This window comes from Sinohyriopsis cumingii, unplaced genomic scaffold (genome assembly GCF_028554795.1).
Source record: "Sinohyriopsis cumingii isolate HCF-2022 unplaced genomic scaffold, ASM2855479v2 utg000898l, whole genome shotgun sequence".
In the NCBI taxonomy this organism is placed as follows: Eukaryota; Metazoa; Mollusca; class Bivalvia; order Unionida; family Unionidae; genus Sinohyriopsis; species Sinohyriopsis cumingii.
Window position 1 is genome coordinate 117,307 of NW_028315941.1, and position 72,089 is coordinate 189,395.

The 72,089-nt window shown below is 34.3% G+C and overlaps 1 protein-coding gene across 1 annotated transcript; it reads left to right on the forward strand.

Annotated features, from left to right (window-relative positions):
- Positions 1-7,809: 7,809 nt before the first annotated feature.
- LOC149773100 (uncharacterized) lies at positions 7,810-30,022 on the forward strand. The gene is made up of 6 exons (XM_089946819.1): positions 7,810-7,855; positions 11,700-12,023; positions 15,244-15,326; positions 15,797-15,998; positions 21,878-22,006; positions 29,794-30,022. Exons 1-6 carry the CDS (start codon positions 7,849-7,851, stop codon positions 29,853-29,855), a joined length of 807 nt encoding a protein of 268 aa, XP_089802945.1. The 5' UTR covers positions 7,810-7,848; the 3' UTR covers positions 29,856-30,022.
- Positions 30,023-72,089: the final 42,067 nt, after the last annotated feature.

Here is a 72,089-nt window from a genome sequence, read left to right on the forward strand (position 1 = left end):
TACATGCCAAGATATCTGAAAATATGCTTCCTGACATAATTTTCGATAATTTTTGAAAGTACAGATAGAACAGATATGGGTTGACAGTTGGATGGGTCATTCTTTTCATTTCCCTTATAAATTGTGAATACTTTTGCTAACTTCAGTGACTCCAGGAATTTACAGGAAGTGATACTACAGTTAATTATTTCTTTCAACGACTCTGAGATTGATAAAGACAACATTTTCAGAGTTTTGGGGTGAATTCCATCTAGACCAACTGATTTGTTTGTGTCAAGTTTGTTTAGAATATAAAAAGTGTTATTTATTGTTGTTAAGGGAATGTTGAAACTAACATGATCGGGTACCCTTTCATTCACGAATTTAGTAAGTTTGTCTAAATTAGGCTCTGTTATATTAGACCTGGCAAGCGTTTGGGAGATATTGGTAAAAAAAAATGGTTCAGCTGGTTTGCAATATCGAGCTCATCAGTATAATTAGTGCCATGAACTATAATTTCACATGGAGCTAGAGGCGCAGGTTTCCTTGAAGTTAGATTTCATAAGTGATTCCAGATGGATCTGTTATCGGAGTTTGATGTGATGGCTTCTTTGAAAAAGGAGCGTTTGTGTTTTACAATGATTGATTTGACTTTGTTCCGCCACAAACCATAGTTTGTGAAGTCTTTATATTTATGGTAGTAGTTTCGTTTGCGGTGTGCCTCTGCGATTTCATTAGTATACCATTCTGGTTGTTTTGATCGTTTAAGTCTTTTGAGGCGTATGGGGGCGTGTTTATTTAGGATAGTAAAAAAACAGTGATTCCAGATAGACAAGTCATAATCTGGGTCTATGTTAGGGAAATATATTGTGTTAATATTTTGTGATAGTTCGATGAGAAATTCATTTTCAGCAAAGTTTTTGAAACATCTGTATTGCATGTGGGAGTGTATGTTGTTTTTCTTTGCGCTCTGTTGCTTACGAATTGCACATATAGGATAGTGATCACTAATAGGGAAACATGGTACGTTTCTCTCGTAGAGATTGGTTGGATGGGTAGTATAGACGTGGTCAATCAGAATAGAAGTACAGGCAGTTACTCTTGTTGGAGCATATATTACCTGTGTAAAGTCGTATAGTTGTATCATATGTAGCCATTTTTTGTTAGTATCAGAGAGGAGGTCAATATTAAAGTCTCCCATGATAATTACTTCATTGTTGGAAGATAAAGCAGCCTCTAACTCATGTTCAAATTGGTCAGTCCATGAGGAGAGGGAGTTTGGGGGTCGGTATGCTGAGCAGATATACTGGTTTACTATTGAGGAAACTTAACTTGATCCATATTGATTTGATAGTAGAATTTTCAAAATCTGTTCTTCTCTTGTATGTTAAGTTTTTTGAACACTACTTAAATATGGTGTATATGTTCAACTTATAATAGTCTATGATAACAATTACACTATAAGTGCATCTTATATAAACATTTCACATTAAAATTAGCTCACTATAAACCCTTGTTCAGGATTTTTAACACTGAATACAAATGTATGTTCAAATTATAACACCTTTTAAAAATTTATCCGATTACCACCAACAATTTTTAACCTCAATTTACTCGGCACAAACTGACGCCTTTTATCTTCCACTAATCGTCCTTCGTAAAAAAAAAAAAGAAAAAAAAAAAGATAAAGGTAATCCCTTTGTTAAATATTATGCAAAATATGTGCATACCACATTATCAAAATGTAAAGAATAAATATTGATGTCTGCCCTGAATCCATCTTTACAATACAATATATAGATGAAGGGTTACTCTTTATTTAGAGAGAGAGATGATATAACGTAATATTTCATTACTCTTATACTGTGTATAAAGAAAGATTTATTGCTAAGAATAAAAAAATGATATGTATTAAAACTAATCCCATAGCCGCGGCAGTTGATAGTCTTGTGTTATCACAGAAACTAATGCGAAATCATCAACGTACACTTTTAAGAGTATTACTACCATTTGCACCGTAGATTATGAGTTTTTGATTTGTCACGTGATCGTATCACGCGTAGCCCAACTATTTTTAGATGAATAAACCCTTGCTTATGTGATAGTTTGACAGTCTCTAATGGCTACTTTTAGCCTTTTTCTATCAAACACAAACTCAATTTCACATTTTTTCGACAATTGTAATGGCACATAACCAAATGCAAAGTAAAATTTATGAAAAAATGCATTGAGTAATGTTCTTTGAAAAATATGCGTAATCAAATTCCCCGTAAAATGACATCCGCATTGAAAATAGTCGGTATAGCACGCCGGCATGTCATGTATGAGGAATTTCCCAATTTGGTCTTGGATATTGCAAATACGTATCTTTGTTAATTGTTCAGCAAAATTAAAGAAAGCGTCTTTCTCGGAGTGTTACTTTGAATAACTCTTATTTTTAAGAAATGTTTGATCTGTTAAATGAGTTCTTTATTTCAACCCACAACCTGAACTATATTTTTGTCTGTACAACGTTTAAGGAAGCAGTAAATATTGTTAAATTAGTTTTTTTCACCATTCTTGTATTGCTTAAATTGCCATTCATTATAAAGCACAAGCGAAAGAAATGTATTTCCCTTTGGCCAATTGTATTACATATTTCTCCATTTACAAACCTCTTCTACCTTAAAAAAAAAATCCACATAGCTTTATTTCTTGCTTCAAGGTGATCCACATAACTTTATGTTTAATTACCACATACAATTTGGAAGTCTCGACGGATTTTGCGATTTCCGGATAATCAGGATAAATCGTACCATTTTTTATATAATTGAAATGTACACGTAATGTTTCGAGAAAAACTAACTTTTATCTTCCTAGTATCATGTCATGATTGTGCAGTATATTCTGAGCTTGGTGGAAATAAGAGGGGAAATACCTGACACACATGATAATCCGTACGTGAGAGCTAATAAAGCATCTGGAAAGTCCCCGATATTTAAATACTAAAATCTACCGCTTATACCTTACTTTTTACTACATTCACCACGAAGATTATGCAGACTGTTTTTCGAAAACCGAATCATACGATATTTGAAGGTAGGGAATGGACGACATAACAAACTAGGTAACATGCTGATTCGGACCAAATTACAGGCCGATTCGGCCCAGGTTTAGATAAATGCTGGGCTCATTTGGACCATGTGAATTAATATTGTGTTTCATCTGGGATGTAATTGTGACAGTTACATTTCTTTAAAATATGATATTTCTCATTATTTCCCAGGTACTTCGAGCAGTTCAAATATGCATGTAAGGAAACAAAACCGCGACTGTAAGTGAGATAATGGGGTTGTTATATATAATGAAATGAACTAGCGTAAGACTCATATTTTCAAAGCAGGTCATTCACATTTGTGCAAAGTTAAATAGTTTATTTTATTGAGAAACAATACAAGTACTAGCACTGACTAAAATCGTGAAATCGGGCTAATACAGCATAATTTTTTGTCTTTTTTGGTCTGAGTTTATTAATGCTCCTCATAGATTAATTTAGAATTAAGATTTGTGTTGTACATTGATTGTAGTATATACTATCATTGCTTAATAGCACATACATGCTAAAAATTAACTTCGGATTAAAGATGTTAAAAGTTTTGGAAAGTCAACTGTATTCGGGTACCCGATCAAGGGGAACTTATATTAAATATGAACCTGAACTGTTTTGTTGTAAGTTCATATATGCTGTCCCCGCGAGAGATATACGCGTAAGTATTGCTAATTTGAATGGCCAAAAATATATGAGCATAAAAAGAATATTGTATATAATTACATGCCATAATTACAGAAAACCGTATAAAAAACATACATTTATTTTTATTTCCTACTTATCTGCAGATAGGCCTTAGACCGATTTGAGAGGCCTCGCGCGCACAGGGGCCTTGCGCGTTAGTAATTTTATAAGATATATCGATGGAGAGAAAGTAATTATAAAGTTTTGAAAGAAATTTTTCAAGTTCAATATCATATAAAAATTGTTTAACAGTTTATTTCCAAATGCCATGCTCACAGCGGGCCCCGCGCGTAAATCCAGGTGCCCAGCAAAATGATCCATATCGGGCCCCGGGTTTGCTAAGGCAGTTACTGCTTATCTCAATATGCAGTTAGTTAAAATTCTTGTCAGAAATCGGCTAAATCGACGTGGATTAGTAGGAGTGCACGGACCCAAAACTAACTGATAAAGTATTTATAAACTGCATTCACTTTTACTAGTCTACATTATATGTTTAACTATCGCTGAAGGGTCGTCACGTTCGTAAATTCTGAATGCAGTATTATATTTCTGTCGAATTTCAAATTTGCAAAGCGCTATTGGTTGGTTTTTCTTCTGATGCAATATGTTCTTCAGTTTGGCAAAATGCCTCTTCTCTAACGTTTTTCAGTCAAATAACATAAATAACATCCACGATTTACATTGACAAAGCATCTTTCATCTAATACTTGGGGCCATGTACATTTTGTAAATTATATATACATTTTTTAAATTTTATATATATATATATATATATATATATATATATATATATATATATATATATATATCTGCGTTAATATTTTCAAAGTCATGAAATCCGTCTATTTTCTTGAAAACATGTAATGTACAGTTGACCTTACGCGAGCTGACAGATCGTGCTGCCTACTGAATCACGTGAAATGAAGACCTCTTAACCTCCGACAAGCATTCAGCTTTCTGGCAAAGAAATGTGCTTCAACCTCAGAGATATCTTTATTAAAAATGAGTTATATTATTCTTACAATGAAAAATTGTAAAGTTGCATATATTATACTGCAGTAGACAATATTTATAATTGTATTACAATATCGTACATTAATAACTAGGTGTTTTATTTCAGTAAACCATACACATCAATTTTAAAGCGCCTGAGAATATATTGTTGTAAAACGAAATTCACGTCAACAGATGTTGATATATTTAGCATAAGGTCTTATCTTTATTAATTGTAACTGGTTTTTCTTTATACTGCGGTATAGGCAACATAACTAAAACTACATACAAAAATCGTAAATAGTTGGTGTTTAGAAGTATACTGTTATACATAACAATTATTAAGTTCAGTTATGTTAATGAAATGGAATTTTAATTAGTGATGCATGTAAATACGCGGTTTAATATATCGGAAGACAAACATGGGCAGCCATTGTATTTGTATTTCTTGATTATTAATTACAATTACAGTTTTAATCCCCAACCATCCTTTAACTCAATGACTGAAATTAAAGAGTAACTCAAGTATTTGAAAGATCGAAACGATGAACTATTATTTTTGCGAGAAACCAACATGTACTAGTACATTTTCAAACTAATATTCTCTCTCTATAGATATATTGTTTAAAATTACTAACACGAGGGGCCCCTATGAGCACGGTCCAATCGTCCTGAGGCCGATCCTGTCTAGATAGATAAATGTACCGGACACAAGCCTCGAATCTTATACCTTACAGCCTTGCAAAGTGATCGTGGTGTTCCCATGGAAAGTTGTTCTAATGCTTTTTAATAAAATAGTATATTAAGATCACCTCACCAATTGGGACAACTCGATGTATTTATCATAGAAAATAGCAGCACATTAAGTACGAGAAAGCAATACAGATGGGGACAGTGATATGCAACCCTTGAGTTGTACTAGATACGGATACCAGAGGGCTACACCATATATATATATATATATATATATATATATATATATATATATATATATATATGTGAAAGTTTTGATACTGGCCAGATGTTTATAAAGTTAACTTTATATTTTCCTACTGAAACATTGGAAAGTTATTTTGGTTAAAAGATCTAAATGCAGTAGCTCATACCTATTATGTTCTGATTTCGGTTAAGAAAATTGAAGTTTTGCATTGTCTTACTATCTATGGGAAAACAGGAATAACTTCTAAAATAATTCGGGATATGTTCGTTCCATTGTTTTTCTTTCAATAGTACACATAGTCCAAATCAGCCTGATATTTGGGCCGAATTATCGTGTAATTTATGCCAAATCACCCTTTACTGGGTCGAAGCAGCCACGGTTCGGATCATTCATGGTCCGAATCAGCCAGCATTCACCAAACTAGTCCTATAAACTATATTGCATGTTTATTTCTCTGAAAATATAAATCTGGGTTTAAGTACATCGTATCATTATATCAACTCTAATTTCAGGAGGCATGCTGACATGTTGAATACTAAAGAACACTTCGCATGCAGTTATTGAAAGATAACAGGAACTGGAATATTAACACCCGTGGATACTTCGTATGCTGTTTGAATTATTCTGGCCAAAGTGTTTTAGATTTACATGACAATATGCGATCACAGACGTACATGTATGTAATTTCTTGCTAGGAATATGGCATGGTGTCCATTTTCTGTTATCAAAAATCGTTTCATTACTTGCTATAGTAACAATCTTTATGGTCCGAGGAAAATTATTAATACAGCATAGATCTACAGGCTTTATTGGACGCACATTATTACTCATATGGAGAAAAGAGGTCCAGTCTATAAATGAGTGAATATAAATAGAGTGTATATGGTTTTGGAGAGCTTAATCTATGTGTAACTGAAATAAAAAGAGACTATGTTCAGTTGATTTGCTTTCAGTCCTTTTACAGATCTCACTTTGGAACACTCATTATTGAAATTAGTCCATGGTTCTTGAGACACTGATCTGAACACACATATCGAGCTAATGCCTTGGTTCCTTTTGGATTTCTCTACACTGAAGTTTGCATCAATATGTTTTTACTGAGAAATATAGGTATAATCAGGTGGATTTTGAAATTTACTGTTAGTTTATTTTTGATGTCATGTTATTTACAAAGGTTTACTACTGGAGTTGAATTAGTATCACTGACTCGTATAGGTCAGCTTGGTGTGGCAAGGGAGGCAACTTAGGAAAATAATTAGACATGTTAATAGTTATGTTCATTAGATATTGTTCCCCTTGTGGTAATACTTGAACAATAGTGAAGATTTCTTAAAGGGAAATGACCACAGTAAATTTGGAAATAATGATTCAAATGATATCTAACTTGTCTAGGGACATGTAACAAAATTTTTAAAAAATATTACCAATATTATTTCGAACAGTATGTTCACAATATGTACAAGCACCTTAAGTAGTAATATCTCTTTGGTTATGTTCTTCCATCTGTTTTTATATAAATTAATACTACTTCAACCCTCCATGGCATCAATAGTCTCAATACTTTGATTAAAAATGCATCATTTGTGATCTATCTGTAACATCAGATTGAATATTCTAAGTGGTTGGAGAGAACCATTCGCTATTTGTAGTTTGTCCAAATATGTTAGGAGAACAGGTTCTTATTTTAAAAATGAACATACCTGTTGGTCAAGGCAAGATGTTAAAAAATATCTGACTCAGACGTAAAACTCCTCAAAGTTCTTTATTTTATTTGCATTGCTGAGAAAAGTTTAAAAGCCTTATGAAATAATGAATCGTCCTCTAAGTCTGATAACTTATTAAAATTCTATTTTTAGACAGCTACTAAGTCGAGTACTAAAAGGTTAATTCTGTATGCACATCTCTTTTTGTATCAATATGTTCATGGCAGAGTTTTAACACAATATATCTTTAAAAAATACAAATTTTGACACGCGCACATATTTTTCAAATGGTACAAATGAAATACATAATGATAATTTGCTTTTTTATTATGATAAGAAATTGAATTACTAACTACTTTATAGAACTCAAATAACTGTTTTAGTTTGCTTTATTTTTCAGAATTAAGATGTGGAGCACATCTTATTTTCTTCTTTTCACGTTGACTTTTAACACTGATTCCATGGAGGGTAAGAATTGAGGTTTGTCTATTTTGGCATATCATTATGTCAAAACATGTAAGTTGATAAGATAATAGGCAAAACGAACTTTTTACAGTTTGGGGATAAAAGCATTGATCTAAGAGGGGGTGGGATAGTAATTTAAGGAAAAGCATCAGAAACACAGTAAAAATAATTGAACTGTTAACAGTTTGTTTTTATAACTATTTGCCTTGGAAAATATCTCTCTCTCTCCTCTCTCTCTCTCTCTCTCTCTCTCTCTCTCTCTCTCTCTCTCTCTCTATATATATATATATATATATATATATATATCACCAGGGTTTATTAAGTATGGTTTTATCAACAATATGTATCCAACAGGATTGTTCGTTGTGCTATACCAGTTACATTGCGTTAATATACAGAGCATATTCTCTGCTTATTCTCATTATTCATGCTAATTGATAAATTAGTTCATTCAGTCTGCAGATATTCAGCATTCAAACCTATGAACCCTATTTTAGTGTGAAGTATTTACCTTGGTGCCGAAGGCAGTGTAATATATGTACATATCTAATTTTAGAACTTACAGTTGAACTTGGTCCTTAGGCTTTGACCTGTCCCCAGAATAAATATTTCTCAGTTTATGAGCACACTTAAACTTTGTTATCATCTGTTTGTTTTTTTTTTCGATTTCCAAGAAGGAAATCACAAGTATTTAATATAATTCTAGAAACTACTTAATCGCAACTTTTAATTTTTATTTTGCAGTTAAATAGATTACTGATAACTGACTATCCAAATATGAGATTGAGAGCACTCATAAGTTGAGGAGTCTAAATCACGAAGTTTCTTTTTAAATACTTCTTTCTGTGCATTTTTTACATTAATCAAATCTTAATATTGATGCAAAATAATCAAGAGTAGCATTTTTTTTTTAATTTGAAGACTAGTTGTTCCTTTCGAAGGAAATGAAGGTGACTCAGTGGTTATTGTGCCAGACTCACAATCAAAAGGGAGCAGGTATTCGAATCCTGCAGTTGAGTGAGCCTAGGCTGTTAATCTGAATATCTGAGGTCACTCCGAACGATGATTGCAAACTCAGTTGACTTAGCAAAAATCAGAATTGTGCCAAATAGTGTACATATTAAGTTTAAGACACTACACATACTTGGCAATTTTCATTATATATATATATATATATATATATATATATATATATATATATATATATATATATATATACACACATCATCAAAGCCATACATTCTGAATTATTGACGTATGCTTCAGTCATTGTCGTCAATGAGTATAAATGCCTCGCAAATTATTTAAAATCCCATCTTCAAGTTTGTTTATTATCAACATATTCCAATTTTCACGTAAGATGCAATCAACCACTTGCGTTTGTTATTGCAGATTTTTATCCCGTGAGCAATATTTTAGGTAGAGAGTAACAAAACTGAATATTGCATGTATAAATTAAGACAAGTCATTATTTTTATCAGGCTGTTATATAAATGCTATCTAAAACGTTTGTACTTCTTTCAGTCATATTTGTCTCCTTATAATTTATTTACACTTTAGTTTTTGTATGAGTTTCCTTTATTGAGATGTGAGTGTTGTATTATCCAGAACATGTCAAGTCTCTAAATACACTTACATCTTGTTATAAAATTGAATTTTACCTTCAAAACAGGGTAAGGAGTGTTTATGTTGTATCCTTAAGCATCGTAGCTAACAGCGTTGTACTTGTCATTGGCATTAGCACGCGCAAATCTTATTTAAGTCAACATTGCAATAATAGTCGTGAAAATTATTTCTGTATTCATGATGATTGGCAGTATACCACCATACTAAATGTAGGACTACTTTTCATGCCTCAGTGACCATGTACATGTTTTTGCTCAGTCAGTTTCTCAGACACTATCGCACAGTTATGAAACTTACTATACGTAATAATAATAATAATAATAAAGACTTTATTTAGAGAAGGTAACTCAGTTTGTTACAGAACTAATCTACCTAGAGGCCTTATATCTGTCATGTACAATATATACAGTATATATATATATATATATATATATATATATATATATATATATATATATATATATATATATATATATATATATATATAACATGATGTGAAGAGTCTGGCTTGATACTAAATAATTAAGTAATTTTAAAATTCAAAGTATCAAGTCTGGAACACATGCACAGGCATCAGTGAAAACAGAAACATATATAATAAAAAAAAACATAAAATATAAGCCTGCATTGAAAAATCCAGCTACGAAAATGATGCAAAAGTACAGAAAAGCAGGCGGTATTATGTCATTGGGAATGTTGTTCCATACCAGTGGACCAGTATATTGAAAACTGTTTTTAAACAATTCCTTCTTTGGCCTTGGTATAACGTAATTTTTTCTTCTTATGGACCTTACATTTGGAGTGCCATCAGCATCTCTTTGATGAAAGATATTGCTTTGATAGACAAGAATCTCTTTTCTGGATACTTTATACATTGGCCTTTCTAAGAAATATTCTTTCATGTATTGTTAAAACCTTTATATTATTTATTGCATCCTGAAAATTGTCTATACTTTGATCTATAATTAAATGGCAAGCCCTCTTTTGGAGTCTTAAAAGTGTTGTTATGTTTGAATTAGAGGTACCCCAAATTACATTACAGTAGTCCAGATATGGCTGAATATAACTTTTATAAAAGATGACCATATACTGAAGAGGAATGTATGTTTTGATTTGCCTCAGTAGCTAAATATAAGAATTAACCATTTTGGAAATGTGTTTAATGTGAATAGACGAAGTAAGATTGTTATCCACGAATACACCAAGAATTCTATCTTGAGAGGTCATATTGAGGTTCACGTTGTCAAATAGAACATGGAGTTTATCACTATCTAGCCTTGCTCGTTTTTGTTGTGTTGTAACTAGTAGAGCTTTCGTTTTTTTTTCTTCTGTATTTATGATCATACTGTTTTCCTTGCACCATACTTGAAGTCTGTTGAGAGCATCTTGTAAGTTATTTTCAAGTACTGTTTTGGTTTTACCAATCTAAGACAGTGTAGTATCATCTGCATGCATAGAGGTCATGCGTGTATCCTTATTATCAAACCATCATGCCAAAGGTAGATCAATGTCATCTACTTTTCACATTCCAGTGATAATGTCCGCTTTTTACATTTACGTCAGATATATTAATACTATTACTTGTACAGTCATGTACATATATATGTACATGAATCTTAAGCAGTCAATCACCATACCATGTGTATGTTATTACGATCATACGCAATAAGTTATACAGCATCACCTTAACAAAGACACCACTCATTTGGCCTAATGGTTAGAGCGCCCGCCTCGGATGCCGGAGGTCAGGGGTTCGAATCCCGGCCGTAGTCATGCCAAAGACTTATGAAAGTTGTATTAACAACTGTCTCTCGTTGTATTAACAGCAGCCTTGCTTGGCACTCAGCATTAAGAGGTTAGTGTTAGGACTGGTTTGCCTGGTATCAGGATAATGTGACTATGTGGGACATCATGCTACATGTATGCGGCATGATGCTCGAGTGCTAGACATCACTATAGGCGGCCACACTGCAGACATAGTGGTGATATGACAGAAACTTTTTAAAAACTACGTTAATTATCAAAATCACACACACACACACACACACACACACCTTAACAAAGAAAAAAAGATAACTTTGAGCTACATCAACCACGCAACCTGTCACCATCATGACTAGGTATTGATTACATTCAGTTTTGACAATTTAGAACTATTGATTCTGAATACTTTTTTGTAGATGGCTTTGCTTCCGTATGACATGTTGATTTCTAAATGCAGGACTTACATGGATTACTAAACCATCGCAAATTAGGAAGTGTACAGGCCAGACGGCAACTTTCACCTGGGAATATGAGAAAGATGCAGCGGAGGACATCAGACAGCTCCAATGGCGATTTAACCGTACAAATCTGATTGCTTATAGCTCTAAGAAAACTGGCTTCCATGTAGAACCACAGTACGAAGGGAGGGTAGAAAAAAGGGATGAAAATGAAATTCTGCTGAAGAATATATCTACTAAAGATATCGGGGACTACACTCTATATCCTGTGATTGCGTGGGAAGAGAGTCCAAACATACCATCACTTTCGCTGACTGTCATGGGTATAGAGACTGCCTTTCGCTATTATGTTTCATTAAGTTTCTTAGTTTCCTATTCGTTCATCTTCATGCTGATATTGTCGTCTAAAAAATATTTGAATATCAAATATAAAGATCAGCAAACGTAAAGTACAAAATAAAGAAGGATAGCAGTATTAATTATGCCTAAATTTCAGTAATGTAGGAAGAACGCACAATTATATGAGTGAGAATATACACAATATATTTTCTACTCTGTTTGTATTATATACAGATAAATCTATTAACCAAATGAAGGCCCAATAAATAAAAGAGTAAAAATAAATGAGAGCGTGTGTGATTTGGATTTTTAATGTATATTTAACGAATTTATCAGTCATATCACTGCAATGTCTGCAGTTTGTCAGTTTATAATGATATCTAGCAACTGTGGTATCATGCCGCAAACAAGTGACATCATGTCCCACGAACTATCCTGAAACCAGGCCAACCAGTCCTAACATTACCTTCTTAATGCTGGGCGCCTAGCTAGACAGCAGCTAGTACCATGTTGTTGTAAGTCTTTGGTATGACTCTGCCGGGATACTAACCCGTGACCTTCTGCGTCCAATACGGACGCTCTAACCATTTAGGTAACTGGAGCGGTACATATATATGATGTACATCTTAAGCATTCAGAAACTAACGGGATTTTAATTATATTGACCCTAGGATATACAAACATTAGGGCCGTCAAGCTTTATCTGTCTCTAACTTCACTTACACATAGTTGTGTCTCGTTCACTGATAATACACCTCCGCCTCAGAGAGCAATCCATTTATCATGTGAAGATATATGAACATACTATATGTATAAATGGTGTCGTTGCTAATAGTTCCATCAATCGTTAAGAAATCTAACAAAATATTTAAGCTTTATCTTAGGATTATTATTCATTAAATTCACAAGTAAACCCCTTTTTAGTGGATTAAAAATGATTTGATCAGGTCCTCTGGCCATGGTCAGAACTTGTTTTTTGTATTTCTGAAGTATTATTTATATTGTGTTTCATGTGTATGTTAAAAAAACATACATTATCATTGGGATATAATTTAGGCATTTCAAATGTGCATAAACTGCAATTAAATCCCTTCTGAGTGTGCACATTTTTGTAAAGTTCTAACCGTTTTCAAGTATTTCTAACGTTCAGTTAGGTTTAAGATTAGTCTCGGTATGGTAGTCACAATCCTTAACCCTAAGTAACCTTATGTTACCACCCATTAAGAAGTCTTTTTTGGTTGTAATCTGCATTTAGCGGTGTTTCACGGTGGTGTAACAGAGCATGATATGCATCTTTTCATTTCTGTATCACCATCTTTATTGTTTGTACACATCTACCTGCTTTGTCGTTTGTCTGGGGCTATCTTTTTCAACTAGTTTTATTCTCAAACCCATAGGTTTCGAACATTTTCTAATACAGCGGAGTAAATTGAGATCCATTATCCATTATTATAATCTGTGGAGGATTATTTATTTTGGTGATTTTCAGTATCTAGAGGATTATTGACCATGGTGCTATAGCCCACATAAAATGAATATTAAAATAGGAAATGGTTCGATGAAAGAAATCAAGATCGTATCAGAGATGTAGAATATAATAACATGAGTCCCCATATTGAGAATATAACATTCAGTTAGATAAACAATATAGAATTGTACAAAACCAATTGTAAGATGTAACACTATCAGAAAAATAAATTAAGGTTCAACAATGCAATTAACAGTTCAGGTTATATAGATACCGGAAATTTCATTACAAAATTAGCAAGTGTTCCAACTTTAATTGTCCATCATGTCTGCATAGTCTGATATCTGGATGCTGGTCACTCTCCAGAATCAACACAGCTTGAGAGTTGGGTCGACTGGGACAGGAACAATGTCTTTAGTGACCTTTTTCTGTCCTGCAATCCCTTACCGACCATCTACTCATTAGGTCTGGGTGCTGTTTTCCTGATAAAACAATACAAATGTGGCCTAAACGTTTAATCATGTTTTTCAAACCTCAACTGAACACAAAATGCACTCTGCATTACTCAGAGTAACACTATCATAATCAAAACAGACACTTATTGCTAATTGCTTTCGGGTCATAACCTACATCCAGTACAACCATGCTGATTTGTTCACATGCACTCTTTTTATTGACAACGTTATGCAGACAATTAATGTAGTCTTCCAATATAACTAGTCACCATTACTAATTGATCGATAGCATAGTGTGGTCTCCCTTAAAGGCAAATAAATCCCTGCTGTGTAAACTATTAATCAGTATCTTGAACTAAAAATTAGTCAAAAACACACAAACGACTTATCAAAATATTAACCGTATATCCATTCATGCTGGTAAAATGTTAATACAGTTCAATTCAAAGGATAAAATAATTTACATCATAGTTAAACAAATTGAGGAAGCAAAATTAATTTCTTAGCTTATTCTACCTAATAATTTATCGGCATACAATCCTACTAGCCTAATAATGATAAATTATAAGCATACGTAATTCATATGTCATTTAATACAAATCGATTCCAAAACTTATCTTAAGACATACCAAGAAAAATATGTACGAAATTAAGACACAGTACTTTCTGCTTTGCTTTGGGACTTGCCTGCTTTCTCATTTTTTATAGCTGAAAAGAGAAGATAGCTATTTTATTGGAGAAGGAAGTTGCAGGAAACTTCTATTGTATGACTCAGCGATTATTTATTCAAAATATTTGATGCTAGAAACCTGAATATTAAAGACGAAAATAATAAAACCACTTCCCGAACGCCTGTGGACTCGTATTATTTACAAATTTGCCAATACAGACAGTGTGCACATGACTGCTTCTATAATTGGCCTGGGTTATTAATTATTTGACTGTTGTACCAGTTTCAAATATCAGTTGTGATTATTTGCTCCCAAAATAATGTTAACAAACACTAAAACTTTTATATGCATATTAAAAGTAAATAATATGTGTACATCAGAGTGTACAATTTCAATGCAACTTGCAAAACCTTGAAAACTTTGAACGTTAACCTTAATTTTCATTGCATTTAATCATGTGGTTCGCCGAAGAAGATCCGTGATTTACATGATATAGATAAGTGTGATTTACAATGGTAGATATTATACTTCTTTTATGGATAATAACATACTTATTTTTAACGTAATACCAACAAGACATATTTATTTTCCTTTTCTTTTTTTTCCGAAGACGTCATTATTCAGCAATGGTGTACATGTGAAAGGCTACCTTTATCACCAGAGTGGATCAGTGGAAGAAATTTTAGCATAGTGGTATAAAACTTATATATTGTGTTTAATTTGCATTTTTGTACATACCCATTATGTCATACTTATTTAATATGGTATTATGTGGTTATATTCACGTTGTATTTATGTAAAATACTGTTACGTTTTCCCTATCGAGTAAAATGGCTGACACTTTATTACATGCATAGTGAGCAGAGTACATTGAGCATTTAACCCTCATCGTAACGTATTTTGGACCTTATAAATGGTAGTTATATTACATTTTTAAATATATTGAACTGATGTCAGTTTATAAAGCAACGGCTTTCTATTGTGTGCTAATAGATTAATTATATAGTTAACTCATGGGTCAAGATCGTCATTATACTTTGTTTTCGCGTTTTAACATCCTAGCATTAATTTAATTTTTTATCGACTTTAATGCCGTTTTCAGTTTTCAGTGTGTTATATATTGAACAGCATTCAATGCCGCTAATATTATCATCATGTTTCAGGCCGACGGCTGTACCTTAGAGATAAATTCTTCATTTTGCTGTCCAAAGGGGCCGGCCATCGAATGCACGGAAAATGATGCTCAAAAGAGTTGTGTCCCTATTAGGAACCATACAGTTTTGACTGAAAGCAGCAAACCAAGAAGAAATCCGAACAATCTGACGGAAAGCACCACTCATAGCAGAATTGTGCCTGAACACACAGGTGAGTCGCTTATGATGCTAGATAGAAAAAGTACACAACAACCTTTTGAATAGAAGCAATGTGTTATCTGCCCATAAAATGGATGTGTTTAGTGGAAACCAGCGTCACGTGTACACTCAAAGGGTTAGTGTACCTAACAAATTTCGTTGTTTCCCATCATCACTGCTTGATAGTATAGCAAATAATCAAATTACGCTAATCATCGTGATATTCTGAAGGAAAATAAAGTCACTCTTGTTTTTACTCACTTTCCGACTAATTTGGCATTCTGATATGAAAAAGCAATCCAGACAAGTATGCCTTTGAACACATGTTCAGATAAGACAACCCAAAACGACTCACTTTGTATATTTAATAGTAATGTTGTGTGAATCACTGCTTCTTCATTTCATTTTCCTCATCATCAATGAAACGTAACGTATTCCATTCATTCATTCGTGTGATTGATTCTTTCATGCGTTCGATGTATTCGCAACATATTGGATCCTGTTTTACACACAATCACGAAAGTTAGCATGTATATTAATGACAAAGAAAGCAATTTAGCCTTGCTAAACTAGGTCATGTTGGTAATATTTTCTCGCATGAAAAGCCTTTTTATTTCTAGCTATTTTTCTGATACACCCTCACAATTTTACCTCATTTTGCTTACACTTCTGTACCTTAATATATAGATGCATATCACAGACGGTAATTCAGCCACACTACATTACAGTGTAGATGTCATACTGATTGAATCTGCGACTGTTCTCTCCTAGGCTATTTGTTCTTTACACTTTTATTATTTTGTATCATGCTATACGTATCCAAATGGAATCCGGTACATGGATACATGTCAGTAACAGTATATCAAACATGACAATTGTAGGTTACATTGATATAAATGTTACCATTCGAGTATTACTTTTCCGTTTCTCTTCGTTACATCCTCAATATCGTAGACCCCATTACTAGTCAAATTTAATGTGTGTACATTATTAGACAGGTTATTTGATTAGACCAAGAGTCAAGTATGACCTAAATTATTAACTAATTGAATGACTTTTGTATTCTGTTTGTTAAATATACTAATATATTGCAAACCATATTGTATACATACTAATTGAATTTCGCATATAAATACATCTTCAAGTCAGAAGGTCAGTCATATCCAAAGTGTTTGACTGAGACGTAATTTTTGCTTTTGATTGAAGTTATTATTTTCAGCCATTAGTGTCTTAAATTGTCTGTATCTTCGATCATTCTGAATATAAACAACCGAGGCATCGCTTCGAGCACATGTTGAGGAGATTTTGCAGTTTGATATGTCGTAATGTGCACATTATGCCAGCCAATAATATCAAATATTATACGGTGAGCACAATTATACATGAGGGAAAGCGGCTATTGTGTTCCTGTTGTATAAAGCTGGAGACATTCTATGAAAAACACACACTCTGTATCAATATTGTCTGGTAAAGACACATCCGATTAATAAATGACTTTGGATAATATTACATGATTCAAAACAAAAGCAACAACAAAACATCAAAGCATACCCGATTGTTATGTTTTTCTAAATGTAAAATAGCAGAAGAGATATATGAATTCAATATGATAATGAATTCAATATGATAGTGAATATGCAGCCTGAAGGTAGAACCAGAAATTGAAATATTGTTTCAAAAAACGTATTCTTGAATCTTGTTCTGATACATTTCCTTTTGTCTAGACTATCTGGGCCAAGGTGTATCCACAGTAATATCACCTATGTTGTATGGTAGCAAGAAAAGTACTACATTTAGTTGCATGGATATATATCTAGATATCTAAGGGGTGTGTCACCAGCTTCCTTTATTATAATGTCCATCATAAGGAATTTTGATATTTTCGGCATGCATTGTTTGCTGAATAGTATATTGCATTCATATTACATCATTATGCATGGTAGCTCAGGCATTTGCTTCGACTAACATCAGGCTGTCAGGGTTACGGGTACGAATACTGTGCACATCAGTATGGAAAGCAGTTGTGACATACCTCAGTGAATGAATTTACATGTGACTCCCATTACCTCGTTATCGCCGGCTGATCCAAGGTATGCTGGCAAAGGCAATTCATCTTGCAGTTATTTTTGTACCATCGAAATTTATCAGCTGTAACATAAATGTTTTGCGAACGTTTAAGTGAGAACGAATTTGTTTTCGACACCAGTAAGTCTTTGGACCCCAATAACTGTTGATTGACATCATGTGAATTCTATACCCTATTATGCAGATCATATTTTGGCTCCATCTGAGTTTCATACATTTAATATAAAATCATTAATTATCATTTAATATAAAACATAAAAAAAGAATCTATTCAATTTGATACCGTGGACGAAGTGATCTTATATAGCAAACGTGTTTGCAGGAAATCTTAACATTTATGATGGATAGGTAGAATTTTTGGAGGTTCATGACGATATCAGAAGAAAAAAGATGAGAGGGCACGTTGCAAATTTTAATAAAAACATTTGTCACTTTCAATGTATTTTTATGAGGTTTAGAATATTCTTGTTAAATATATATAAATTGAATTGCTTTTGAATGTTTAACACTTCCCCCAAAAATTCAATTCTTGAAATAAACAGGAAACAATCAAGAATTAGAGCAAACGGTGCCGCGTACGTAAAGTGTGATTTGTGTCTCAGCTTGTAATCGTTTTACGACTGTTTCTTGATTTGCTTACCGTTTTGTACAAACCAGTTTCCATGTCTCAGCACTTTACCAGCTCTATTATCTCTAACAAATTACTGCCCGTTTGTCGCCTATGTGAAACTGACTTTGAGGTGTGTCGTATTCCCTACTGTGCAAAACGTTAGTGACATACCCTTATACTATTACATGAAAACGTACAGAAATCATGTCTAGGGATGTGGTACATTTAATAACATGAGTTATTTAAACTAATATCAATCATGCCATTTCGGTAATAAAATGCGCCGATCGTCAAAAAAAAAAAAAAATCCCATAAAACTGTTCTTCCGCTTCTCTCTCTCTCTCATTTTCTCTCTCAGAACTAATGAAGTACCATCAAATGATATCAAGCAATAAATACACTTTATTTTATTGATCAAGTACAACAAAACAGTGTCAGATTTTCTCTAACTTCTAATTTCATTTTCCCATATGTTTATAATCATACAGATATTATTAAGGTGAATTATATTTCATATGCATTATAGTTTGTTTAACACTAAAGCATTCAGGAAAATAATATCGACCCCCTCCCCAGATAAATAGTGCTTAAGTTTGATAAGACATCGGTCTTTTTTAGTTTCTTTGTCGTTTGCCTGATCAACTAATTAAGGAGAGATAATACGGTAAGAATCATATAGAAGGCGACATATTATTGAGAAAGTGAACATCCATATTGATATTTACAGAAGTTTCACAACAATATACCATTAACCAGTCACGAGACTTAATAAAGTGTAATGAGGGCCAGCAATAAGATAATATATCCTAGTTTCACAATAAGATTGGTTTATCGTTCAGCAACACAACAACACGGTTTATTTAGTTCCAAGACAGTTGGAATAAAGTGCACAGCCTTGGTTTGTTATTTACGGATAAAGCGTCGCTTGATTGTAGTCGTTATCACTGTATGATTTCTTTGTGCTGTTTAACACAGGATAACATCGTGTGCACTAGTTAACAAAGTAATCTGTCTTGAATCAAAATTGAAGGCTGCACGTATCTATACACTTTATATTGGCTTCTTAAAATGAACCTTATCTTTCAAGAAACCATTTTTTAAAAATATTTTCTTGTGGTTTGCGATCTATTTAAGAAGCGATGCAAATCACATATAAATCTCCTACCTCAATAGCAGAGACGTAATATGTAATGGAACCAATAGTATGCCTTGGTTTGATAATAGCTTGCAGATTTATTGTGAACCGAATTAGTTTTTCTACCTTGGCATTTGCCAAGGCCTACTATCCCTATAAAATCAATGATCATGAACACGGCTGATGCTTGAGGCTTGTTAATGATACAATGATCTCTATATATTAAAGAAAGTCAGTGATGATTTACTGAAATGGTGTCTGCCCATCAACAATGGTATGCCATATTTTACAATTATAGTAAGTATCCCGTAAGGATGTCTAACAGTAGTATTACCGATCACCCGAACCGTCTCTCTAAGCTGTTATGGAACGCACATAACTTGATCATGCTTCGTATACAATCGACGACCTTCCTCAGTGCAAAGGAGAATCAGGGACTAGGAAGAACTCTACCTCGGTGTAGCAATTTAACTCGCCTTGAAGAAAGACACTACTTTCTGCACAGGGAAGTACCGCTCTACCCTTAACGAAAGAAACGTTTGCAATATGAGGAACCACCGGACTAAGGCTAGAAAACTTTGCCCGTGCTATTAATATGTTTGAAATGGTATGCTAATATTAGTTTTGTTGGGCAATTATATATTATATGGTTAAGCGCCCATAAGCTCAGCACTAAAATGGACACTAGACAGCTACACCTAACCACATGATCCTACCGTCATTCACATTTGATACTTCATATGATGATGTTCGATAAACTATTGTCCTCGTAGTTAATAAAAGTCATAGGAAAGTAATTTCTGAATCGGGAAACGTCTGCAAAATAACTCGTTCGACCAAATATAGATTTGCTATATAAGTTTATGGCGCAGCTTTTCATACCACTCTCCATAGATTCAATAATTGTAAGTGAATCACGATGCGTATGACTGATTGACTCTGTTTCTAAAAGTATAGGTAATCTCGAGAGAATAACTTAGTATTACGACCGATTCTTAAAGATCAGCTAGTCATTCGATTGGAGAAATATATCATTTTTCCATTGAGAAACCACCTTTAGTCAACAAATAATGAAAATAATCTCACTACGTTATAAAAGAAAAGAATATAGAACTAGCTCAGATAGACGGATAGTTACATTATTATTTCAGATTCAGATACTAATTTTCTCGTTATTTACACGAAACTATGATCTGCAAACGCGGATATAACTGAGATGACCTTACCTACACAGTGTTGTAACAATGATTCCGAACGTTCGCCTCACCTCCATTACTTTTATCAACAATTGCTATGTTATTTGTCAGCACGCTACAGATAGTAATATTATTCAGTTTGATTTCCAAAATTTCCACTTGATCACTATTCACTAAAGAGACTATCGTGAGTTCCTTACAACATAATCACTACTTTAGCGAGCTCATTGTTCTAATGTTGCATGACTTCCGCTCACGTGTCGGGGGTTAGCTTGTATTACCAGTTAAACCTTTATTGAGGGTGACGGTTCTACAAGAAATAAATGTAAATTAAGTTAAATAAATTCAAACGAACAGCGGCTATATGCTATTTGGTCATTTCAGCACAAAAATTATGTTTAAACAGAAACCTCAACATTTGAAGATTTTTTTGCAGGGGTGAGGATCGGAGGATTGGTAAGATTTAAATGACAACTAACTTTTCTATGCATGTTACCACAAAGGTCCTTCATTTTTCCTTCTGCTGTAAAATAATTATGACCTATTAAACTCTATATGGTGTGGAGACTTTCTGGAAGTTCGTTCAGTGTACATCATGGTTCCGTTAGATTTTTGTTTAGTTGACGCGTTATAACTCATTTTATTTGGAATAAGAAAATGGTGCGTACATATATGCTTTTTAATCCATTCTGTCTATTTCCAACTTCATGAAATAAATTCTTGACTACTTTTGCGAATCGTATAAGATTATCTTTTGACTACTGTAAAGTGTAAGCTATTAGATACATTATTGACAGATTATCTACCTAACACATTGAAACGTAATATCCAGATTAAACTTTCCAAAATGTTGTTATTTTTTCCAGCTCCAATAGATCTGGATAAAAGAAACACCGAAGCAAGTCGTGTGCACTTAGTCCTTCTTGTGATCAATACCGCCATGATTTTCCTGCTCTTCACATGTTCTTTGGTGTATATACTTTGGAGGGAATTAGGTGATGTGAAACAGTTTTCCTTTATGTTTTTAAAAATCATCACATTTAGTGTTTGGTTCCTATATATGTGTAAATAAAAGCCGGTAGGGCCCTTGCATAAACAAAATGTATGTATATGATATCAAAGACAGTGAGGCAACACAGGAACGTAAACGTTAAGCTCTGGATTATTTTCTGATGAAAGTTAGCCAAATTTCTGGAAGTAATCAGAGGCCTATCAGTGGCAGATCATCAATTAAATACATACATACATACATACATACATACATACATACATACATACATACATACATACATACATACATTCAAAACGTCATATATTTCTGTTTAGTACAGCTTTAGAGTCTTCTCTGCAATGATAGCTGCTTGCTAGGACCCTTTGATCGCTGTGACCCACTAACGTTTGCAGGAGTAGTAGCCCCCGAGTTGACCGCTGAACGGATCACTGCATGGCTGATTTCGATAATGAAATAGGTTGCAATTTTCACAGAAATGTTTGTATAGTTGCTGCAGACTTTGACGATCTGTGTGTGCTTTTCCTGGGTTCCTTCACGGTAGTTATCACCGGTGTATCTGTATCCACCAGCGATGTCTTACAGGGCAGTCCATCGTTTGAGACTATTTTCCTGGTCGGCCACGTCCTTGGCGGTGGCTTATGTTTCATGTACCAGTCGTTTCCCCACACCTATAGCTTCTTGTAGTGTATCTATGTCAACCCTTTCCCTCTGGCGATATTATCAAATTGTACCACCACCCGCCGTTCGATGCAGCTAAAAACCCGTCTCCCTATTACTGTAACCTTTTCATTTGGTATGTGCAGCATACTACTGATGCAACCATATCAGCATTTTCGTAGTTTGGCATTTCGTTACAACTAAAATCCCATGTTATGCGTTAATCGAAATTCTGGATATTTGCCCGCCACTATTTTCTTCTACCCTGGCTGCGTCGAACCTGGCCGTTGCAGTGAATTCATGATTGTCCTACTGCTGGAGACTACCTTAACGTGAATAAAGTATTCTTTGTCAGCTTGAAGTATCGGGAGGATAGCTTATCTGACTGTCCAGAATCAGACGTCCTTCCATGAAGTTTAAATCTCCAAACTCAAGTGGGTAGACCTGTTCGATCAGCTGCGTATGATATTCATTATACCTTTATGAAAATAACTGAAGAAAGAAAAAAATGTTTGATGACGAAAAGGAATTAGATAACGCAACGATCAATAATTACTAGAGATAGAAAACTAATACTGAATATCCTTCTATTAATTCAGAAAAAACGGTGTCTATAGTAAAAAGGTTCAATCGAATTCTTAAGACTAGAATGTTAAGGTTTGTACTGTAAATGAATCCAGACCAACATTTCATATATTACTATCCCATAATAATGAATACAAATGACAATAGTATCGGTCTATAAAAGCAAACAAGATAAAAGTAGATCAAAACAATGGATTAACCTATCTGGCTATGTTACACAAGAATCCCATGGAACCCGAAATATATAATAGTTGAGAAGTTCAGAATCCCAAAATAGGAGTATTTTGTATTATAGACTATATTCCTTGTTTGAGTCAGGAGACTTTCATAATAAGAGAAGGAAGTTATTTTATTGGGCCATATATTTGCATATTAAAGGGGAGAGAATATCGAGTTAATATTTTACAAGGAGTTATATGGATATGAAATGGTTTTTAAGATGAGAAAATATATTTAAGGTAAGACTTTGAAAAGATATGTAGGTAACTGTAAAACTGATTGTATTAATAGTTGAGAGCAGCAGCAAATGTTGTCTCACTATATTAGACGATGATTAGCAATCATATCATCGTACCATACATATATTAACAGACTGCATTATTTAACTGAAAAGAATTGCATGTTCTGTATTTTGTTATTTAAAATGTCATGACGAAATAGAACATCGTAATTACAAGTACACGATGAATGGATGTCAAAGTCAATGCAAGTTCAATATTGCTATAGTGGGAGAAATGATCAGAGAATACAACCAACAAAACATTACGTGTGAATGCGAAACAAGTGTAGCAAGAGGTCTAATATCCTGTCATATAAACTAAATATCATACTAATGTTATCGATGAAAAATTCCTAACCAAGACGAACATCGTTGCACCGAAATTTTGTGTTATATAAAATAGAACTATCCGATATGCCATACAATTTGTATTATGACTACATTGTCTTAAGTTAAGTAATATAAAAGATTGAAAACCAACCAGTTTTGTAAAATTCAACAGATAAATTATTTCCCTACCACAGAAAGGAAAAAAGTAAAAATACTTCCGATATGGTTAATGAAGTTTAGATATTCCCAAAAGTTATATAACCAGTCAAAAAGTATCGAGTATTCCAAATGAGTTCAAGTGGTGTCCCTAATGAAGTCCCTTGCATGGTGTTGATGCACCAATAGTTTGATATGCTCACAATCTTGATGTATCACAATGATATGACCCATAACATCTTGACATGAATTCACAGTAATTTTAAAATAGTTTAGTGATGAAGTTTGTGAGCATGCTATAATTCCAATGTTTAATATATATAAATTAAATACACTCAAAGGAAATTAACTACTACTAATTCTACTTAGACTGATGTTTAAGATAGGAGTACAAAATTATGACATTCACTCCCTTATATAAACTACTAAGACACAGTTTCTGAACCAGCATGAAGGTCGACTATTCATTTCCAAATGATTTTATCTTGTTAACATCGCCAAGTTCTTTAACAGCCAGCAAGTCAGATATCATCTCACCCGATTTTCCTAGGGACAAACGAATTCCCTAAATGCAAAACAATTGAATTCGTCAACGATATTTCTTCTCCACCTTCCGATGTCAAAATGTCACAATAACAATTTTGCCAGGCAAATTGACCTTATCATATAGTACAATACTCACCATGGACAAAATTATTTATTTAACGTTTTTGCTAAATGACACTTACAATCTATAATGATGAAAGCTAACTCAGATGATATAGATATACATAACATTTGTTTTTCATAAAAGGTATCAACACCCGAACAAAATGATTAAAGTTTATTCAAATTCATCTTTATGTTAGAAGAAAAATGAATTGGAATAAAACACAAAAACGAAAACAAATTGTCGAACGAAAGATAAAAACTAATTTAATAAACATTCAAATGATTATGAAATTCAAACCGGAACGAATCTGACTGGAATTTTTATTTCAGATTAATAGCTTTCCAGGGCCCCGTTAATGCTGCCAAGTTTAATATATTTTACACAGTTTCATATCACATCGTGTTATGTATCTCTTTCTTGATTCGTCAATATCAATTTTTAAACAACTGTATCATATTTGTTTAACAGCTGGTTGCATATATTTAAATTTCTGATTCATTGTTTTTCTTAACTTTCATGGCTTTATTTAGAAATATGTTGAATTGGGTTGAATGACAAGGTTGCGTTCTTTGCTATTTTCCAACATCTTAATTCAGCGATCCATCCACATAATCTTGGTTACCTATTCATATAAAGCTTTCATAGTGAATTTGAAATGACTTAAATTATCATATTTATTTGGATAGGGGAGTAGTGATATTGAGCAAAAGCAAAACCTAGACGTCAGATGCCTAGATAGTCAGATCTGTCTTTCAGAAAGACATGTCAACACGGTGGCTTACTGTCCAAGATTACGTGAATCAGGAGTTACACAATTTTTGTAGGCTAGTGGCGCTGGTCTTTCGATGTTATAACAACTCAATTTGATAGCCAGTGTCATAAGTATCCCGTATTATATTGGTCAATATTTGAAAGCTAGTATTATAGTTGATAGTTAGACGTTAGGGCGAAAGGTTAACTTTTATGTGTAAAGGCTAAAGATCAAAGCGCACAGAATTCCCAATGTAAATATTATCTCTTGAACGGAACCATACCAACCTATTCTCTTAGACGGTAGAAAGTCAATCAGCATATACCAAATAACATAGATATATACGTCTAGTAACTGTACACTGTGTACAAAGTGTTTCGCTGACATTTAAGTATCCTTATAGTTGACCTAACTCATTATAACCGTTGACGTGACCTCACGTTGGTACTGATCATGTACTTTTTTGTTTACCTTTTGATAGTATCCGAATCTCTATCTTTCTCACTCTGCTAGTCGATTTATCTGTCATTTTTATGCTCATAGGACAAGAGAGAGAGAGAGAGAGAGAGAGAGAGAGAGAAAGCAAAAGGGTGGTAAATGGGATGTAATGTAGTGAAACATGCAGATGCCTGCAGTCAAGTAAATGTCTACAATGATATATTTTAAAACCTTTACTGAAAATAAGAACAAAAACAACAAATTAATTACATTGTTTGTTTGCCACCTAGCCAAAATAATTACGGTATAGCCTTTTTATCACACCAGCCATTTGAAAATACTATATTTCGATTATTGTACATATACAGAATAATCGCATGGAATGTGACCCATTCAACAGTTTCATTCTTTCCAAACTATATATATCTGTATATGATGACATTCAAATCAAAACACGTTCTGCACCTCAATTGATTTTGTAACTTGACTAGCTGCACTTGATAGGGAAGCCGGCAAACCAACTTATTTTTACCGCTGCAAATTTATAAACAGGTTATATTGATACTTTAGTAGTAGACGATTATGGGTAAATACTATAATTACAGGTCATGACATATATAATCAGAAGAAGGCACAAGAAAGCAATCTTTTGCTATAGACTGCAGAAGACATAAGTGCATAATCGAATTCATATAACGTCGATTTTCATCAACATGCCTAGAATATCAGAAACAAATACTGAGCATGATCCGAAAATTAATTCTGAAAATTTAAAGGCTTTCTGTGTGCTATTCATTCAACTAAATATTCTGAAATTAAAGTATGTAACATACATTATACCTTCTAATATGTTTATAAACAAATTGCGAGCAGCTTACAGAAACGTTCCTAACGTCCGTTTTTAGTAAAATGAATGTCTTTATGCATTTAATATTAAACAGTGGGAAATGGGAAATTCGAGAGTTATAACGACTTGTATACATACTTGTCCAATAAGTTTTTACTAATATTAAGCATTTAATAGCAAAGGGTTTATGTTTGTATATAAATTGTTTCTTACAACACAAATTACATTTATATGCATTTATTTTACAAACCTGAATGGTATACTGTAATAAATAATGGACATGTATATCCTTTGACTGTAGATGCAAATTTAGGTCTTCTGCCACAGCAAATATGAGACGAAAATTTCTACCAAAGATAATTCATTACAATTAGCACATTAATTTTATATTGGGCTACATGTTGCAGATTATACACTTCTCATGTACGATTTGGTTAAAACACAAACAGTAAATATATTGACACTGTTATTTATGCGACTTTGAAGGCACGTGAAAGATAAACAAATCCTTTGCTAAAGAAGCCTTTATATTATTTGGGTTAAATCTGTTGATCTTAAAATTGCTACAAAAGTTTCATCATTGTATGTATGGTTGTATTCACAACAATGGATAACTTTCGCATGCTCGATAATTATAGCACCTGAAATGTTTCAATAATGATTTTAAGAACAATTTGCAACAGTGCATTTATGTATCTTTTAAACTTGATAGGCCCGTATTGTGTTAATTATATGTATTTACAACGTAATGGTCATACGCTTCTTTGTAATGCTTTATATGTAGAGAAAGCTTCTCATACTGATCGAAAATGACAGAAAACTTGGAAAATCAATAAACATGGTGTGCATTTGCAAACAGTGGATGGCGGTGAAAGTCAATGATGTAAAAGCCATTTATCTAGAGTGACGCAGAATTGTATAATTCTTAGAATCATATCAAGTCTTACTCCATATGGTATTTCTTTTACAAATTACACAGAAATGTTGGATATGAACAAATTATTAGCCACTTGGTCATTTAGAAAACTGTAAATTCTTTCTTATGTGATAACATTATGGAGATAAAATCTAATCTTTACTTGTACTGGTTCATCGCTTTAGACTATTACATAGTGAGTCTGAGGTTCCAAAATTCACGTGCAAATCTTCTGCATGTCTTGTTTGTTTGTTTTTTGTGGGGTTCCATTTGGAGTGAAACAAGTACGCAATTTTGTCAATAATTATCAACCTGGTGGACTACAAGTCTCCCGTTATTACTCTTTCCGCTTCGCGTTCTTGTAAACGTTCCTAAATAAAATATAAATAAAAGATTCATGCTCTCAACCATGTATAATAAAGTAATACTTTAACAATAGTACATTTGAAAATCTAAGAGGTTTTTGTTTTCCTATGCGAAAAACGTCAACAAACATACAACCCATCCACCAACCCATGCAGAAAAAACAGCAGCAAATATAATGTCATCAGAATATGTTCATTGTATTGGCTGAATGTACTAAAAACAAGACCACAATGCTGTAAAATGTTCTCGACATAACACTCTGTTACAACAAGTTTGTAAAACCTATTATATTGTATTTCGAACAAACCTAGTATGTAAAGCCTATTTATTAGTTTTATGATCAAATCAGTAGAATGTATCTTGAATGAACAGTTCCGATTAAATATATTGTCAATATTTATTTTTATTGAATTATAGAGAATTCTCGATACTATTCCAAGGGCTTCGTAAATGCTGCCAGAAACACAACTAACCTAGAAAACCAAATGAACAAATAGTGTGATCTTTTACAAAATCATGTAGTACAATATATGCTTGCAGAAATATAAAGAAAAATGCCCGTAAAGTGTATAATAATGAAATATCACATTTAATGAAAAGTACTTTTATAAACAATGAAAATCGCTATCAGACCTCTTTTTTTAGTTGAAAATTTGAGCTGTCAAAGTGCGAACTTTCAAGATAGTCTATAAAGCATCAGACTGTTAGTGAACCAATGTAGCAGCCCACCTTTGAACACCTGTATAAAATCCATCGGAACAACGAATTCATTTACTGCAGTACCCTTTTGAAAGCTTATTTAATTATATGTACGTTCTGAAAAGATACTCATGGTAGTTAGTTAGATTTAGCTGCTGAGATTAAACTATTTGGTTTAAGAATACATAAATAATATTATGAAGTAATGATTATTATCGTTTTGGAAAGTATGTCTCCGCTGACACAACAATAAACTCCACTTTCATGATCCTAATATACACTGACATGTAAAATCAGTAAAACGGTACAGATGTATTGAACTATATTTTTAATATTTGCATTTATTGGGGAAAATGTAGCAAACCCATGAAACAGTGAGAACAAATGAAAACAGCATGGAGTTGAATAGTATGCACGCTTTACACACATTCGTCAATGGTTGGTTTATAAAATTACCTCATATCAAGATGTGGATTTTTTTCTCCGAGAAAATTGTCTTAATATGATTATGTTGTTTATGCGCCATCGTATCTGATTCAGATCACTAAGAATATAATTGTCTATAAAGAAAGAAAATGCCCAAAATCTGTGAGATTTAAATCTGAATCGAGATTTGCTTCTGGAGTAGATTTCTGAATTTAACCGTGCAGGTGATTCGTTTTTTGTGTTGATGGGATAATGTAATTTCACTATGATAAAATCAGATATCAGTAACCAACATAAAAATGAATTATGATTAAACCATCATCAACCCTCTTCGGAACTCTTCTATCCAGGAAGGTTGGGAAAAGATAATACAACTAATACTTATATGTCGGCTAATGGTAAGCTTGTCAACATGCATAATGTTAGTGATAACGTGTTTACATTTCAGGACTAACTTGTAGATTCAAGCCTACTTTAAGCTTCCGCTATCATCCTGGAAGTACGATTTGACGACCACATGAGACGAATTTCAGAAATGAAACTGCTGGACTAAGAATAAACCTAGAACACTTTGTCCTCGATTTATAAACGTTGTTAGACGGCTTGACAGTAATGAGAGATGGATTTCAAGGATAACAAGGAAAGACAGTGGTTGAAAACATTTTATATTTTCAGCTTTTCAGAAACCCGAAGACTAATTCAGAGTATTCTAGGTAACAGTTCTTTCATTTTTATACTAATTATGCTAATCTTCCATCATTATGTGTCCGCTGAAAACAAAACTTGGAAATCTTTTAAACAACTTGTTCTCCAAAAGTCCTGCATGGAGTAAGATCTAATCTGAGACAAAAATATTCATTCTGAAATGCAGATATGTTGATTGTTACAATTGACTTTGATCCACCGCCAACTACAACCGGAGTAACTAAAAATAATACACTTCCCAGCAACATTTTCTCAAAGAAATGATTAAACGTATTTGACCTAATATGCCTTAAAGAAACCAAGCATGAAATAACGGATATCATCATGCCGCCAAATATAACTTCCGCAAGTAACAATCTTAAAACATTTTTTTTAAAAAAACATTTTCTCCGAACCGCGGATACAATTCTGATCAAATCAAAAAAAGCACCCAAGCATGCGGACCTTCGAAAATATCTAACTGATGTAAACCCGTCACCCACAGAAAAACATGGCTGTTATTGGATAAAAATACTTTTTTAACTTAGTATGAATGTCCGAAAACAATTCCATCAAAAATTTGCTCATATAATCCTGACTCAAATGTCTCACAGTTTGTACAATTTATATAGTTTTCTTTACAATGTATACACTGTTACTAAAAACAACGAAACAATGAGAGAACTTAGCTCCAAAACCGATGACTTGAATGTAATTGCTTTAGCACAGAAGCATTCAGGAACGAGGTAATTTTACAAATGATGTTGATATTACTTTTATGGCCTTTGTCTCCAAACGTGATTATTAAAATTTGACCAATCATGTCAAACCATCCCCGTAGAATGAAAAAGGCGCAGATTTAAATATATGATGCCGATCCACCATCAAAATATGGTCACAATTACTAAAAGCAGGAATATTTCAAGCGACGTTATGTTCTACAGTGCTTCAACCAAATTGACGAAACGCGGCAAAAAGTATCCCGATATAGAAAGACTTCAAACGTATACTAATGGTTTTTCATCTGTCACCAAATATAGGTACAAATAAAAATTTACATTTCGCCACCTCTTCTCCCAAACCACCGATTAAAGTTAAATCTAACTTAACGGAATGCATCTTGGCTTAAAGACTTTTCACACTGATACAACCAATGCAAAATGATACAAGCCAGTTGAAGCTTTGAACGGCTCCTTCTTAGAAACTGTTCAGCAGAATTTGGACAAATTTGACTGCGAGAATTATATAAAGAATGTTAAATTTATACGAATCATACCGATTGCCATGCAATATAGTTGACATCATTAAAAATGGAAAATCCTTTAAACGACTTATAAAAATTCACTGAACGGAACTTCACGAATTATTTCAGATGAAAATAGTTTAAAAAGCTTCCTGGCATGAATCGCGTATAGGTTTTTGAAAATTATGAAAATATCCCACAAAATGGCCCCCAGTACTAAATTTAATTAGTTTCGGTTTTCTCTCTGGATTCTCTAGGTTGTACTTCTGCATTTTTATAATCTTCCTCAGAGATACTATATACTATGAATTAATTTTTGCAATGACGACTCTACTGTAGAGGTGGCGCGCAATATTATGTGAGTTTTGTTTTAAAGTGATATTGGCGAATTGCAATATTGGATCGGACTGCTACCATTATTGTCCATTGTCTCTTTATAATTTTATTTGCGTGGTATTCACGTTGTCCTCTACAAATTCTTGGTGTTGTATTACGGATTACTTGTTTGCCCTTGGAACGCTGTCCACTGATACCAAATGTAGACTTTAATTCATGTCTTTGGAATTTTCTAGAACAGTTGTTTATCTAACGAAGAGATGCCCTCAGTACCATTAGCATAGTCCAAGACTTTGAAGTTAATATATTCTTTTGAAATCGCATCTAGATGTTTGCAGCTGAATAGTAATGTTCACAATGCATTAATTTCTTAAAATAAGTAGTTTACTTTCTTGAACAATTGACTTAGTGTAATATATGTTTTGTCTTAAACTTGTTTGCCAAATTTATGTAATGTATGTTTTGATCTTGTTTTACCTATGTTGTTACTTACATGTGAACTTATTCGTTTATTGAAACTTGCGGTACCTTTATATGGCACCCATTATTATCTTCTTTGAATAAGTATGTCAAGGTCTTTTTGCGTTTCATTCCTTGTATATCGTCGTCAATTTACGTAGTCAAATATCCTGTCAACAACAGAGATATATCCAAGGAAATGATTATGTTCTTGTAATTTGATAAGTAAATCAACCATTTATAATAGAAGAGATTGATGTATATACCTAACCACATAATAATATACCCAGTTATGATAAAAACAATATTAATATTGTGCAGTTCCTTTTAACCAATCATTGTTTTTTATGCTTGAATTAGAGGAATCGTTTGTAGGTTATGTAACAGTAAATACTGACAGCGTTTTCATACTTGTAAGTAAATAGGAAATTTTTAAATGTCCTTATGAATCAGAGGAACATGTGGAATATTAAACATCAATGTATATGTCATCTTTCACCAGCCATACATACAGCCGAGTGTTATTGATTATTCCTAAAGTTGATATTGCATGATTCTCTGCATTTATTCTCTGAATCGTCGCTATCAAATCGTAAAGTGGAAATATAACATATATGTAATAGAATGTAAGTGAAAGCCTCCTTTTCATTATAATACAGTTTAATTCATTTACTATGCTTGTACTATCGGGATAGTGACTCATAATAACTGAGCTTTGAATAACGATTATAAGCTGTTGTTTCGATGTTGTTTAATTATATTCTATTTATTGACAATAACGTTGTATATTTCCCTGATGAATTTCATTGAACACGCAAATAGCATGTGTGCATATCAGCTAATTCAAGATATGAATGTGCTGTGAAATGTTCACCAATATTTCGCGTACGAAATTGTATTTCTTTTGCAAATATGGTGAGCCTCAAGTTACTATTTTTCCATATTCAAAGAGAATTATGTATTTTCTATCAATCTGGTCAATCTCGATGATTTTTGCAGAACCATTCCATCTCAACCAATTTATTTTTCATAGACTCATATTGTCTATCACTTTGTTTCTGTTGCATTGGTAGCATTTTCCAGCTGGCCGTTTGACAGATAGGATTTAGTTTAATGTCATTAACTTAATTTTGCTTAGTTGTGTGGTACAATTTTATTGTAAACTTTTTATCTAAAACATAAATGCATATTTGATGGTGCAGTGACACGATTATTGCACCTTCCTTGGAATACATTTGAGAATCTTTTTTAAATATCCTTATGATTCAATCAACATTTATACGATTGTCATTACTTTTTTGTGTTGTCATCCATAGGCGTCTTGCCAAATAGACTGTATATTTCTTTGAGTTCTAGAGACATAGTCTGAGTAATGTGTTCCTTTTTTTATTTACATGTGACAGTTCTTAATGTAGTTCCATCTAATTTGTGTGATTAACATAATTTCTCTCGGAAAGCATGTCCTTGATTCTCCAGTGTGTTGTAGTCGTTATGTCAATTACTGTCTTGACGAAACGGTTCAAGAATATCTTTTCCGTTTCAGGGGTATATTTTTTATAAGGTTCTTAATTTCGGTCATCAAAATCTCTTCAACTTCTTCATTTTAAAATATGCCCATCATGTCACACTCTTCAAACCTTCCAGTTTCTAAACGACTTGATTAAATACAATTTGTTGCCAGGTTTAAAATATAGTTAATAAAATAGCCCTCATTTGAAATTCCACATATATAACTAATTTATACTTTATACACTCCAAATATATCAGCTACTGTTGTAAACAAATTTATTTATCCACTTTTTCATTCCAGCCTACTTCACTTTTAGCCATGATCACGTATCTATATTTAATCTTACTGTAATCAGCAGTTATGTTTAGTAATACGTTAGACTATATTCTAGCTTATTTTTTAGTACAATGCATCAATTTTCTAGTCTCAAAGGTTATGTTTAGCCACTCCATTATGTATAACTCTTTAAATGAATACGCTGAAAAGTATGTAATCTTTCGGTTTCCATCAAATTCATAACTTTGTCTCGCGTCATCTCACTTTAGGTTTTCGCGTTTTCGTTCTTTAAATATTCTCTAAACTCATTTTCAAATTAGTGCTTTCATTTACTAATGAAGCGTATTCGGAGAATATATGTATCACTGTCGAATTGCATTTAAATCCATTATCCTTTTAATTTGTTTGCATATCAGTAACGTCTACCTGCACCATGATATCCACGTGACTAGCATAGACGTATTTTGTAACGTAATGTCTCAGTTTGCTTGCTTGTACAATGTTCTGTACGATATTTCAGTTAGCCGGCAAACATACATTTGGGCAAGCACACGTGATCCCAAATACATCTGATCTGAGTAATTTATTTCATTTAATACACGCTTTCAACTTCTTTAATCTTAGTTAATATTTATTATATTAGAATGAAAACAATGCAACCTAGGCTGGCAAATTTTCTATTAACAAAATCCCCACATGCTAATAGCAGCAATGGATGTTTCTTCATTAAACTCTCCCGGTAACAGATGCTCCCGGCATGAACAAAACCACGTTTATCATTTAGTGCAAAACAGTAGGCACATAGTAGCGTTAAGTCATGTGGCAAAACATTATTAGTATTTAGGTTTTTGGAACATTCGAAACAATGTATATTTAGTTGTCAAAATCATCGTTTGCGCTCGAGTATTGAGAAATAATTCGAGTCAGAACTGGTGATGATTCATCATAGCCTTAAAGAGGTAATTATTTCCCACATGTGCTGCGTCATAGATAATATGAAGATACTGTATTAAACTTTGCCGTGGTAAATGCTATTTTATCGTGGATGCGAGATTATTACCTGATGTACCCACGATATTCATATTTGCAGCTGGATTTTAATAATATCTGACGTGATGTGCTTTATATATTTGTTAGGTTACTTTATATGTCATGGTAGGTGTAGGACTATATTTGATTTCCCAAATATATATATAGATAAAGTTTCATTTTTATTTTTATTTTTGATTTATTAGGTAAATACTATTTAATGGTGGATGCCATATTACGACTCTGAGTATTTCAGAGATTCAGCAATATTTTGTATATATTTTTAGACTGTTGTATGTCTTAAGCTCAACGACCAGTGCCAAAATAATGTCTGATCTACATATTCTTAATAATATTCATTGTATATTTGCATGTCTTCATATTTTGTATTTTAATTATTTTTCTCACTGTAATTTGTATTTAGACATTTATATGTGATATTATACCTGCCCTATCTTACCATATATTTTCAAGCATACGTTAAAAAATATATAACAACTGATGATATAAAAAACCTGTAAATTCGACATAAATTCCCTTCAGTGAGCCTTGGTAAGAAAGATGATGTGCCTATAATACATGGATTCACAATCTTAGCCATATTCGCCCCTGCCTGCATAATTTGAATAGAAAGTTCCTCAGATAGATTGACATCATTCGTGTTAGTATTTGCTTTCATATTTAGATTTTGATTCTTGAATATTACAAAGTCCATTTGCAAAATGATCTTTGACTTTCCCTGCAAGTGAATAGCCATTTTAAAAAAACAGGCTTAGCATGTATTTGAGAGTTTCTATGTCGTCCACTTCCTCAAGCAAGAGTGCTTTCATGAATTATTTATTACATCTGTAATCAAGGTTTAAATTAGACAAGTATTACCAGACCCAACATATCATGGTAAAGTAAAAGTTTATAAGAAATAAATCTTCAAGACCTGTACTTTCCACTGTATAAGACTTAACACCATTTATCTCATTCATATAATGCAATACATTTTCCTATATTCAACTAAGTTTGAATTAGCTGGTAATTCTATGTGACTGAAAAATGTAGAAATGTATTTGTGCATGGCAAAAATTTTGTCCAGACTAAAATGTATACTTTAATATGTAATTACTGTTACAATACACATTTTAATTGATCATTAGTTTAAATTTCTCTATAACTGAATCAACATTTACCTGAGTTTTACACCTTTCGTTATGTTTAAAACTCTTACTTGTATCTGCTTCGAACATTTAGTCATGCAGTTGCAATATATTTCATATTCTTAACTGTACTTTTATTATCCAATATCGATTATTACATTATATATTGTAGATTATATTCTTATCCAGATTTTCATTTTATTACATACTCGTGATGTATTTCAACGCATATTTCTTTTTTCATGTCTGTTTATAATGAACACAATTTCACATATGTTTCTTCTATTTTATTTTATTACCTTCAGAAAAGACGGTAGCCATAGTAATTGTTTTTCGGTTATGTACTTAACGTTTCTACATTCTTGTCCTTATGGTTCTGCTAAACCTTAACAATAAACATTCATATTATGAAGGATTCAGTGATTTCTGTTCACAACAGATCTGCGACTATCTTACTGTAAAACACTTTTCATATGTAATGATTTACCTAGAAGTATCACGTAGTCATCTAACCTTTTCATTCCGACCTTTTCTGGCCAGGCATTTTTCGATAAACCACTGAGTGTGAAAATTGATTTCATACATGGACAATACATGTTTTTCTCACCCATGCGACAGAGAAATATAGCTGTTGTGCTATTATTACTCTTCTTATCTCTTATCTCAGTCTGGTTGTCTCAGTCCTGCCGTCTCAGGCATGGTGTCCACGTCTAGAACTGCATTTAATAAGAAGAAACCCTTGTTGTATTCTGCTGTACCTCAGAGAGTTTTTCTGATATCAAACAATAACAACAACATATATTTAACACAGAAAAGTCCATATTGCAACTTAAAGTCGGAACAACTTTGAGAACACGCCATATAAAACTTTTTGAAAGAGACACACACGCGCGCGCACAACGTCCAGCTATTTCGTATTATGATAGAAATTATTGTTTGTTCCACACATTATGGTGAAGTGTATCCCACCTGTAGGCCTAAATCAATAAATGGTAAGGTCAGCGAAAATAAATATGGTTAAAAAGTATCTCATTAGTTTCAAACAATTCGTGTGCAACGAATTAGACGCTTTAATGACGCTGACCTGAAATTTTGCTAAGCTACAGGATAAAATTCGCGATACTGTTTGGAGCGATATATAACGGAAAACACTCTTTCATGCAAACAGGCTATACACATTACTGCCTAAAAATGAAAAATGCAGACTCTTTCGAGCTATCGTAAAGACATCAACAGTTAGAAATGTATTATATGAGTCGACAGCGAACAGAGCAACAAGCAGCACCTATCAGCAGTAATGACGCTAGCGATAGAAATGATTCCCGCTCAAGCTATGAATGCATTTAAAGGCCTAGGTTTTTCTGCAGCATCAGGATGGAGCTTGAGAGCTCAGAACGAAAGGCTAACCCTACTCCTGATATGGGAAAAACCAAGACGAAGCAATGGCAACACAAAACATGGAAAGATAGAAGGAATGTGCAGCAGCCTAAAGAACAGTCTACTAATATTCCAACTAGAGTCGTCATTGCAAGCTCAACAACCGCCTAGCAATTGACAACGTCTACACCTGCAATATCAAGGTCAGCTACTCCACCTCAGACGATAAAAACTACACAATCATCTACTCAGCTGCAAGAAGGGGCTACGTTTCACAGGAAAAGCGGACCGCACCAACTAAACAACACTGTAGCTAAAAGAAAGGTGGTACTAACACCATCGCCACCATCACCACCACCACCATCACCACCAGTACCAACTGCTCCAAGACTACACCCCCAATCTTTCCTTCTGACCAACTTGGGACTATAGCAACATCTCCACCAAAGCCGGCAGATTTAAAAGTGCCCTTTACCAGGCAAACAGGCACATTGCATGGGGATATTCACAAGACTTAGGTTTGGAAGATCTGTGGAGCGATCCAACAGCCACACAAACCTTTCTGGACGACATGAGCGCTCTCATAGTCAGTAAATGGACTAAACCACCAGAGGATATAATCATACCCAGCAAATCAAGGCTCAGAAAAGCAGTAGAAAACTTCAAGAAGAAATGGGTAATGCTTCTAGAATGCCCAGTACACGTGTCCGTCATGATCGCGACCATTCTAAAACATCACCATCGATTGATAGGACCGGATGTGTTCTATCCCACACATTTTAGATACTGATGGACCTGATCGAGCCAGGTTCGCTTAAGGAACGTTAACGAAGAAAATATGACGCACCAGCTGAATACATGTCAGTGGGTCCTCCACAAAAAAAGCCCTTTTAAGGGCTAAGATTGCCTGTAATTGCCTTTGTTTTCATTTTGGCAATAAAACCTTTTCTGATCAATCTCTATTTTGTCAACTTAATTTGATCTGTTTTGGTACCACCATCAAACATTCTATCCTCTGATTTTTCTTACACTGCGTGAAAATAAATTAATTGGTGTCATATTGACCCAGCTGATTGGTACTTATTAGAAAATTGAATGTACACTTTGTACACTAAATTCCAACTACATTGATAAATCGTGTTTCAAAATTTCCAACTTATCGAATTTGGTTAACTGGATCGGTGGCTTACACATTATTGGTATTTTTTATTGTCCATTAGAATAAATGGACTGAATTTGAATTAAGTACGAGTTGGCGTTCTGGGGAGTACACGACATCCATGGCTTGCCTGCCGAGTCCCTTGCTTCCTTGCCTCTCTCGGACAACGTACACAGACGGTGATGTGGAACCATTTCCACCTGTCTAAGCTAGGTGTCCTGATGTGACGTTTTCGCTGCGACCAATCGCAGCGAACGTTACATACTGCTTGGGTTGACACCTAGTCCAGTCGACAGCTGACTGAATTCCAACTTTCTGATACCATGAGTGTGTGTTGGGTCCATTCCCACTCATGAGAGCCCTTCATTTAGGTCGTTAGGGACACTTAGTCCCACGACCTGATGGCTTAATTAGCACTGCTCTGTGAGCATATAAGCGCCTGGGGGATGTGGCTCTAATTCCTTCCCCCAGAAACATTTATCAGTCCGCTGTGCGCACATAAACCAGAAGGACATGCACTCCGTGCGAACGCCTCTCAAATCCAAATAATCAATCAATTAATGTGTTATATCAGTCCTGCGTTCTTCGAACTTTGTCAAACACCACCAAAAAGCGCCAGCCGAAACAAAAATTGTAAGCAAATTTAAAGTCCTGCACTTAACAATCAGAATGGTTCATTCATCAGTGTAACTATATTCCATAATATTTCCATGTAGTGTATTGTGGTAGTTATATAAACGTTTGCCACATTTTCATGAAAGATAATATTAATTTCTAGTAATATCATGAATTAGAAATGTCCGTCACTACACATTTAGTTGGAACTGTACGGTAGTCCGTACCCAGTACTGCAAAATATCCTACCATTGCCTACTTAGATCGTTTTAAAAATAAGAATTGATGAAAGCTAAAAATTATCCCTATATATTATATGAATTACTTTTATTTTCAGTTGACACCCATCCTTTAAATGTATTAATAAAGTAGAAACTTCAAATGGTTTGATGTTTCTATTTTCTAATGTATAGAACATGTTTACTTAGGATCCACATATCGCCCCATTGCCGTCATTAACATATTTGTATAAATGCGCAGTAATTTATTTTGAACAAAAATTGCGCTTGGCTCGAGCCGCTTGTTGCCATACTTCCAATACATAACAATTATAACATTTTTTCTTGATGTGTTTCTCTTTCCTCACGCATGCATAACTAGATTCTACTTATTTAAATATTTAGATTTTCATAAAATAGTACAAAACCTGATGACATTTATATAGAGTGAGAAGCAGTAGAAGAATATTACTATTCTTTAAATCTGTTAATTGCAAATGTGTAGTGTTATTTCAATTTAATTGGGAAAAAATGGGTGACAAAAATGCTCTATGTCGGTACATGTACCAAGACAAAGAACGTCCACTCGCGGGGTTGTCATTATTTGTCTCCCCATGAGGCTACGAAACCGTTTAACTGGGATTTCCTAGTCCTGGTGAAAACCCAAGAACGATTCTCTTCATTTCTTGTATGTAAAACACATACACATGTAACATAATTTTAACATATCTGGAATAGTATTTCAAGTATTTCACATTTAAAAGCATATAATTTCATATACTCGATGTACTGTTTTATGACATTCATGTCTATATATTATTATTATTTCACTTTATTTAAAAAAATCACATATGAAAGACAATGCTGTTATATGTGAAATACATAATTCCTTTTACAGATGGAATATATGGTTCACACACATAAAATATCTTTAATTTCACAAAAGTAAGAAAGTATTGCACAAATGCGAGGAATGATTTTGCAACTGTGAAAAAACAAATTCACTAATGTAAATAAGCTTTTATTTCACACATCTATACTTCTTTTTACATATGTAAATTTTCAGATTTGTAAAAGTATTAATTTAAGTTACAATATGTTAACATCATGACAATCTAAATCAGGTAGTTTGCAACAATTTGCAATGTCCTTCAGACTTTTCGAACGCATGAATAATTTCAAATTTGCCGTTATTGTGGTATAATCTAAATAAGTTTACCATATATTGTGCCACCATGAACTGTGTTAAATCTGAAATGGTCTTACCTTTGTAGAATCATTCTAAGTTACCCATAAAATAATGCCAGTCCTTTGGCGAATAACTGTTCATTTAAGTGCAGTGAATTCAGCAAGAGATCGCATGTGTCAGGGATTGAAAAGTTGCTATTTTAATTTGAATGGAAATTAAATGTAAGCATAGGTATCAAACAATGGTATACCGGTACATGCAATGTCTATTACAATCAGACACGTTTAACAAACTAGAATGAACATGACAAAGTATTGTCTACATTTGGATTGGGAAACGATCAAGCATATGCACGCTTCAACGACAGACAAGCTTTTAAGTTCAATTAATATTTGTCGCCTAATTATATGAGCGATAACTTCATCTGAAATAAAATCTGAATCATTGAACTTTAGAATTATTGTCACTATGGTAAATGCTTTAGAGTGGATACTATCATTGGAGTTAGTACACAAAATTCAAAACGAAATTTTTTCAAGGTGTATTTAACGTTCTGATGTTACTTGATAACAGAGTTAATGTTGATAACTAGGTATTGCATTGTATCAAGCAAGTTGATTCTGGTTACAATGTGCAGAGCGTGTGTGACCCCATTGTGTAACACGCAGTTCGATTGATACAATGGGCAGATCATTTGTGACCCTACTTTCATGATAACGACTGGAATGAGTAATTATTTAAGTTCGATATCATCTACTATTCGAGTAGAACAGTATTACTGCAAAATTCCATTCCATAATTTTGCTGCTGATTTCCAAGCAAGACAGACAACATACTCCAACAATAATTAATATAAATTAATGGCCTGCCATACTTTCGTGTGTCACCATGTCGTATTAGTATATAAGAGCATTACAAAAATAAACTAATCATATATTAATCCAGTAAGAGTGAAATGCAAGTAACATTATGTGTTCCTGGAATTCGCAGGTAAATAAATTTTACGTATCTTATATGAGCCGCATGGTTCATGTGAACATCATAGGAATTTCGTGCAACTTCGACGCTAAGGACAGACCGTTAAGAAATGATAAAGAATATATGGCATTTTCAAGGTTATGAACAACCCGAACTCTGATAATTTACATGTTTCGGCCATATGCCGTGTAATTCTAGTTAAACACTTTAAGTGGATAATCAAAGAAAAAAAAGTCACAAACGATCATCGGATGTTATGGGATTGCGAACAATTCGTTTTGTGTTCTTTTAAGGGTACATTTATAGGTATAAACATGTCATGACTATTAAAAATGCTATACATTAGTAAATGGAAAACAAATGTTAAAAGAATGTGAAATATCGCTATTACAAAAGTAATAGAAAGAGGAGATATTGGGTACAAAATCTTTAGTACAATAAACAACCCTCTTCATTACTCGGTTTTGCAAGGACATGAACAACTCACTCAAAAGAAAAACGGCAGGTGGTTTAACTGTACGTTTGGAATGTCTTGGTGGTTCATAACGTTTTATTGAGTCTGCATACGGGTAGGGGTGGAGTTTATTGTTGTAAACAGACTAGAATTACCCTGGTGAGACAAGGAATACTGAAAGCAAGAGGTGGTTGTTTTGAGGGAAAGCTGGTTACAATGAGTGGTGAAATTTTGCAACACATCACGACTAGCGCTGTAAATGGAATTGCTAGGAATGTAGATAGTAACGTTACTACTGTTGTTAAAGAACCTCCATTTGATGTTTCGGGTTACACTATTTATGTCAGACTAGGGTCAGTTTCACATGTGAGTTCTATTGTCAAGGTCCCAGTTAGGATATGCAATATGACAACCAAAACTTTGTATATCAGTCTAAAATCTAACATTTGTAAAATTTCAAAGGCAAGGATAGTGATAATTTGTCATCTCGCATATCTAGTCAGCCTCCAAATAGCGTTAAGTATTAGTCACGTACAACAGGGACCAAGCCAGCCTTTATGATATCAATACATCTTATAGACCTTTATTTTTCATAACAGAGAGTCATACATTTTCTTCATTTACTAGAAGTACTAAAACGTGACTGGCGTGTTCAGATTCCTTATGACATCAAGACAGCTGGTAAAATGTCCTCTAAGGTTCATCTTCTTTCCAAGTACCTTTAGGAATGTACTTTTTCAGGGTTTGGTTTGTGCTCATATTTTACTTTTAAATTAACATTTCTACAACGTAAGCGTATTTCAATGTTGTTTAACTCTAAACTAACCGATTTTTCCTTTAGTCTTTACTCACTACGGCATACATTAAGCATATATTACTGCTACTTTGTACAGATGGTTATTATGGTAATTCATTTTTATGAATATTGCATACTAAATAGCACCTTTTCCTATTCAAGTCCTTAGTTTCTTTCATTGCAAATGTAACCGCTAAAGTGTTGTTACACGTTCATGTACATAATCAATACAGAATGTACTGGAATAAAGATATAATAACCCTGTTATTTAAATATGTACGTACATGTTCCCATTAGTCTCCCCACGACGTGGCGTTTCTACAGACATCGCTGAAAATGAAACCATGACTCATCATACGGAAATAAGTCTTCAAGTAGAGCAGTTATAAACTGCTCCGTTGAGCTGATAAAAACAGAACTCATTGATATTGCGGTGTTACTATTTTTTTTGTTTTCTGTAAAGAAAAATGCCGAAAGCAACAATAAGCATAACTATGGTCTTTCTACGTTAAAGTAATTATCTCACACGTTTTAATGTTGACTTGCATAGACCATGATCTATGATCTTTTATGTGCAGGATACATAATACGCTGTACATTAAACATTGGAAAATGTCATTCGAATAGTTTATGTGATTCTGTAGCCTGTCAAATTATCATCCAGATGTGTATGTTTTTCGCAGGATATGAGTATAATTAAAATTTGTTGCGCCATTTTAGTGTACTGAAATTATCTCTCACTCAAGCTAAACCTGTGAGGAAGTACGCGACAGAACAGAGGCATTTATTGTGTTTATGATGTATTTAGAAAAGATAAAGCCGTCAATATGAAAATTGCTGACAAATATTTAAACAAGATAAATCCGTCAAATGTGAAAATTGCTGACAAATATGTACAAGAAAAGGAACTTGCATTGGTTGCTTGTGTTGAAATGGGGCTAGATAAGAAATTCAAAACTAAAGACTTAACGAAGGACTTGGCTCTTTGTAAAATTTAACGTTGAAGAGAAAAATAAAACATTATGCATCATACAAGAAGCTGTTTAGAATGCAAATTAATTTTAGCAGTGTCAATAATCAAAACTTGGAAGCTTAAAGAGTTTCTCTGAATCGCTGAAGCTTTCGTCTTCAAGGCTACAACAACACTTTGGAATACTTGTATAATTTTGATAATTGTTATTTTCCAAACTAATCGAAAGGTAGATAGACTTTGTCCGTCTGATGAACTGCGTTTCGGCTCTCCCAGGTAAAACGCAACATCATATCAGATATCGAGTGCGTTTTGGATCACTAAAGAGAAACAATGTTCTGAAAATGACATATTTTATTATTCATATTTAATTTAAATTGTGCCCTTGATGTTTTCTCTGTGAGTAAAGGTAGTACTCCGGCCTATCTGACTTTTGTCATTTTTAAAAATGTTTGCTTCGATTTGAGCGCACTATTGTACCTTTTTTTACGACTGAGAATGTTTTAGAAACTAACTAGTTTACAATCAGATTGAATTATATAAAATCACCCACATCCTGAGTATTTTATTATGTCTGAGAGTGAAAATGAGAAAGGAAGTAATACACGAGACATTCCGAACATATATAAAAAGCTGATTCGTTATTATAATATGTTATCAGTACAAAAGATCTAATATTACAAGGAAAATAAGTTCGGATTGATATTTGTCATTGTCGTGACATGGCGTTCAAGAAGCGTGGTTATGGTATGCTTACACATTGTCATGTCACGATATATAACTGGATAAAGTTGTGTTAACATATATTTCGTTGTTTACACGTTATAGAACAAAGGAGAATAAACGACAGAGATCTAGTGTTTCTTTTCTTGTTTGTTACCCTGATCTTCATATAAGGGAATGGCTGTAATATGCGACACACAGTATAATATATAATTTGCTAAATTATCAGTAACATATCTGCATTCTTTAAAACGTTCAATTCGGACAAAGAGTTCAGATGATTACAAGTTCCCTTCCCAGGACCTTGACATTTAGAAAGTATATTAGTTATGGGATGCGACACACCGTTCCGTTCTGATATAAACTTTAAACGTTTCATGAAAATTCATCCCTTTGCCACATTCGTATCGCAAAAACAACATTGCTAACCGACGGATAGACAACGCCATATCTCACTACAAACCGATGTTCGATTCTCGCATAATGACTCACAAATATTACACCATTCCTTTGCATTTCCCTCTTTTCTGTGATTATTGTTTCAAAAGGTGACATACAGCTGACACAGTCTAATGCCTCAAACTCCGACGACGCCGTCTGCTCAAATCCGCTTATTTGTACGGTATCGTCATCACATATATTAATAAACTTTAGTGGAGATTCAAACACCATTGAGGATAATGATTGTACAAGAAGTGATACGTTTCAAACGTTATGGTGTGTCTTTTCTGCTTATCTTCCTTTTACAACAATTTAAGGGCGTCAATGTTGCAAATTATATTATTCGTTGAAACTATTTAGTGTGTTCACAGATGGATATATCTTTTGACATTTTGTGGTGGTATATTGCCAATCGAAGCAGCGAATGTGGGTGATGCGGATAAACAGACCACTTTGCGGAGGTCCTCATTTATGAAACCAAAGCCTTGACCAAAAGTTGACTTACTAGTTCAACGAGGCTAAATCGAGACCTGGGTGAGGACCCGAGACAGGCATGGGTGTTGAAGACTTATTTCACGAACGGGATATCTATGTTGTATCACACAATCCCCTGCTGCTATCTGGGCAACTACTTGTCGGCATCATGGACCTTGTGATACAACAAGTACTAGCTGCACTGACTGAGGCTGCTTAATCAACGTTTTATCGAGACCAATGCGATATCGTGTTCTTGGATCATGTAAAATGATTGAAATGAATCCATGTGGGGCTTTGTGAGCATGTGCGAAGAAGTGTTTAAGCGTATGCATGTCCATGTCGCCGGGACACCGAGTCTGATGTATGCTTGAGTGTCTGTGAATCAACACCGTTAAAGATGACCAAAAATTTGCAGTTATCTCTAATCACTTCGGGGAACTCAGTTGATTTCGGTGTAATGTAAATTAAATCTTTGTTTTATGTCCACCTCTTGGAAACATTCTGACTGGATTTGTATGTCAATTATGACGTTTTCGTAAACCACAAGATTATTGATATCGCCATCAAGGTCTTCGACGGAAGGAGCATCATTGATTTCGGCGATAAATTCAACGAGATCTGCATCTGCGGAATACTCTTTTGCAGCTCCAGTGAATTCCTTGATATAGTAACATTGTTGCTTGTGTGCGTATAGCGCTACTCAATAAAGTTTTCCCATTTGAACCATCTCATTACGATGGTGAATAGCAGTTGAGTTTTACCAGATCTAGACGGACCAATAATAATGGCAAGAACATAATTTGGTAATGCTGAAGGATACTTGGCCGAGTGTTGCTCTTGTGTCGCTGAAAAGTCAATCTCGTTATCGCTATATAAATATGCCATGTATAGTCATGAGTTTCTCTTGCGTTTGATTCACGACAATCACTGATACCAGTGGATTAAAAACAATAATGAAAATGAATCGTCGACAGGCACTTAGAGATACGTGCATAAATTGCAAAACAAAAATAAAAAACATGTTGTGTCTTCTAAAACCATGGGTGGTGATACCTTAGCCGCACTTGAGAAATTACAATGAACTCCATGGGCTAAGTATCCTGGTAAAAAACAAACTTTCGGGATATAATTATTGTGGCCCTGGAAAACGACTCTATATCAGACTTGACCCTGGACAACTAGCGAATTTCCAGTGAACGAGATTTATCAAATGTGACATGCTCATGATATTTCTTATAATAGTTTGTGATAATGGAACCGACTTGTTATAGTCCAAAAGGATAGTGGAAATGTATAAGGTCAATTAGAAAACTCGATGATGTAGCAGGTGTCAGACCTGATGTTGCCGCAGATTCGTTGTTCCGACAGGTAATGTGACAAATGTATTTAGCACCACCTAAAGTGACTCAATATGGGTGGTTTGAAGTTAGCACTCTGTCACGTTTGCCTGCCCGCGATTACGCAAGTTAGGAACAAAGGAATGGGTTAGCGCAATGAGTATGTCGACCCTGCACTGTTATGGCGATCTTGTTTATACAAGAACCCCCTCCCCCCGTTAGGTGTTAACACTCGCATATAGATGTTAGAAGCTTTGTTCTAAGAACAAGGGACCCTGAACACTATTGTAAATCTCCCCGCTTTGACAGATGGCCTGAGGCTCGTCTGTTAAACTGAACTGACTGGGGGTAGGATTGATATCCAATCAAAACTGAGGAAGGGTGGGGCCATCAATTCGAACCAGAACATAACAGTCAGTCGGACTGATAACGAATTAGTGATTCGTAAGCCGTCGTACTGGTAAAGCAGAATATACTCACTCCGAGGGATGAAATCGTGATTTGGCGGGAAAACTCTTAGTACATTCTAAGGACAGAAAGCTTCGTATAGGTCAATGAGTTATTTGCTCAATTGTTGCAGAATGTTACGGCATTGTAATTGTAATTAAATGCAGTATGTATGTTTACTTACTAGAATCGTTAGTACATATAACTACCCTTTTATTGTTTTATTTCCATGTGTACTTGAGAAATGAGCTATGATTATGTAGATTGCTCGCTCGTCAGAATTAATATTGTATTTCGCTATTTAGTTACTTTGTAGTAAACTAGTGTATTTATTCATGTGATATTCTAGATTTTGCCATTGTGAATTAAATGGTAGCTTGTAAAATGGCTGCAGTGTGTAAATTTAAATGATATGAATATTTGAATATTTGTGTACACTTGTAGGAGTGTAATGTACAGAAATGCGTCGGATTATTGTGATATTGTTGAGAATAATGAGATGAAGGAAATATATATATTGATGTGACGCAATTTAGTGATTTCTGTATGATAAGTAGGATACCGCTCTTATTGCAACGTTGTCTCTATAAGAACGTGTGTGTTTTTCGATGTGCACGAATGCGTGACCATAGATGTAGATAACCTTGATCTGATGATTGATTGATTGTTGATTTAGTGTGAGCGAGATGGCTAACACAAATGCTAACGTCCTTGTGTTTTTCGTAGGAAGCTTTTGGGGAAAGAGTAGTCAAGTCCCGAGTCTCTGAGAGACAGGATTGAAGTAGGCGGAGAACAAGCTTCGTTGAAGGAGAAATAGAGAATAGAAGTAGGCGGAGAACAAGCCTCGTTGAAGGAGAAAGAGAGAAAGAAAAGGAGGAGGAGAAAAGAAGACAAAAGGTGAAGAGGACAGGAAGAATCGGAGAACGCCGGAAGGAGGAAAGCAATTGGCGTAGTAAACACAGATGAGTAGAAACCAAGTACAGGGGAAAGCCATCTCACACTATAATCACGTGATGAAATAGGTTGTCACACGGTCGAGAGGAAGTAGATTGGTTGAGAAATTAATATCGTTTAATTTGTATTAAAGTGTTATTCTTTTGGATTTCACCTTTGTGTTCTTAATAATTTAATTGTCGGTATTGCTGACTGGGGGCTCGGAGCATTACCTCTCTCTATCACTAATTTCACTTCCTACAAAAACGAGACAGGGTGGGAATTGCACAGTAATTAAAATAAATATTAGGAGCTCCCCACCCCAACGCATAACAGTGAGTCACATAGAACTTCACACACTCTCAGGCAGATATTTTGATTTTAACTAATGACCCTATTAGAACTGGCTCAGTAGATAAATGATAAACTCGCATTTAAAAATACGCGTTGGCGGTCGCCGACGTTGCGAGCAGATATAAAGAAACAGAAGCGTTATCAACTAAAACAGCAAATGAAGTTTCAGCCGCGTTTGAAAGAACCTATCAACGTGAAACACTACGATGACCACAGTTGCTACAACTTCATCCTGGTAAAGAATTTCACACATACCGTAATATTCGTCATCAGGCAATATTTCAACGATTGAATCGAACACATTCTGAGCGATTGTTTGGATATCAATATGATAAGGAATTACTTTCCACGAACTCTCGATCTCGCGAATCGGTTGCAAGACTACCAAACGTAATAGCCCCGTTAAACAATGAAGTCATGCATGGAATTTCTATGAAACCCGTCAATGCCATCGCGACGAAACACACACTTGCTACTCGGCGTGACTCTCCTTCACATAAACCATTGCTCGGTAATGTGCCGGTCTGGCATTTGTATGAACCTGGTGAACTTGAATGTGATAAAATAAGAACAACTGATCCTATTTGGATTGCAAGCACATAAAATTTCCAATGTGGTAAGATCTACATGTAGGCCTGCAATCTACAGACCAGATTATGTGGCCTCTCATCTTCATCGTGGATTTGTTTGTGAACAATTACAAGCAATTCCTGAAAATATACAATTACCACCAGCATGGATTCGTTATCAAATCAACGTTCCAGCGCCCCTATGTCTGTTACATTCAAGTAAGGTCAGCATGACATCTTGGCGTGTGTAAACCAAACTACTATTGATTCTGACCATGGCGAATTGTCTTGGGTCATTTTGAGAATATTACTATAATATTGCTATGTTAGAAAGCGCGCCCTGATTGTTTCCTCGTTGTTTCAACTCCATGATGAATTCCGAACAAGGCAAAACTCGAGTTTATTTTTTGGCACTGATAACCAGGTAATATTTTTCTTACCAGAGTCTCGTTTATTTTCTGATGTTGATTAACTTCCACTACATAAACCATCCGGCGTATTCTGAATACCTATGAATATGTTCATCCTTTATCATCCAATATTCACTGGCTGATTTCTCATCTGCACTCAATATCGAAAGCCCATATGAAATGTATATTTTTGACCTGCAGATATAAAATGAATCTGTTTGGACCCTAACATCGTCGTTAGAAAATCGGCTGATCATCAATAAAAGGTTTATTGAGGTACCAGCGAGTATCGAAAATCTCAAATGAGTAGACTGCGGTGAATCACCATCATTGTATTTGACAATAATTCCCAACTTAGTTCCATTTATTAGAATAACATCATCCCTATCTATAAATACACCTTTCTTCTAATGTACCACCGATTATAAAATCAAATTATGTTTTGTTTATAATCAATCTTGTATCACCAGATGAGGATCCTTGTGTGAATGTATTAATCATTTTTGGCCTACATACTTCGCAAATGAATTCTCTTTCTTTTTGTCGTCTTGGTTTGGCAACCAGATCTTCAGTTGTTGCCAATATGAAATTATAGCCTCGTTTACTACCGGAGATGTCAGTATATTTGCATCAAGATTAAATCTTAATAGTACAATAGTACTGGAACCCAATAGCGTTCATTCTTTGCGTAATTCTCCTGGTCTGATTCGTTAAAATGACGCCCAAACCATGCGAAAATGACCGGACATTCTCCGCTTGGCCTGGACACTTTTAATTCATGGGATAGTAAAGTCCCGTGTAGGATAGTAAATTGATGTTAGATGTTACTAGATTACAGTATTTTATATACGGTGATTTATGAAACGCTTATTGAAAGAAATTGTTTTATTATATAACTAATCAAGAAAATATTAATGCATTATTTAAGCGATTGAGAAATCCTGAAAAAGTCACAGATGATTTTAAGGTGTTGCAAAATTGTGGTGAGGAAGGTAGATATACAACACCAGCAGAATATCGATTCAGCAAATGAATCCAGCATTGATAACGTCCCTGGCTATGACCATTGTTCTACTTTCAGCAGCCATAGAGAAAACAAGATCGGCGTTATCTCAAGTCCAGTCGTGTAGTTATTTCTGCAGAACGCAAGCGTTCCATCGTGAAATCTGACTTCATTATGATATATACATGTTTTAAATAACCTACACCTGTTATGATAAATATTACTGATAGCAACAAATTCATCATGGGGTATTGCACCGTCGTTCAGCTATGATGGTATAATCGATGATAGATGTGCATGAAAGCTGTTGCCTTTGGTAATAATTATGTGTGTTCATGTAATTTCTTAGCCGCACACATTAATAGTTTTATCTCGATGATATTAAGAATACCAGCAACGCTGGCGATAATGGCGACACCGATTCCTATTTCTAGTGCTATCACGTACGTCTTTAACAATATAAAGATTAACGTCATTTTTGCAGCGACTACGGTAGATACTGCGCATACAACATTGTCAATGGCGACAATACATTTGCTATTTTTGTTTTTGTTTTGTCATATCCTTGTCTATGATATATTTCAGCAATTTCTGCCACGCACATGCTTGATCATGTCTGAAGGACTGTGTAAATTCAAATGATTCATTATGTAAAAGAGTTCTAAGTTATAAATATATGTTTTTGCGACGAATTCCAGACACCACCAGCACATAGCCGAATTTAATTTTTTGTCTTCGGGATCCAATATGAATATTCCCTCGGTATTTTGATATAGAACGAGTCACACAGTTTCAGAAAATGTATCGGTTGAATGACGCCATCGATATGTCTTACATATTCTAAATTTTGCATCGCTGAACACTGACAGCCTGTACACGCCAGTGACCTTAGCGGTATATTTGAATATTTGATTGCATTATTTGGTTTTGACCATGTTTCTGATCCGGACTCCACTGTCTATATCGCGTTAATGATGGGGGCTGTATGAATTACACCCGTTTCAATCCTTCTGACGCGGAGTCTATATATCAGTGAGCTTTTCGCTGAGCACGGCTATTGCTATTTGAACATTTACTAGATCGCCGAGTTTTGTGTTAATGTCAGCTGGTTTCTTGTTGACGAAGATTGGACATCCAAAGAAATCATCAGTTAATTTATCAAGTCGTTGAAAGTTTCTGCGAAGACCCATAAACGGGTTTACAAGAACATCATACTCAGCTCGTAACGTGTCTAATTTACAATCAATTATGACGTCGCTGACGTTCACGTATTTCTTCGTTTCGGCATCATCGTCAGACGCTAGTTGTCTCAGAAGAACAAGTACATTTCCTTTCTTGTTGAGTTCACCGGTCAATGTATCGCCGGTTTTAACAACATGTTTATTGATCTCGTTTCTGATCGCCACGACTTAATAGCTTGAGTCTCTGATTTTCCAGGTTTCAGTGAACACCGTGATATAATCGACGGTAGTTATCAAAAATCTCCTGACAATATCAATCCACCGGATATCGCTTGTCTTTAGCCTTTCACATTGATCCTAAAAAAAAAAAGACAACTTCATCCTTGTCAACCCCAGCGACGTTCATAAGATCAGCGAGCTCATATGTAGTCACATATACTGACAAATCAACGTCACCTGGACCAGGTTTCTTAACTCTAGCGAGCGATCTTCCGTAAATATCTACCATTATTAGTATCGAATTGTTTTCAAATGGTTTTCAAATGGTTGTTTAAAATGTGTTTTACCGTTCATTAGTATATTCATGCACGAGTTTATGTGGTGGTTTGGATACCCTTAACACAGTGTTAAGTACAGCCAGTGCTTCTGGACCGTGAGAGCTTTTGGGGCTACTGTTCTGAATAGACCTTGAACAAAAATCACTAAGTCCACCTCAGTAATCGTGCATTTTTCATCCTGACCATTACAGGTCCACATTGAGCATTGTGTATGATCATGTTATTTTGTTATCACTGATCTAATTGCATACCAGTTAATCGCTGTAGTAATAGTCTACGATTTCATCTACGAGTGCCTGATAAACGCTGATGTCGATGTCACCACCCGTGTATGGTCGGTGACAAATCCCAGTCGCTTCAATCGGAGCTTCTAATTGATCATCATCAGCGAGGATGCTATTGGAACAAAGTTTATCATGAATCACCGGCTGTTTAGGGCTTTGTGTTTTACGACCATGATGTGCTTGCACGCTGCCAGTGGCAAGGCCACCTCCGGTTACTGCTTCGTAAAATTCTTCTATTTCTTCAACGCAAGGTGGATTTAGAATGCTCTGGAGTACCTCTAACTCGGGTTCCTCTGCCTTTCTTTCCTCAATATATGGTGGTGGTGATTCCTGATATTTTGATAATTTCAAATTTACCTTCTTCCTTTCTTAACTAGCTTTTACACCTAAATGTCTCCTTTCTTATCCTATCTCTTCTTCTTGATATTTATTCATTTTCTGTTCTTCTATTGCATCATGATCCTCTACTACTCTGACAAATATTTTAAAATGTGTGTCTCCCCTTTTCACTTAATTGATATTATTATAAATGCGCCATACATCTTTAACCCATTCATTGGCTTTTAGACTGTTAGCATATCCGGATTTCACGTATTGATCTCTACGACCGCATCTAAATGAAACAATATCGAGTAGTTTTTTTATCTCTGATAACTGCAATGTCTTCCTCAGTAAATTTTGTATAGTATGTTAATTTTACCTTTTAGTTGTGATTGAGCGGGATGAAGACGACCAGCAATATCCGCAGAGAATGGCTCAATAGCTTTCTGTACAGTCTCAGTTACTGTAACAATTGTTTGGCTGCGGTCACGCTCACATTTAGCCTTAGTCGCAGTGTGTTTCACTATTTTACTTATGTCTACGACTGTATTAGCACACGAGACTCACATTGATGCAGTTTCGGTATATGTACTATATTTAATGTTAATAGAAACTAAAGGAGCTTTGTGACAAACGTTTCAGCATGAAACTTATCTAGGTTTTGCTCCCTGGTGGTAACGAGCAGTCATTGCATCGTTATATAGAAATAAGTGTATATTGTGTCTCACAAGCAGTCTAACTTGCAGAGACATTCGTGATTTACTCCAATGAAAAGATGAAACTATTTTGGGTTGTTGCTATGGGGTATGTCCCATTATTGTGCCATACCCTAGTTAGTGACGAATAATACAAAGGCTTGTTAATTCTCGCTTATTCTATGTCATTTTGCACAATATCTGCATTACAATAATCAGATCTCGCCCATTGGTTTGCAGAATTAAATATAATGTCTTATTTGACACAAATATAGTCAAGATTTAGATGTATTTTGTTTTGTTTTCTCAACAATTTAACTGATTTTGCAAAGCATTTTCCATTTTTCTGCCTCAGCGATTTTATTTGTATCCAGTGAAGCAATCCTAATATATCAATGGTGTTGATTCCTCTATCTTAAGGACTATGTCGACAAATCTTGTGAACTATAGAGACACTACCGATACTATTTATTGTGGAAGCTGTTTCAGGATTGTGTTGAATGAAAACAAGATTCATTCCCAGTTTAACTACTCTGGTGCTGGATACTAATACCATAAAGCATTTGTAAATAAAAAAATAGATACAAAGAAAATCAGTTCTCGCTAAGAAATAATATAACATATGAGGTAAGAGCTGCAAAATAAATCAAGGGATAATTCTTCAATCAGTTTTGTCTTATAAGTGAAATGGAAGCATAAGTGAGATTAAACGAAAGGCTTTAATACATATGTATCTCTCTCTCTCTCTCTCTCTCTCTCTCTCTCTCTCTATATATATATATATATATATATATATATATATATATATATATATATTCACGGCGTAATTCTTCGTATTTTATAAAATCAAATTATTTTTATATAGAGGTAGAACTGCATGGTTGCAGAATTCATAAGTTCGGGATCTAATGTATGTCAAAATAAATAAAATCAAATATTGAAATAATGTTGCTCTCTCTCTCTCTCGATCTCTCTCTCGATCTCTAAAATGGTACAACCGCAGGTCCAAGAGTTTAGTTCATGAAATTAATTTACTTATTAGAAAAGGTAAACATTTGACCCTACTTTTAAGCATTATCTGCCATTAGGACGTAACAAAATAGATAGTTCCCGAATGACGTCATCAGCCGTCTTTTTTGTGGTAAGCTGTCAGATTTACCGTTGATTTTAAATGGTGTTTAGAAGTTGAATAAATTCTTTGAATTTCAAGACACAATTCCGTAAATTATTTACATAAATAGAACAGAAATCAAGCTTTCTGTAGGTATTTATATTAGCGATTTATACGTTGACTTAGCTTTAGTATACCTTGTTAAAAATGGTACATTTTGGTAATCGCATATAGGAGAAACTGCCATATTGCCCATCGTCCAGGTCAAATGTGCAGAATATCGTCTGCTAGTGACCTTATCGAAAAACATTTATAGCGAATTTTAGAGATAATTTGATTATACAATTTATCATCCCATCTTCCAACAATTACGACTGCCATGATATTCGATGGGGATGCAGTGGGAAGCAGTCTCTGCCTCACCATCCACATACCTTCTCAATTCCTGAGACATAAATACGCCGTGTCACAAATATACGTGCGTACAAAGACAGCGCTATTTGCATAAGATTTCAATAGTGTAAACATCACAAGCCTGCGTTTGATATGCGTCTTTTGCCAGTACTCTTCTCTTTATTCCACTTGAAAGTGATCTTGCTGAGACTTATTACGTAATAATCTTACAATAGCTGAAGTAACACATTGATTTATGGTCAATATTTGACATATTTACGATTTACTTTTCATTTAGCATTTGCAGTTATCTCTCAAGCATATAGCTTGTAGCAAATTTTTCAAATAATTTTGTTACCCTCACTAAATATATATAACAAGAGATGTCTTTTACACCTGTCTGCTTGTGTACCACTATTTGCGGTATTTTTTTAAATTTGATAGTGCAATGTTTTGAATTGCGTTGCTATAGCATCTTGAACTAAAAAAAAAATTTAAAAATTACATTGGTATTTTACTATATAGATATAAATCCAGTAGCAAGCCGCCCTATTAGAGTCGATAGTATTTGCTGAAAGTAAATGCCGGTTATTGGCTGCAATCATAAAATCGTGTCTTCTAGTTTGATGCTGCAGCATGGTAAACTTTACTGGATAAACTAAAACAGCATGTTTTGAAATCTGTCGAACTGTAGAGGTGCAGTAGATGGAATTTTAAGTTACAATGACATCTTTTTGGAAATATACCTCCGATTCTATGTTGAAATATATGGTATCACGGTACTAATTTTTTTCCATAGACCCCAATGCTAATGTTTTGTGAAATAAATATAATTTATATCCTACTTCAGCATGCGTGGCACACACTGTCATAGAGAACAGTGTTAGATAGTCAATTTGACAAGGACAGAAGCTGGTACCAAATTGCATTTAAGAGAGATAACTCTGCTGGAACTAGACAGAGGTAAGAGTTATCTAGTCACAACAGACATTTTCCACTTGTAGTGACCACAAAAAACAATGGTATAAAAGTCGCCCATCAGAGGACAAGTTGATAGTATTTGCTGAAAGTAAACCCTGTTATCTGCTGCAGTCACATAATTATATCGTAGTTTGATGTTGAAATATTGTAAATTGTACTGGATAAATTAAAACAGCATGTTTTGAACACTGTTAACCTTTATTAGTGTCACAATTGGAGTTTAAAGTTCGAGTGGCATTCGTTTGGAAACATAAAACCCATATATTGACATGCATGCGCTTTCCTTAAGAAAGTATTAGCATATATATTTACAGAATATACACAGATCTGTGATCACGCGTCTGGAAATGCTTCTATATTCATGAATGAAGGGGCTCAAATAACCTGAACCTGTTTATTGTTTTATAATTATTGTGCCGATAATGTAATCTGTATACCTTACCGTATGTAACGTCATTACCTTTTATCGTATATGCCCGTGTGATGCATATTACTCGGTATTAGATGTATTTTAAGCTCATCGGAGTGGACGTTGTACCAGCTATAGAGCTAACGGTAGAAGTTGACCTTATCAGCTGTAAGTTGAACCATAGCAGCCGTAGAGCTGAGTGAACAGTGTTGCTGGTCGAGTAGTAGGTGATCGAGCTTGTGACTGGTAGCCACGTGTGCTGGTGGCGGAGTGTGTAACTCCATACATGTGATCTTTTAGCCGTGGGCTAAGTTTGGGGTTTGTTATACCCAGTGATTTGGGATTGTAAAGATATTTCGTATGATAACTGTGCCTTTGTTTGCATCATTTTACTATATGAGTAAAATACCTCATTTTGTCACTACTTGAGTGAATTCAATTTTTACTATTAGAGTAAAACGCATCATTCTTTTCGTCGTCTTAAATTACTGTCAATCATTCACCCGTGTCCTTGAACTGTGTAAGGTCATTTATTTGTATTTTCATTTGTTGCATTATTAGGTTTGTGCGGATTATGTTAATTTGTCCAATATTTGGATCTTATACACGCACGTATTAATCATAATTCATTAAAGTCATTCATCAGTAAACAATGTATTTATCTCACCATCAAAAGTGTTCTGTTATAAATCCGAAACCCAACCCGGTTATCTTCTTACAATGAGGTCATTTTGTGCGGTAAACATGTTTACTATGGAATGTTATTCTCGATCTTAAAATACTTAAAGGAGACCAGAAGCAAAAAAATTCCTTTTATGTATGTAATTCTCTACAAATTTTAATTGCAATGTGATGTTTATAAATTAAATATCGTAGGCAAATAGTGATTAGATTGCGCGGAAGATACCTCGATTCCGTAAATTGCCAAGTTTTTCCGAGCTTTGATGAGACGATAGATCACGTGGTCCCGTGACGCAATACTAGCCAGTCCTCAAATACAAACACATACATGGCGAGCGAGACAGACAGGAGGAGACCAGATTTGGGTTGCTTATTCAAAAGTTTAATATGCATCCGAGTTATGTTCATAACTATATATGTTGAATTGTGTGTTAAAAATGTGTTTAAGACCTGACATCAGTAAAAATACAACAGTAAGAAGGTGTTCATATTTCGTATTTTGGAATTTAAAAAATGCAATGTAATTTTAAATAAATACTTACATATTGTGTGTTGTACAAAAATGTGATAAGGATTAGATGATGGTGCCCAACGTAAAAATTAAAAATTTATCACGATGCAATAGATTCATTTATGAAGGATGAGGTTCAATCGTATTATATGTAAATGACATATTCATTACCTACCCACAACACACACACACACACACATACACACACACACACACGCACACACACACACTACCGAAAGTATGATATCTTGAAAATATACATCCAATACTGAAACGCTGAGAGATAATACTGAATTCTGGGCGAAGAGACTAGAACGGTGACCGATTTGTGTGTGAAACAATATCCGTTACCTTGGAGGTGTAAAAGGCATAGAGAACGGTTTTCATCGGTCGTAACTTAAGCATTAGTTTGTCACACACATCCAAAAAATCCACAAATAAATCTGCAAAGCAGAAATCATAAGTAATTAATTTAAACATTAAGAAGCTTCCTTCTTATGATTCAATTACAGTGTATTTTACATGCAGGCTGCAGATAGCGTATTGACAAATCTGATAGTATATACATGTCTGGTATAAGTAGTTTATTTACTGTACTGGTCAGTGTTGAAAGAAATTTTGGAGGCCCAGGGCTGGTGACTTAAATAAATTCACTAGCCCTGAATGAAATTCCACAAGCCCGGACAGTTCATACCTGTCAACTCTCAAGCCGGGAGAAAAACCTCCGGATTTTGGGGATACTTCCACACCTACCTCCCGATCTCGTACTATCTCCCGAGTTTTCACAGAGAACTCCCTATTATTACATTATGTCTGCCAATTTTCATTTCTCAGAAGGAAAAAAACCCATACATAAATAGATGAAACGTATACAATCCACAGATGCCATATTCTATTTTATCACTTGTGAATATTGTAGAACAAAATAATAAATATCATATTTTTCTTTAGTAAATAGAATGTTAAGATTAAACATTATTCACGTAAATTTCAGATTTGTTAAAACACTACAACAGAATTGTAGTAATAAAAACATTAAAAAAATAAAATTCTCACCAATTATCTTAAATCCCATGAATGATCACTGTGAACGTTGCCTACTTTTCTCTGGAGACAAAATTTCCATTTCCACCAAAGAAGCTCGGTCAGTTAACGCCCGACATTCCTCTACCGTATATGTAAAGTTTAATTTGACTACCATGATTAAATGAAAAGAAGGAATAAAAGAAAATATGCCACGCAGTATATGTGCCCCCAAAGAACTAATTCAGAATAAATATTTTATTCAGTAAACAGAGTTACGCGCCTTAAGACTTAAACGTAATGAAAAAAGGTGGGATTTAAATGTGGGAAAAACAGATTTTAACTGTTAAAATGAAGTCTAGGCATCGTAAGTTACAATAAAATAGGGCATCGTTTATTTGCCAATCACTGCTGATGTTTACATATACATATTGTAGAACATGGTTTCTTTGAAGTATGTCTGAAGGACAGTCATTTTCACAAGATAAATGCGTTGATAAGGATTAACTGTTGATTAGTCACACTGGCCTTATGCTTGTGTACTCAAGTCTAACCTTTAGCTATTATGCAGTTTAGCCACAGCTGACCAGAATATGAAAAAAGGGTCTTGTCCTGGGGGATAATAAGGCGTATCACAGGGAGAAATGGCGCGTCCCATGGGCGCTTGCACATTGGGGCAAGGGGTGGGGTCAGCAGTAGCCTCACCCAATTTATATTGTCAGCCAGTTAAATTGAAACTTTGATTTTATAACTGACCTCTTTTCTTTTAGTCGCTGCTATTTAAATATCCCAAGGGATAGTTTTATATCAGTTCCAATCATTACAGATTACAGTTTATACATACTACGTGTAACAGGCATTGACTGAAAAAAAAAATATTTTTTTAAATTTTTGCTTAAGATTACTGAAAATTGTGTTTTCTCGAAACATGACCGTGTCAGCGGTTTAGAATCTTATTTGTAGCAAAGCTTCCATTTGATTAAAATAAGATCTCAATTTCACCTAGGACAGAGGTGATTTCGATTGTAGCGTTTTAATGTATGTATGTCAACATGTTGAAAATACATTTACTCATTTCATCAGCGCGATCAAAGTTTCCTCAGGCAAATATTTTTTTCCGACAAACCTGACGGGCACCTAACTTTGAATACAGGATGGGTCCGAACTAAAATTAGAGGGGCCCCGGGTGTCGGGATATCACATTTTTAGCACTGCTGGTGTAGATAAAAGATCTGTGAATTGATTGTTGCATTTTGTGGTCACTTACTCGGCTTTCTGCCTATTTTCGTAACTCACACGTTTAACACTTTTCCCAGGATTTAAAATATCCAACAGTATATCTGGAACAGCGACAACTTTTAGTCTAGGCCTAGCATTTGCGTATCCTAGAGATGTCGTTTCTTTTTCAGGATCCTTCTCGTAACATTCCTTTAGAAATGTAATAATCACAGAGTGCTGTATGATGTTGCTTTGAAATCGACTCGCTTGTAATAATGTATCCATACTTTCTTTATGCCTTTGTCTTTGGAAAAGAAAAAAAAAATTGTTGTCCACAGGCTTTTCTTAATGTGCTATTACACCCGTAAGCAACGCAAAACGGCATTGTCTTTTACGCTGGCAACTCCCAGTTGGGATGCTGGAGTCGCTACTATGACGTCACACCCCTAAAGTAACCGAATAGGCGCGGAAATTTTGCATACAAGGTCACGGAAATTCAGCTACTAGAAGATATGCCAATATTTAAATATTGGCATTACGGTCGCAGATGATACTTCAGAATCAGGTTTTCTTCTATAGTGCTTTCATTATTATTCTGTATTTCCCTTGGTTTCCGGTCTCCTTTAAGTCAAATATTTACCTAATACATCTTATGAAGCACATAACAGAATATAAATGTTGAAACCTTTCTTGATAGTGTCAGTTTACTCACACTTACAAGACCGCAATGTATTTCTTGGTACATGAACGTATTTACGACCGAGTCATACCGAAGACTTATAAAATTAGCACTAACAGGTGCCTCGATTGGCGCTTAGCATTAAGAGGTTAGTGTTAGGACTGGTCGGCCTAGTGTCAGGATAATGTGACTGGGTGGGACATCATGCTACATGTCTGCGGCATTATGCCCCAGTGATTTTAATCACTATACAAAACTGCCACACTGCAGACATCGTAGCGATATAACTTAAAAATTGTTAAAGCTACCTTAAAAATCCAAATCACAAACACACACACACACACAAACATACCCATTTACGATTTCCATCATATGATTCTGACTATACACAATTACGAACTATATGGAATTACCATTCTACCTACCTGCTGTATGAAGAAACAATTAACAATTAATAAGTGATGTATTAACTAGGAAAGAAATAATCATATGGGCCCTGGTGGAGATGCCACCTGCACTCCCAAAACCCTTCCATATTACGCTTTTTCCATTGCATAACTTTAACAATATAACTGAAAAGGTAACTTAGTTTCGAAAACACTCCGGCTGCTTCGTGCTCATTATTTTCTTGGGAGTGGTGTGTGCGATGTATACGCTCCGCCCACCCTCCCCGTACGCCCCTAATTAGCTCTCATATACTTTAATCGTATTGCTGGACACACACACATAAATACTCCATCAAGGACAAAAATAATGAAAACAGTGCCTGGCATATATTAGTCCACGCAGGGGCTCGTGATGTGTTAGTCTGATCTGAATATATGCCTCAGTGTTAACAAGGCCATGTAAGTAAAAAAAAGATCGCTCTCAAAAGACAGTAGAGGTAAGACATCACACTAAACAACTGGACCTGGCGGGGCCATTGGATGGAAATTAGGGTAAGTATAAAAACAACAACAAAAAAAAAAACAAACAAGTATACATAGAGTTAACATATATAGACTGTCAAAACTAAAGATGTATTTGTAAAGTACGTATGCTACCGCTGCAGACTTTTGAGAAAGGTCAAAGCCAACATATACCTCCCCCTCCCCACTAAAAACAAGAGATTAAAACATTTAATATAAATAACAATAAAAGTGTGAACAATTTTAATAATTGATTGAACATGTGACAAGGTCAGCTGCATATAAATACGAACGTGTCTATTAAATTTTATTTGTCTATGTTGAGTGGTTTAACTAAATGATTTTTCGTACGAAAAAGCGTAAACACAGAAACCTCCAGAATTCACTAATTTGGCGAAATATGACTAACGGAATAAACGTATTGTTAGCTAAGAAAATATTTATGCAAATATTTCAAAAATTTTATATGTCCAGTTTGAGTGGTAAAGCTTGCAGTAATTGTGGTTAAAGACCAAAATTTCACAAAATCTAGATCAAAAGACATGGAGATATTCGAATGCAATGCTATTCTGTGTTTTATACCAAACACTTGTGAAACGCAAGACTATCCAACCTTTGGACGGTGAATTATATAGCATCGGTATTAAATGACAGAACAGGAGATAAAAAAAATTAAAAATAAAGTGAATGTATGAGAGTTATGATACACGGGAAGAAGACGGAAATGAAAATGAAGAATACATTCATGGATAAATTCGTGATTTAGAAAACGTGCGAAACAAACTCTTAAACCCTCAAGGAAAGATAAACATGATAAACAAGTGTGTCAAATGCTTCTTTAATACGCCACATAATTCTCTTCTAAGGACATGATGACCACACAAGAGAAATCTCTAATTTCACACGTGTATAGTTTTTTTTTTTTTGGTGATGATTTCACGTTTGCTTGAGTCATTAGTAAGCTTTTCGAATCTGAGTATCAATAGTTCACGCCATGCACAATAGGATACGACCCAAACACCTAACACAAGTAATTAATCCTATCTCAAATTACTAACCATGTATACCTACCAATTTCCTAAACCCTTCCTACACATAATCCATTATATGTCGCTGTTCAGCATTATATAGCCATTACCAAGAGAACACTCTTATTTCTTTAATCGGGTTAGAATAACACTAATGCATACCCTAAAACTCTTTCATCTGCATTAACGAATTGGTAACCAATTACATGCTGAATTGAGAATAATGAATAAATAGCCAATGGGTGTGAATAAGGAATAAGTATTCAAATGTATGTTAACGTATTTGAATCGGATTCCTTATTCCTTATTGCATCATGAATAAGAAATAAGTAACCAACATGATTTCAGTCAAATATGGTAGATGTTGGGTGTTATAAATTAATGTAGTATCCATGTTTCATTTAAATAAGGTATAATGAGCACACAATACTGACAGCATTGACTAAGAGGAAATGCAAAATGGTAAAATAACAAGTATTACTCAATCTAAATAGTACATGTAAAACAGGCAGCAAGGGACTGATAGTATACACGTTTTGCTGGGTATGTAAACATGTTATCACATCTCCATAAATTAGTATAGAATATAGTGGGGGAATTTGCAGCAATTTAATGATCTAAATTTCTAGCAGGTAGAGCACTTAAAAATGTGTCAATTTATGCATCACCAGGTTGTGACGAAGCATGTTAATTTTGTCTTCTGAAAGAGACTGGCCAGTTGTTATTTGAAGAGCATATATGGTAAATATTAAATATCAGTATTATTTTAAATTATAGAACGTTTGAAAATGTTAAAACAATTCTTTTGCAAAATCATAAAAACAGTATAAAATGTTCATCAGGAACAGTAATATATGAAAGTTACTCTTCAAAATTAAATTTTATCTGACCTAGAGATCTTCAGGTGCCACCGCATCAAAACGAAGCAGGCTACGTCAACACCGCAAGATGGTAGATTATTTTGTTATTTAAAATATCATTTGTGTCCAACTTTTGTCATACTGCATATCTACCAATATGTCCCTCACTCTGTATTCTACTCGTTTGCTTCAATATATGTTTTTATTTACAAAATATATGCCTCTGTTGTATTTGTACATAAACCACCGATACGAAACATGGGAAAAGAATATATATATATATATATATATATATATATATATATATATATATATATATATATATATATATATATATATATATATATATATACATATGTGTGTATATATATATATATATATATATATATATATATATATATATATATATATATATATATATATATATATATATATATATATATATATATATATATATATATATATTAAACTCAAAAACAACTTTTAATCTATACATGGAATTTTGTAGTCATTTGGGTTATTATTGAATTTACTTTTGGCAGTGTGACCTTAATTTTACATACATAGACTATAATATTTATAATACACATATGATAGAAGCAGGAGCAGACCTGTTAATTTGTATTTATAAAGTTTACAACTGTCTGCAGCAACTACCTCTATTGTAATTATATACGTTATGAGATGTCAAAAACGCTGACTCGATACAACTGCATATATTTGATTAAGTAAATATTAGACGTCAACTCCATCTAGTAACAAATATTTTTGGCTATTATGTTTTATATATATATATATATATATATATATATATATATATAATTTATATTGTTGAATTATATCATTAACTAGACAATAGATGAAAGTACTCTGTCACTCGTATAGCATTGGCATACAAATGCTATTTTATTAGACACAGTTTGAAAAGCAAAGTTGAGTATAACGTATATGTTTGTGTGTTCATGTACTGACCAATATTACTATAAAACTGTGGTGTATATTGTCTGCTGTTGATTTGGGTAATAGTGACAACCGCAGACAAAGATGCCAAGATATGTTTAATACTGAATGTCTTGTTAACTTGTATTGCTCATATCAGAAAATGCATTAAGTATTTTGTCACGTATAACGAAAGTACGTTTTGAAATGCTATTAAAATGCTATGTTGTACCGGTTACAAACCAGAAGAGCTTGTGTCATGGTTTATTGGCTGCCGTGATATTAGCAAAATAGTCTTACCACATCTTTACTAAACGACTTGGGGGATTGCCATGAAACTTTATAAACACACTTGGCACAGGGTCAAGTTAGACATCTTGAAATTCTTCTTACTGCTACTTCTTTATTGATTGTTAATGGGAAAACCTTGTAATTAATGGCTGGTCATATTGAAAAAAATACATTTGTCCTGACTAAATGGTCATACCAGTATGGAGTTTTCACTGAAAGACTAGTTATTATGTCTAGTTTGTAATGAATGGAAATGGCACCCGTCTTCAATCCTTTTAGCACTACTTCTCCAAGATGGAAATTAATATCGACATGGGTTTTCCATCAGAAGACTTATTATATATTGTTGGTTCTAAATGAAATGGGGCCAGTTTAACATCCATCACATCCAACACAACACCAGATTTTGAAAATCATTTCTAAATGAATATCAGAAATGGTTCCAAAACAAAGTAGCTAATCTGTTCACATCTAACACTGGAAATTTGGTTCATCCAATACGTATTAATCCTTTAGAATGACTCTTCTACCTTGGTCACCCTCCATTTTCTCTGTCAGGAAGAAATCCTTTGTAGTATCAAGAGGGTCTAGAAACTTATTCCTGATGAATTGGATGCAGCAAGATGGAATGATTCGTCTATCATCCTTTCCCTGACTACCATGCTACCATAAGACATTTTGCCCGTATGCGGCATTTCTGCTGCTTTGTTCAAGTTCTGTTCCGTTTGTTTCCCTTGCAAATGTATCACGTCGATAGGTCTGCTGCAGGTACAGCACAATGGGATTTGTGACAACCAGTCCCATTTCGTGTAATGAAAGAAATAAATTTATTTTGCTACTCATCCTATAGGAAAAAATATTATATAAAAATGTTATTGTTAGGAAAGAAAGTGTACAAGCTATACAAAAAATGTTTTATTTTTTAGAAGTATTTCTTTATGCATTTATATGAATTATTAATATAATATTTGTTTAGCAATTGCACTAATTACTGATTTACTCATATATTTATTTGTGCATATCATCTCCCTAAAATTCCGTGGTAAATATGTCCCAATGTTCTTTACTGACGACTGCATACAACTGGGTCCTACTAAAATCTTTATACCTTTTTGGTTGGGTCATGTTCAAGTCCAAAGTTTCAGAAACCAAGCATCATGTCAATGACAAAAATTATATCGAAGTATATACGGTAGTAATATTATGATGGATGGAAGTGATTTATTTATAGTTTTAATTAACGTTTTAGAAAACACAAAGTTTCGCAATAAATTTAAATTATAATTGTGTATCTCCTAAGAGAAGATTGTTTTCAAATAAGGGAGGCATATGCACAGAACTTTGACTGATGCAACTTCACAGTATCAGTAAGCAAGGGCATATGCCTACATCCTTAAAAAATAATATCTTAATTTAGTTTCTGAAAATGTTGGAGCAAGCTATTATTTCTAGTATAGTACTAAGTTTTATGTCCGTTCTAGGACGGGAATAAAAACAAGTCCCGAGTTTTAAAAAATTAAAACTGGGATGACGAGTTTAAAATAAAGTTTTAATACATTAATACAAAAAGTTAAAACATCAATTGTAATGCCGCCGCGAGTTGCGAACTTCTGACCTCTTTTTGGCAGCCTGGACAGACAAAAAGACTATTGTGGGTGTTTTATATGTAAGATAAGATGTCGCCATAAAGAAACTGGAAAATATGCGTACAAATGATTAATTTCCGTCACAATTTGTAAATTGTGTTCTCTATCAGAACGAAATCTGAATGCTTTAGTTTTTTAGTATTGAGGCATGAAATAAATAGTACAAACATTAAGTTTCCATATAGAAGAAAAAGAAGGTAGACAAAAAATTAAAACGATGGGATGAGCGAGTTTAAAAGAACGTTTGAACTACTTACTTATAGATAGAAAAAATAGCTTTAAAAAATTTGGCTGCCGCGAGTTCGAACTCTCGGCCTTTGGTTTAGGAAGCGTTAAACACAGAAAGAAAAGCAAATGTGGGTGTTTATATATAATAAAATATATACGGTTTGCATTCAAATCAAAGCAAGAATTTGCATCCGTGGAACTATTAGGGGACCAGAAATTTTAAGCAAATCTTGGGCGACCCTTCGAAAATGAAAAGTTAAACAGCTGGTCTCTAAGTTTCACCAAACATCTAGAAAGATCTATGAATCCAGTTTAACTTATTACATGTTGCATCTTATTGTATGCCTAGTCAGCCATGCCATGTCGCCTTTGGCCTCTTATGCTTATCCTCGGTAATATACAGGTGCTATGATTTTCATTAAAAACTGCTCTAAAACTGTGTATAAAAACGGAATCACTTCCAGTAGAATAAATTACTATATACTGAAACTTATTCATCGCTTGGGCGATATCAGTAGATTTATTATTAGCACAGATCGTAATGTATAATCATCAACCAACGAGATCACTAGGTCTACCAGTCATATGCCAAACATCATAAATTCCGATTTTGTTTCTTTCAATACAGATACTAAGCGGCGATGGTGTTGAATGGCCGTTTTCCGCCTTGGACTACCAGTTTGATTCGTTACGTGACCATGTTATATGAAGTCCGATTCATTTTTTATACGATGAAAGCCTTACGTACGCGCACGTTTGATATGACAGACGAAGTTTAGCCTTCTTACAGTAAATACAAGCTTATCTTTTTACAATTTGTCAACATAGTGAATCAAAACAAAAAACAAATGCGAAGTAAAATGTATGAACATTTATACAGTAGGGTTTCTTTAAAGTCAGGCGTAATCAAATTGTAAGAAGATAACAGGGTGGGATTTCGGATTCAGAATAGAACACTTGATGGTGATACAAATACAATGTTTAATGATGAATGATTTGAAGGTAGAACAAAAACCATATCTAACTCGTGCGTAAACAGGATCCAAAAAGTGGACATTTAACATGATGATGCGCACAGAGATAAATATCCCATATTATTAAAACAGTTCCGAACAGGAACAAATTATGATTTAAACGAAAACTGAACTGATATCAAACAAAAAAATTAAACGCAAAAAAAGAAACCAAGATAAATTACGCTACGATTCCACTCAATGATAAGATGAGTCATGTAAACAATAAGTTATCATCCAAATAATGATAAATGATTCATGCAGCCAATCACAATCTTTCACTCAAAAAAAGACAAATAATTTTGAAACAAAGCCTAATGATTGTGATTTACAAATAAATGATAACAATGCTCAAACAAATAATAGATTTCGCACACAGGTAACAAAGACTTTCACTCAAACATTGATAATGACGTTAACAATAACAAAAGAAAAAAACGTTCGCTCAAATAACGATAACGACGTGAGCTCAAATAGCTATAATGATAGTATTTCTGGTTGTATAGCAATGATGGTGATTGTTTATGCTCGATTAGTGATCATGATATGTCACCTAAACAGTGGGATATAACCTGGTGTCCAAAATGACACACACATGGTACCTTCAGTCCCACCACTGTCGAATGGTGAAGGAGCCACCACGCATAGCTCGCCCCTCCCAACCTACACATGGATCCTGCAAGCCCGTTGGTGCAGGAGCCCTGGTTCCTCTACACGAAATAACCACAATCTCCCTATCAACCTAACGTCAACACCGACAGCAGCACACTAGGTACATATGAAGTCACAAAGAACCACCACTCGACACACGAACCAGCACCATGGTTAAAACCTCCCCTCTAACAGTTTCACAGCTGACAACACAAACACCAACCTACAGTGGCCCAACAAACACGGACAGTCACTGGCTTTCTCGTCAGCTCCATGACATCACATCATAGACAGTAAAGTTCAGACAAAGACGGACAGCATCGACTGCTCTACAGTGGCCCAACACACATGGACAGTCACTGGCTTTCTCATCAATATCGCCTAAATGAACTGTGTCTTGCACTTCAAGGTACATGACCTGTATGTCTTGTATGGCCCTACAGCTACCGTCAGCCCTAAACATCTACAGATAGCTCTAGACGTATCTAGTCCACTCTAGTCATAGTCACAATCACAATCACAATCAGAATCATGGCGACAATCAGCTAAAATAAAACCAAACTGGTCATAATACTAGTTTCTGTAAAATCTCTAGATATATGACAATACATCAATCTCTAATAGTGACTTGTAATTTAAAGTTCAAATCTGCGTTGTAATGAATGCATTATTACGCGATAAGACATTACAAACTGAATAAGCTACGCATATTAAATGAAATATAAATTAAACACTTACCCCTATTGCTGGAGAACAATGGACAGCGTACATTCCTTGACGTGATCCAAAACAACCAGTGTCGGTTTAGTAATCGATCTTACTTAAATCCATAGGACAGTGAGCAAAAGTCAGGGTAAAATACCCGTGCATATCATGTTATTAATGTTCCTTCGTCACAAGTAATTTCTGGCGAGGTACATGTTAATACAGTCGCTTACCAGGAAAAACACGTATTCACCCTAAATAACGTTATACGCATGTACAACGAGAAATAGTCTAATAGTTCTAAGGCAAAACCAAGTTATTTTTTTGCCTAATTCTTTGACACAAATTCTTATAAATTACATCAATATATGTTATAGCCGGTAGTAGTGAAGGGTGATCCCCCTTCACTACGGCTTGAACATGTACACCCACTTGTCATGCATCGCTTATGTACATTACTCGGATTTTCCCCATGGAGTTTTTTGTTGGTTTTGTGGCTTTAAAGCATATAAAAGGATATACATAGCGGCTAGCATATTTGTTGGAGAAGCTCCAGAGAATAACATGACTCTACTGGCAAATTTGTTCACATACCTACTTCTGCCGACCCAAGACTTGAACACACTAGGCCAGATTTTGATTGCCAGTGATCCGTTACAGGTTTTATGTAAGTTGTGTGTTTGCGTGTGTGTGTGTGTGTGTGTGTGTGTGTGGTTGTGAGTGAGTGTGTGTGTGTGTGTGTGTGTGTGTGTGTGTAATTGCCCATTTCCACCTTAGTATAACGTAATTTTTTCATTATCACCGCTAGATTTTCGGTGGGCTGTTTTTCCGAAGATCTAATAGCCCGATATTTCAAAGTAGAAAAGGAATGCAATACTAAGAAAACGTTCCCTTAAACCAGTTTATATTTTGATTTCTCTGAAGTGAATGTTACTTCATCTTATACATTATATCAACTTGAATTTCAGGAAAACTCTGCCATTTTTAATACCAAATACACTACGCCTGCACATTTACGGAAAAGAGGGGGAACTGAAATATTTACAACAGTACAGAATTAATTTATTCTTGATAAGGGTCTTTAAATTTACATGAAAATATGAGATCACAGACGTACACGTATGTAACGTTTGGCTTGTAAAAAGGCATAGTGTTCCTTTTATTTTACCAAATATTGTTTTATTACTAGGGTTGGTAACAATCGTTGTGGTCGTTACATAATATATACCCACGTGTATAGGACGCAAGTTATTAATGAGATGGTAAAATGATATCCAGTTGTGATAAACTCTTGTGTTATAAAATATAAGTAGTGTGTGGCTCATTTAAACATAATTCTCACACTTCTAAACATTATATATATATCAGTGGTCAACAAAATGGGATAGATTTTAATACGTACATGAAGACATAAAGGACTTGTAGGGTTGCTAGGCACAATAAATAACCTTAAAAATGTTTTAGTATCATGTTTAGTGATTTTTGTATTATTAATATATTATTTATCTGGGTGATTGTGGTTGGCACTTACTTCGTACGGGGTTGTATCCCGTTGTCAATGTTGGTCCAAATCGGTCTTTCTCGTCGTTGTGTTTTGGCCTCTTTTATATCCTCTAACACTATTTAGCTTAATATATTCGTTTTCTGGGATAAAGAGTTAAGTTCAGATGTGAATATCTTCACATCAAATCCCCAAATATAGAGTAACTCCACTGCCAAAGTATTTGTGTAAGTGCGAATCACAATTCACCCGCCATAATACTTTTGAGCGTTTCTAAGGTGTTGTTAAGTGTCAATCGATATACTCGTGTGTTTCCCTCACGCACTTACGACCAAGATTTTTCCCATCAATCTCTGCGTAAGACCAGTGGGTCTCAAAGGTATAAATACCAGTCGTGTGCCGTATTCTGGCAGACGCATTCCGACCAGCAGAGAGACTGTCTATATGGAATAAGAGGACAGTGAAATAGAGCTAATACGACCGCGGTATGCTTGCTATAGAGATCACATTATACCAATATAAACCATTACAGACGATATAATATTCCAAATTCAACTAGATACATATGTTAAAATATCAGTACTGTTGCTACGGTAAATAACTAAACGTGTATACAAGGGAGTATTCATTGTACTAGTCCTACAGGGAGTATTCATTAATTCCATATTACATTAAAGTGACATTTAGTTGGCTATAAAGAAGAAAAACAATTCCAAATTTATATTCCAAAGTAGTAGTGCATTCTGGACCATAACAATACTAAACTCACTGGGAAACACATTTGAGTGGTAACGTTTTTCGTGTTCTATAATTCCACTCGTTATGGGTTGTACTCTTTCCTGAGAATTACATTATTGGTTTGTAGTTATTGTTTTATTATGTACGTTCTTAACTTTGCTCTGAGCCACACTATTATGTAATTAAAGAAGTTCAGGTATTATCTATTCGTTTGGACCTATTTCAGAGTTCTGACTTCATTCTTGATCCGTTCATGCATATGGTACCTTTAATATTTACCATTATTAGCGTTTATTAAATTGTTGAAACTTAAATAGCTTTCCTGTCTTGTGATTAAAATCCCAAGTTGACATCTAGTAAAAGCTGACCTTGTGCAGACCTAAAGCTCGGGACGCTACACCAGTCTATAGATATGTGAGCAGAACATGTAGTATATACGGCTTTGGAAGGCCATGATTTTAGTCAAAAGAATATTATGAAAGCTGATGTATTTGTAACTTTATTAACAATACGTGATAATGTTCTATTAAAGAAATTACTGTCCCTTTCAGACTTTACTTTGGAAAACTCGTTACTAAATATTTACCAGATTATCATGGCGTAGAATTGAAAACTGCATCATATACATGTAAAAAAAAATCCTTGCCAAACGTGGCTTTCTCTGTAGACAGAAGCTCGAACCAAATATCGTCCCTTACTGAGAAATGTGATATGTATTTAGAAATTAAAGTAAAAGTTTGCGATTATGGTATTGTATAAAATACTTTTACTATCTGAGTTAATTTAGTTCCGCGAGTCCTCTAAAGAGTTTGTGTGTCAAGGGAGGCAACTCAAATTTAGGCAAATGATTAGATCTGATAGTATTTATGTGCTTTAGATGTGATTCCACTACATGTAATGCTTGAACAAAAAGTAAAAGATGTTTTGAATGGGACATTACACAAACACAAACCTCAAGCAAATAATGATTAAAATGCTAAGATAAATTGTCTAATGACATGTAACAAACGTTTAAAACAATATTACAGGCATTATTTCACGATATAAGTTTAGTTAT

Bases quoted from the DNA above. Each gene is read 5' to 3' on its own strand.
- LOC149773100 (XM_089946819.1), top strand. The intron at 12,024-15,243 runs GTATAGAGACTG...TTTTTTCCGAAG, and splicing joins ACTTTCGCTGACTGTCATGG to ACGTCATTATTCAGCAATGG. The intron at 15,327-15,796 runs GTATAAAACTTA...ATCATGTTTCAG, and splicing joins GAAGAAATTTTAGCATAGTG to GCCGACGGCTGTACCTTAGA.